At 43.2% G+C, this 72089-nt stretch overlaps 4 protein-coding genes across 4 annotated transcripts; all 4 read left to right on the forward strand.

Moving 5' to 3' along the window:
- The first annotated feature begins 5465 nt into the window (after positions 1 to 5465).
- On the forward strand, positions 5466 to 11192 carry LOC111961149 (leucine-rich repeat-containing protein 10-like). Its single transcript, XM_023983249.2, has one exon. It carries the CDS (start codon positions 5897 to 5899, stop codon positions 6749 to 6751), a length of 855 nt encoding a protein of 284 aa, XP_023839017.1. The 5' UTR covers positions 5466 to 5896; the 3' UTR covers positions 6752 to 11192.
- Positions 11193 to 13438: 2246 nt separating this feature from the next.
- LOC111962210 (formin-binding protein 4) lies at positions 13439 to 22706 on the forward strand. The gene is made up of 17 exons (XM_070442975.1): positions 13439 to 13626; positions 14200 to 14283; positions 15147 to 15268; positions 15730 to 15910; positions 16058 to 16208; positions 16357 to 16456; positions 16578 to 16904; positions 17628 to 17820; positions 18025 to 18134; positions 18266 to 18370; positions 18813 to 18946; positions 19944 to 20107; positions 20469 to 20740; positions 21021 to 21147; positions 21380 to 21579; positions 21772 to 21929; positions 22409 to 22706. Exons 1-17 carry the CDS (start codon positions 13518 to 13520, stop codon positions 22500 to 22502), a joined length of 2631 nt encoding a protein of 876 aa, XP_070299076.1. The 5' UTR covers positions 13439 to 13517; the 3' UTR covers positions 22503 to 22706.
- Positions 22707 to 30112: 7406 nt separating this feature from the next.
- LOC111960960 (uncharacterized) lies at positions 30113 to 34906 on the forward strand. The gene is made up of 4 exons (XM_024139617.2): positions 30113 to 30388; positions 30553 to 30688; positions 30816 to 31082; positions 34448 to 34906. Exons 2-4 carry the CDS (start codon positions 30566 to 30568, stop codon positions 34682 to 34684), a joined length of 627 nt encoding a protein of 208 aa, XP_023995385.2. The 5' UTR covers positions 30113 to 30388; positions 30553 to 30565; the 3' UTR covers positions 34685 to 34906.
- A 3018-nt stretch (positions 34907 to 37924) lies between these two features.
- Positions 37925 to 39649, forward strand: LOC111962211 (uncharacterized). The gene is made up of 3 exons (XM_023985124.2): positions 37925 to 39202; positions 39347 to 39422; positions 39543 to 39649. The coding sequence occupies exons 1-3, from the start codon at positions 38564 to 38566 to the stop codon at positions 39647 to 39649; spliced, it is 822 nt and encodes a 273-aa protein (XP_023840892.2). The 5' UTR covers positions 37925 to 38563.
- The last annotated feature ends 32440 nt before the right edge of the window (positions 39650 to 72089 follow it).

Genomic DNA, 72089 nt, shown 5'->3' on the forward strand with positions numbered 1-72089 from the left:
GGGTCGCTACTTTGAAGACTCTCAAATATATATTTTTATTTTATTTGATTAACTTTTTTGGTTACTACATGATGTGTTATTTCATAGTTTTATGTCTTCACTATTATTCTACAATGTAGAATAAAGAAAAACTCTTGAATGAGTAGGTGTGTCCAAACTTTTGACTGGTACTGTATATACAGTTCAAGTCAGAAGTTTACATACACCTTAGCCAAATACATTTAAACTCCGTTTTTCACAATTCCTGACATTTAATCCTTGTAAAAATTCCCTGTCTTAGGTCAGTTAGGATCACCACTTTATTTTAAGAATGTGAAATGTCAGAATAATAGTAGAGAGAATTATTTATTTCAGCTTTAATTTCTTTCATCACATTCCCAGTGGGTCAGAAGTTTACATACACTCAATTAGTATTTGGTAGCATTGCCTTGAAATTGTTTAACTTGGCTCAAACGTTTTGGGTAGCCTTCCACAAGCTTCCCACAATAAGTTGGGTGAATTTTGTCCCATTCCTCCTGACAGACCTGGTGTAACTGAGTTAGGTTTGTAGGCCTCCTTTCTCGCACACACTTTTTTAGTTCTGCCAACAAATTTTCTATGGGATTGAGGTCATCGCTTTGTGATGGCCACTCCAATACCTTGATCCAATACCTTGACTTTGTTGTCCTTAATTAAGCCATTTTGCTACAACTTTGGAAGTATACTTGGGGTCAATGTCCATTTGGAAGACCCATTTGCAACCAAGGTTTAACTTCCTGACTGATGTCTTGAGATGTTGCTTCAATATATCCACATAATTTTCCAGCCTCATGATGCCATCTATTTTGTGAAGTGCACCATTCCCTCCTGCAGCAAAGCACCCCCACAACATGATGCTGCCACCCCGATGCTTCACGGTTGGGATGGTGTTTTTCAGCTTGCAAGCCTCCCCCTTTTCCCTCCAAACATAACGATGGTCATTATGGCCAAACAGTTCTATTTTTGTTTCATCAGACCAGAGGACATTTCTCCAAAAACTATTATCTTTGTCCCCATGTGCAATTGCAAACCGTAAACTGGCTTTTTTATGGTGGTTTTGGAGCAGTGGCTTCTTCCTTGCTGAGCGGCCTTTCAGGTTATGTCGATATAGGACTCGTTTTACTGTGGATATAGATACTTTTGTGCCTGTTTCCTCCAGCATCTTCACAAGGTCCTTTGCTGTTGTTCTCGGATTGCTTTGCACTTTTCGTACCAAAGTACGTTCATCTCTAGGAGACAGAACGCGTCTCCTTCCTGAGCGGTATGACGGCTGCGTGGGCCCATGGTGTTTATACTTGTTCATCTGTATAAACAATAGTTCACGTGGTACCTTCAGGCATTTGGAAATTACTCCCAAGGATGAACCAGACTTGTGGAGGTCTACAATTTTTTTTCTGAGGTCTTGGCTGATTTCTTTTGATTTTCTTCTGATTTTCCCATGATGTCAAGCAAAGAGGCACTGAGTTTGAAGGTAGGCCTTGAAATACATCCACAGGTACACCTCCAATTGACTCAAATGATGTCAATTATCCTATCAGAAGCTTCTAAAGCCATTACATAATTTTCTGGAATTTTCCAAGCTGTTTAAAGGCACAGTAAACTTAGTGTATGTAAACTTCTGTCCCACTGGAATTGTGATACAGTGAATTATAAGTGAAATAATGTCTGTAAACAATTGTTGGAAACATTACTTGTGTCATGCACAAAGTAGATGTCCTAAATGACTTGCCAAAACTATAGTGTGTTAACAAGAAATTTGTGGAGTGGTTGAAAAACAAGTTTTAATGACTCCAACCTAAGTGTATTTAAACTTCCGACTTCAACTGTGTACACTACCGTTCAAAAGTTTGGGGTCACTCAGAAATGTCTTTGTTTTTCATGAAAACATACATGAAATGAGTTGAAAAATGAATAGGAAATATAGTCAAGACGTTGACAATAATGATTTTTAATTGAAATAATAAGTGTCCTTCAAACCTTGCTTTCGTCAAAGAATCCTCCATTTGCAGCAATTACAGCCTTCAGACCTTTGGCATTCTAGTTGTCAATTTGTTGAGGTAATCTGATGCTTCCATGCTTCCTGAAGCACCTCCCACAAGTTGGATTGGCTTGATGGGCAGTTTTTACGTACCATACGGTCAAGCTGCTCCCACAACAGCTCAATAGGGTTGAGATCCGGTGATAGGCTGGCCACTCCATTATAGACAGWATACCAGCTGACTGCTTCTACCCTAAATAGTTCTTGCTTAGTTTGGTGCTGTGCTTTGTGTCATTGCCCTGTTGTAGGAGGAAATGGCCTCCAATTAAGCGCCGTTCGGGTATGGCTTGACGTTGCAAGCCATACCCGAATCCAGTCTGCCTGGATTTGCGGGCAGACTGGGAAAGTTGCGGAAAGCTGATGTCTGCTGATGTGGTACATTGAGACACAGCCCATTCAAATAAACTGATATCTCCAGCTTAAACAGACGTATATTGATCCAGTCTGCCTGGATTCCAAAATAAATTAAACATCACTTTGCAAGCCAGTATAATGTGACTTGATGCTGGCTTTCCTTTAGCTTATGCTGGTCCCGACGTTGCAAAATGGATTGATAGCCTTCCTTCTTCAAGATGCCTTTTACCCTGTACAAATCTCCCACTTTACCACCACCAAAGCACCCCCAGACCATCACATTGCCTCCACCATGCTTGACAGATGGCGTCAAGCACTCCTCTAGCATCTTTTAATTTTTTTCTGCTTCACATGAATGTTCTTCTTTGTGATCTTAACACCTCAAACTTAGGTTTGTCTGTCCATAGCACTTTTTTCCCAATCTTCCTCTGTCCAGTGTCTGTGTTCTTTTGCCCATCTTAATATTTTCATTTTATTGGCTAGTCTGAGATATGGCTTCTTCTTTGCAACTTTGCCTAGAAGGCCAGCATCCCAGAGTCGCCTCTTCACTGTTGACGTTGAGACTGGTGTTTTGCGGGTACTATTTAATGAAGCTGCCAGTTGAGGACTTGTGAGGCTTCTGTTTCTCAAACTAGACACTCTAATGTACTTGTCCTCTTGCTCAGTTGTGTACTCCCACTCCTCTTTCTATTCTGGTTAAAGACAGTTTGCCCTGTTCTGTGAAGGGAGTAGTACACAGCGTTGTACGAGATCGTCAGTTTCTTGGCAATTTCTAGCATGGAATAGCCTCCATTTCTCAGAACAAGAGTAGACTGATGAGTTTCAGAAGAAAGTTATTTGTTTCTGGCCATTTTGAGCCTGTAAACGAACCCACAAATGCTGATGCTCCAGATACTCAACTAGTCTAAAGAAGGACAGTTTTATTGCTTCTTTAATTAGCACAACAGTTTTCAGCTGTGCTAACATAATTGCAAAAGGGTTTTCTAATGATCAATTAGCCTTTTAAAAGGATAAACTTGGATTAGCTAATGCAATGCGCCATTGGAACACAGGAGTGATGGTTGCTGATAATGGGCCTCTCTCTGTACCCCTATGTAAATATTCCATTCAAAATCAACCGTTTCCAGCTACAATAGTCATTTACAACATTAACAATGTCTACACTGTATTTCTGATCAATTTGATGTTATTGTGATGGACAAAAAATGTGCCTTTCTTTCAAAAACAAGGACATTTGTAAGTGACCGCAAACTTTTGAACGGTAGTGTATATATATACATTATATGTGTAAAAAATGTATGGGAGTATATATGGAAGTAGAGGTTAAATATGGGAGAAAAAAAWAWATATATATATCTTATATTTTACTTTCATTTATACTCCCATACATTTTTTAAACTGGTACCGGGCTACCTTCGTATGAGTCTTGTGATGCTTGTGGGTATCGTAGAGCAAATCCGGCATGTACGTGTTTGTGAGCGTCTCACCTTTCGGTGGGGTCATATCAGTGTGTAGTCCAAACGGTTTGGATGCTACAGATGTTTTCGTGAGAAGACCGATTTTTGGGATGACTCCTATTCTGATAATAACCAGCTGTAGCTCTGCCACCTTCAACCGCAGTTGCGGAAAGCTGATGTCTGCTGATGTGGTACATTGAGACACAGCCCATTCAAATAAACTGATATCTCCAGCTTAAACAGACGTATATTGATCAGGATGTTTTTATTATGCTAATTAGATTTMTGTGCGGGCGCGGGCATCGACTCTAGGGGGTTCATTATCGTACTCACAGATCCTGTGGCGCAGCAGGAATTTCAGGTTGCTGACAACCGAGAGGTTGTGAGTTTAAATCCCAAGTGATGTTGACTCCCAAGTAATGCACACTTTGCTGGTCTGCGAAACCACATCCATCATTATCATATTTCTCAGCATGCTCTATTGCAGTTAGATTTTTTGAATTGTTTGTTTCAATATCTGTTTTGGCATGTAGATTGATTGATTATTTTATCTTGTGCTACACAAAGATAAATAATTTACCTTTTTCTAAACAAATTCAATCTGTTAGTTGGATATATTGCACCTGTTATTGAAATGGTTGATCTAGTTTAGATTGTTTAGCTAGTCTCATATATTTATCTTTATCTAACCCTAGCAGTCATTTTGAATGCTGATTGTGGGAATCCAGTCTGCCTGGATTCCAAAAGAAATTAAACATCACTTTGCAAGCCAGTATAATGTGACTTGATGCTGGCTTTCCTTTAGCTTATGCTGGTCACCAATGTCCAAAACACAGCGAAGGCTAGTCACCAGCAAAAACACAACGAAGGCTGGTCACCAGCAAAAACACATCAATGGCTGGTCACCTGCAAAATACAACAAAGGCTGGTCTGCCAGCGAAAAACACAATGAAGGTTGGTTTGCCAGCATAACCAGCTAGACCATGCTGGTGTGAGACCTCACACACTCACAGCTCACACCAAGTCAATATGAACGAAGCAGACAGGACTCCCTAACCTGGGGTTGACGAAGCCCAGACCACTCTGGCATTTACATCCCCCTCATACGCTGCTTTACTTTTTTTGGGAGGCTGTTACTTCATTTTCCACTCCCTACAGCAAACATTTCAAACCACCCGATGATTTACTGGTTTTCCAGTTTGACCAAAACACTCTCTGGCTCTTTCACATGGCTGCCTGCAACACTGTGCCATGGCTCAGAAACATGACAGGCAGCCTCTGCTAACAGTCACAAATTCTGCACATCATAGTGAAGGACGAATGGCCACTTGTGTGGCGATGTTAAAGGCATGAATCACAGGCTGTGTGAGGGTTTGTAGACGGACGGAATGTAGATGACCTCCCATGCTTTCTTAACACCTCTTACACTTATCAACTGACTACATTCTGTTCTGTAGACCATAGCCCACCCCCCGCTCTCTCCCGTTATGAAGACGGGAAAAGTCATTAAGCACAAATGGGGAGGAGTGAGCAGCTCGTCATTTGCTTTTGCTTGAGAGGCAAAGCTCAGAACCATAGACAGACAGAGAGAGAGCCAACAGAGGTCTGTGCAAGGGTATGGGAATATCAGCAACAACAGCAACAATGGCATACCACTATTTGGGGGAACGCTGGCAAACATAATTTGGAAGTCTGTGTTTTTTGAGAGACCGTCAAGTATAATCTCCAGTTTTGTGGGGGTCACAACAGAATTGGCTGATGCATGGACCGGTAGCTTGACATTGGAATTGCCTTTCGGGGTTTCAATCAAGTCGTAAGTTATTCAGTCATATAGTCATATTTCATGTTTTATTCTTGTTATTTTCTATAAAATATCAACAGACTTGACAGCTTATATTGCTAAGTAATCATGAAAGAGAAGGAATGGACTTTCCTGGACTTTCTTCCATGAGCCCCTCACTTCTCCCTCACCTCTGCGGCGAAATCAGAGGTGAGTGAGGGGCAGCATCAGGTTGAGGACAGGGTGTTCATGATGGGGAACGTCATGCGTGGCGCTGTGGCCTTCATCCCCTCCGAGCGCTGCCAGCATTTCCTGGTGGGCGACCTAAAGGAGATGCCTCTTGATCGGACACTAGACCTGAGCAATTTCCAGCTGCGTCGGCTTCCTGTGGCTGCCTGCCTGTTCAATGAGCTGGTCAAGCTCTACCTGAGTGGCAACAACCTGAACACCCTACCTGCAGACCTGCAGGACCTGAGGAAGCTGCAGCTCCTAGCTTTAGACTTTAACTGTTTTGAAGAGCTGCCTGCGGCGGTGTGTCAGCTACCCCAGCTTAACATCCTGTATCTGGGCAACAACAAGCTCTGGAGCCTCCCCCGGGAGCTGGGTGAGTTGAAAGAACTTAATACCCTTTGGTTGGAGACAAACCGCTTCATTGAGTTCCCTAGTGTGGTCTGCGACCTCCCCAACCTCAAGACCCTCCATCTGGGGTACAACCAGATAAGCAAATTGCCCATGGAGCTCAGTGGGCTGAAGGAGCTGAGGAGTATCTGGCTAGCCGGGAACCAGCTGTTTGAGTTCCCGCCAGTGTTGCTTGCCATGCACTTTCTGACCGTGATTGATGTGGACCGCAACAACATCTGCCGTTTTCCCGGTCTCTCCCACTTGCAGGGGTTAAAACTGGTAATCTACGACCACAACCCCTCTATGAACGYACCTGTGGTCGGGGAGGGGGTCAGGAGGGTTGGACGCTGGGCGGACAGCTCAGATGATGAAGAGGATGGTGAGGATGGGTCGAACGTGTGTGAGAYGCTGACTGAGGTGAAGGAGCTTGCCTCAGAGGGAGAATTGGACTCACTACTTGAAAAGCGTTGTGGAAGAATCTGACCTTCAGCCGTGGATAGGCTGGAGAACAGGATGCCAGTCAAGTGGAGCACTTACTGGAGAGCGGCCATTTGTCTCGGCATGTTACACAAGCAGACAGGCCTGATGGTGTTGGCTTCCAAATATGGTAAAGCCAATAATATGGACCTAAAAACAGATGACAAATAATAAGCTATTACAATTGGTTTTCCATCATGATGAAACATGGACCTCATGAAAAGCACCAGGAGAAATCTCACATGAAGTTCTCTATTACATAACTGTCTGCAGATTTGAATGAAATTGTGGCTAGTTTTTAGTTAATTTAACAGGTGATTATCCAATTTAAATCATTTCTGGAGACATGAAGAAATTCTACCAGGTGTCCCTATTCATKAAATTCTCCTGTGTTAAATCAATACTGACTGTGTTAAATTTAACACTGGCCATGGCTACACAGGTCCATACTTTTGAGTGTTAAATGAACACTGTGCTTAGTGCTGACACTATTACMCTTTGTCAGTGTTAAGGAATTAAAACTTTCAGTGTTGTGCAATAACACCTTATATAGTATTTTTACCCATTGCACCAAGAGGTCAGTATCTCTTGACAAGGTCACACAGTTGGGTTAAGGACATTACAATAATGTTTCAAGTCTTTATTGTAACATGCTCTTACGTAAGAGTTTATAAAAACGTCAGAACTGGAAGCAGACATGCTCAAATGTTTATTAACATAACTATAGACTACTTAAACTAGTACAATGCTTCCACTCACAGGTAGCCAAAAATACCTAATTGAAAGCCACGTCCCAATAAACCACACATCAAATATAATTTCCCAGTGTGCCTTGCCTTTTCGAGTGAATTGTATCCTTAACGCCCATGACTGTATTAGTTAGTGACAGAGACATCGTTGTTAAATTAATTCCTTTTCAGTCCTGTGGACTTCAAGTGGGTTCCTACTGTAGGCAAATGTTATCATTAAAATTAAACTGTTTATGTGTCACGATCGTCGTAATGAGGCAGAGTGGACCAAGGCGCAGCGTGATAGAAAGACATCTTCTTTTTATTTAGAAGACGAACAAAAAACGTGAAGCTATTCAAACAAATAGTGCTGACACTAAACACTACACATAGACAATTACCCACATTAACCTAATGCCTATTGCTGCCTTAAATATGGCTCCCAATCAGAGACAATGAATGACAGCTGTCTCTGATTGAGAACCATTCAGGCAACCATAGACATACCTAGATACCTACACTCAACACAAACCCATACACTCTACTAAACCCCCCTATACCATACAACCACCCAAGACGAGACAAATAAACACACACATCCCCCCTGTCACACCCTGACCTAACCAAAATATTACAGAAAACAAAGATAACTAAGGCCAGGGCGTGACATTATGACAAAACATTACATATATTATAAAGACCTTACTTTGACGGACAAGTTTTACCCTAACACAGAGGTGTTAGGAACCTCCTGGTTTACTGGCCACATCAGGCCTGCATGTCATATTATGCTGGTTTGCTAAATTATGTGTAATTTCTATTGGAATCCAGCCAGAGTTAGGACAGCCAACTATTTTTTTTTATTATTCACCCGCATCCTGCGTTAATAATGATTATCAGGGTTAGGAACATTGATAAAAGAGACTACCTAAACCATTTAAACTGGAACAACGGGTGCAATAAATCTACATTGAACAAAAATATAGACGCAACATGCAACAATTTCAAAGATTTTACTGAGTTACAGTTCATATAAGGAAATCCGTCAATTGAAATCAGTGAATTAGGCCCTAATCTATGGATTTCACATGACTGGGTATACAGATATGCATCTGTTGGTCACAGATACTGTAAAAAAAGGTAGGGGCATGGATCAGAAAACCAGTCAGTATCTGGTGTGACTACCATTTTCCTCATGCAGTGCGACACATCTCCTTCGCATAGAGTTGATCAGGCTGGAATATTGTCCCACACCTCTTTAATGGCTGTGCAAAGTTGCTGGATATTGGTGGGAACTGGAACACGCTGTCGTACACGTCGATCCACAGCATCCCAAACATGCTCAATGAGTGACATGTCTGGTGACTATGCAGGCCATAGAAGAACTGGGACATTTTCAGCTTCCAGGAATTGTGTGCAGATCCTTGCGACATGGGGCCGTGCATTATCATGCTGAAACATGAGGTGATGGCGGCGGATGAATGGCACGATAATGGGCCTCAGGATCTTGTTACGGTATCCCTGTGCATTCAAATTGCCATCGACAAAATGCAATTGTGTTCATTGTCTGTAGCTTAAGCCTGCCCATACCATAACCCCACTGCACCATGGGGCACTGTGTTCACAACATTGACATCAGCAAACCGCACACCCACAGGACGCCATACCTGCTGTCTGCYATCTGCCTGGTACAGTTGAAACCAGGAWTCATCCCTGAAGAGCACACTGCTCCAGTGTGTCAGTGGCCATCGAAAGTGATCATTTGCCCMCTGAAGTCAGTTAAGATGCCGAACTGCAGTCAGGTCAAGACTCTGGTGACTACAACGAGCATGCGGATGAGCTTCCCTGAGACMGTTTCTGACAGTTTGTGAAGAAATKATTCTGTTGTTCAAACCCACTGTTTCATCAGCTGTCCAGGTGGCTGGTCTCAGATGATCCCGCAGGTGACAAAGCCAGATGTGGAGATCATGGGCTGGCGTGGTCATACATGGTCTGTGGTTGTGAAGCCGGTTCGACATACTGCCAAGTTCTCTAAAACAACATTGAGAAATCAACATTMAATTCTCTGGCAACAGCTCTGGTGGACATTAYTGCAGTCAGCATGCCAATTGCAACTGTGCAAAACTTGAAAGATCTGGGGCATTGTGTTGTGTGACAAAACTGCACATTTTAGAGTAGACTTTTTTTCTCCCCAGCACAAGGTACACCTCTGTAAAGATCATGCTGTTTAATTAATCAGCTTCTTGATATGCCACACCTGTCAGGTGGATGGATTCATTTCGATTTTTTTAAAAATGTTATTTATCTTTATGTAGCATAAGATGAATCAATCAACGTACATGCAAATACACAGATATTAAAAACAATTGTGGGAAAATCTAACTGCAGTAGAGTAAGCATGAAAATATTATAATGATGGGCATGGTTTTGATGGGAATGTTTTACTCTCCACAGAGTAAAACTGACACAATCACACTCTCATATTCAACACTTTTTATTAACACTACCACCGGGGGTTCTTTTACACCAATGAGTGTTAAATTCACCCTTAGAAAGTTAAATTAACTCCTGAATCAACACTAGAAATGTTACACTGAAAAATCAACACTTGGTAACACTGGTCAATTTGCTGTGTAGATATTATTTTCATGAAAGGATTGTATACAGATATTGTCGTCATAGGCTCTTACAGAGGCAGTGTTGAATCAGAATTTACATAGACCTACTTCCTTTTCCAAATTYCTCGAGAATATGAAATAGTGTCTCAACCTGCCAAGCCTTATATCGGTGAGGTGATTAACATCTTTGCTATATGGTTAAAGTCAAGCTACATCTTTCATCCAGAATTATGCATAATTTAGGTTATATGACAGATAGGGCCGTAKATTTGATTTAAAGGTGTTTAATGGGTTTTTAATATTATCACAGGAGCTTCTTACCTATAATAAAAACACAGCTGTATGAGACTAGCTAAAGAAATGACACACAGGTGAAATATTGTGCTACCTGAGAGAACACTATAAACCACAATGTGTTGTCGTTAATCAAAACATTGGAGGAAACCTCTTGCACTTAATATATCTCAGTACAGTTACTTAAAGTGATTTTGTAGTCGTTACTCAAACCAATAGAGTCACTGTGACCCTGTAGGCGGTCCAGATTTGGAGTTTTATCAGCTTGAACATTTTGAGTAATGTCCCCACTAAGGCCATATTCCAACTACGAGATATGACATGAGATTCTGAGAAGCTGTGGTGAAAGAGCCCACTGTGCACAGATGTCAATTCAACATCTATTCCACTTTGGTTCAAAGTAATTTTGTTGAAATTACATGGAAACAACGTTGATTCAACCAGTGTGTTCCCAGTGGGAGATTTCTACTTTTCAATTCACATTACATCCTTGCCTTACCTTTCGTTGTGGCTGGCAATGCAACATTCTTGGTCACAGTATGTCACGTTCCTGACCTGTTTTCTGTTAGTTTTTGTATGTGTTAGTTGGTCAGGACGTGAGTTTGGGTGGGCAGTCTATGTTTTGTGTTTCTATGTTGGTTTTGGGTACCTGATATGGTTCTCAATTAGAGGCAGGTGGTTTTCATCTCCTCTGATTGAGAATCRTATTAAGGTAGGTGTTTTCACATTGGGTGTTGTRGGTGGTTGTYTCCTGTGTCTGTGTTTGTTGCACCATAYGGGACTGTATCGTTCGTTYGTTTGTTTGTWKKYAGTMMKTRYTYGTTCGTTCTTCGTTWCATGTAAGTTCGTAGTCCAGGTCTGTCTACTTCGTTTGTTGTTTTGTATTTTATTCAWGAGTTTTTCGTCTTCGTCTGTTTGTTGTAAATAAATAATATGTCGAACTACAACGCTGCATTTTGGTTCAATCCATGCTCCTCMTCGTCCGAGGAGGAGGAAGATGAAGAAGACCGTTACACAGTACCCACTATAGCCAATAAACACAATTATTCAACAATGACAGAAACCTTTCTTCTAAAACACATTACACTATTCAATAATGCAAAAATTCCCACGCATGTGCAGACACAGTTGGGTTTATTTTCTGGTCTGTAGGCTACACATTACATTTTAGCTTCAAGACAAAAGCACAGAGTTGCTAACAGAATGTCTTCAAGTAACATTAGTTTATCAAAAATGAACGATTAACCTTCTCATACGAATATAAAAGTACAGTGGGTCTACCTGAGGTTAACACAGGCTTAGGAGATCGTATCCGTTTTGTTCTATGAGATAATAGCAGTCAGTTAACATGACAATCATGAATTATGAAGCCTTTATGTGCTTTTTTATAACATCAATTCTTCAAAATTCACAAGTGACATTAGCTGATGAAGATTAGAACAAAAATATATAAGATCTCCTAAGCCTGTGTTTACCACAGACCTTATTCTCTGCATTTATCCAAAACCCTACAAAACAACTTTACATTTTTTCCATAGGTGAAAAAGACATCTTCTAACATTCAATTCAGCACCTGGAATGCACGTGATGTCAACGTCTGGAATCAACATCATTTCGCTTACTGGGATGTTTGACTTATTAGCGTGGGCTATAGATTTGGAGTTTCTGTATCCCAATTTGCCCAGGCAAAAAAATTATGGAACGCCGTTTGGGCCTTTGCGTGTCAAAAAAAATACACGTCAAATAACACTGTTTGACATGTCAAATAAGCTTGTTGACCAATCAGGACCTGAATATGACGGCACGTCACATAATTTAACGCGTTCATATTTTTTTAACGTAGCTATTACACATTGATTACACCATCATTCGTATTTCATATGTCCCAACGATTCTTCGATCAGCTATGATGCTGGTAAAGTTGTCTCGCGCATCTACAGTGCTGGACCATGCCTCAGGACGACCTGGCCTGATGACTCCTTGCTGTCCCCAGTCCACCTGGCCGTGCTGCTGCTCCAGTTTCAACTGTTCTGCCTGCGGCAATGGAACCCTGACCTGTTCACCGGATGTGCTACCTGTCCCAGACCTGCTGTTTTCAACTCTCTAGAGACAGCAGGAGCGGTAGAGATACTCTGAATGATCGGCTATGAAAACCCAACTGACATTTACTCCTGAGGTGCTGACCTGTTGCACCCTCGACAACCACTGTGATTATTATTATTTGACCATGCTGGTCATCTATGAACATTTGAACTTCTTGGCCATGTTCTGTTATAATCTCCACCTGGCACAGCCAGAAGAGGACTGGCCGCCCCTCAGAGCCTGGTTCCTCTCTAGGTTTCTTCCTAGGTTCTGGCCTTTCTAGGGAGTTTTTCCTAGCCACCGTGCTTCTACACCTGCACTGCTTGCTGTTTGGGGTTTTAGGCTGGGTTTCTGTATAGCACTTTGTGACATCAGCTGATGTAAGAAGGGCTTTATAGATACATTTGATTTGAGTTAATGTTTTACAGATCAATAAATGTATGGCTTTGTTCCAAGAACCAATGGGAAACCAAAAGCGTACCTTCCCACAACTTCCAAGGAACCAAATGTGCTATCTGGGTAGTAACTGTAATAGATTAGGCCTACATTTAGAAAGTAATCTACCCAACCCTGCCTGAGAGTGAGTAGTAGGTTTAAACAAGAAAAACAAATGTAGCCTAAACAAATCATGCTGTAGATGATGATTTTTATCTTGACAGGCTTTCCAAATAAACTGAAATGTTGCAAACATATGAATGTACTTCATGGTGAATCTACTACTTTAATGCAATCAAATATTTACAAATTCAATTGATAAAATATACTACTGTGTACTAGAGACAATGCCTACAGGACTTCCTTATGRTGGTCCCTCGTTCAACATGATGTTCCCAATACACATGCAGTAGAAATATAAGAAATACACAAATTGTCTTATAAAACAGCATTGCAACTGTGATATTATGCAAGATACAAAAACATATACGATTTTTTATAAATCCTCCCCTCCCTTTGACACCGGATATGGATAGATTCTTCTTTTTTTCCAACGATACAAGCAGCAACACCTTGGCTCCATGGGATAGTGCATTGGCGCTACACAGACCAGCGATGGGAAAGAAAACTCGCACAGGAACAGGAGGACGCAAAACAATACTGCAACTTTCCCCACCTCGAAGCGGGACAGGCGGTGGAAGAGAAGACGCTTTAGGTTCCGAAGGTAAAAACACCATCATATTTTATGTTTTAGTTTATGGTTGGTGGATGATTCGTTCAAAATCGGGCCCATTTTTCTACTGATCAACACTGAAGAGAAACTACCTAGCTAGCCTAATGTTAACTAATTGGCCTCACCGGTGACGTAGCCTAGCTAGTTGTTCAAAATGTAGCTGGCTACGTTAGTTACCGATATTCCGGAAATATATGCATTGCTTGACTTGGTTACTATATTTAAATAACTGGTTGCTCTTTTCGAAACAAAGTATACCAATGCTATTTATTTATGTTGGTGTTTTTCGGTTTCTAAATAGTGTTAGCTAGTTAGCCTAGCCAGCTAGCATGTTAGCATATTGGTCAAATAACGATTTGTAGTGGCGCGCGGCCTGTGTATTTCGTGAACAAACGCCTCGATGCATACACCAGCGAACTAGCTAGGCATATCAAGGGTAASGTTTGCTTACTGTTGATTACGAATTAATAGACTCACTCTATTGAGGCCTCTGGTCAATCCAGACCACATATATAGCTACATAATCCAGCTACTTTGACAATTGCATTGATGCCTGTTCTGCAGACGAACACGAAGGTAACGGTGATGGATACAGTCTTCTGAGAGAAGTAACAACAGAAATGAGGATCCCAGCAGTTAAGGCCACAGGTAAGATATAACTTGTGTGTAACTTCGTTAATGTACCCGTTTGTTTGCAAGCTTGTGTGAACGACTGGGTTCAAACCTGGGTCATCCTGCCATAAGACGGTCATCCTGCCATAAGACGGTCATCCTGCCATAAGACGGTCATCCTGCCATAAGACGGTCATCCTGCCATAAGACGGTCATCCTGCCATAAGACGGTCATCCTGCCATAAGACGGTCATCCTGCTGAGCTCTAGCCAAGTAGCTATATCTCAACTCCACTATACCATGTCCATGGAGTTGAGAGCAAGTGTTTTTGGAGTGAACCTCTGACTCGAGTCGCTGTGCAGTCAATTTCAAAAATATTCTTACACCCTTACCGTGTACCTATGTTTGTCATCTGTTGCATGGCTATTCTTTGTTAGCTAAAATCCATACTTTTTAACTAAACGTTAATCAAATATAACCACTGACTGTTTCATTGTCGCTCTTGCTCTAATGGCAACTGAGTGTGAATGTGCATGTTCCGATTGAATCTGAGGAAACAGTCAGTGGTTTTATTTTATTACCATTTTATTAAAAGTTCTGGATTTCAGTAAACAAAGACACGCAACAGAGGACAAACATATGTACACGATAAGGTTGTAAGAATGAACATTTTTTAAAGTATTGACTGCACTGTGAGTCAAAAGTTCACTCAAATCTCATCTGCACTCAACTCTGCGGATATGGTATCGTTGAGGTGTACTTGGCTAGCTGAGCTCAAGCCTATGCATTATCTGGGGGGGTAACACAAGATGTCTTCAGGTCTCAGGTTACTAATCACACACACAAGCATAGGTGCCTACGAACAGTACATTACCTGACCAGTTTGTGTTTCTTCCCAGAGGGTCTGTCCCTCCTGGGGGCCTATGAGGACAGTGATGAAGAAGAGGATACAGACTCGCCGCCTTCCACCATCAGGACCCAACACAACCAGTCTGCAGACATACTCGCCAACTTCATGGCCGTCAGTATAAAAATGCTGTTTTTCTGTTTGTTTCCTAGTGTTTTCTCGGTCGGCTGTGTTCCTACCTCAGAGTCAGTCAGTGATGTGATGAACTGTTTATGTTTCCTTTAAGCTGTGTCACTGACATTGGTAATGTAAATCCTTCTCTGCACATCACAGCATTGAAATAGCTTCTCACTGAAGAAAATATAACTTATGGCCTTGACATCCTTAACTTTCAACCCATTGTTTTATGTCGTACATTTTATAACCGTATTGGAACTTAAAAAATTCAAATACATCTTTCTTTTTCTACAATATTATGGTGACATCAGGGCTCTTTTCCTAGTTGTCTTAGAATGTTATACACCTGCGATTGTCTCGTGTAGGCCTGTATTTCTCTGCTTTGTTCATGTCTTTAGACAGGTGGTGTCCTTCGACAACCTAATTTAATCACTGCCCCCCCCCCCCACCACCAATAGGAAATTGATGCCATCACCACACAGCCGGGCTCAGAGGAGCCCACAGGGGATCTGTCGGCCCCAGCCCCCACCCCACCACGTCCAGAACCCAAAGCCCAGCAACATGCCTCTGAGGCTGGGACAGAGCCGGAGAGCACTGGGGCGGACTTCCAGTATGATACCCATACTTCACTAGCTGGAGGTGACCGTTATTTTTGTATTTCATGAATTGCATAAACTTACCTGAGAAGTAGCAGTTAGCCTAGCCATTGTTTGGGATTGTGACATGTCAAGTGTGTGTTTTTGAAGAACTGGAGTTCCTTCCTTATTTGTGTTTCCTGTCCACCAGTTGGAGGATTGGAGATGGGTGACTGGCAGGAGGTGTGGGATGACAACACAGGTTGTTACTACTACTGGAACACTCAAACCAATGAGGTGGCTTGGCAGCTGCCTTACTACCTGGCACACCAGGTGCAAGGCCTGCAGCAGTACGCAGACAGGTGAAGTGTAAAAATGGATGGTACTACATAATAATATACACATGTTAGTCATACACGAGTGGTTTTGTATTTTACAGCATGACTCTGAAATGTGTATTTTCTACTTGGAGTTGAAGATTTCACCTGTTTTCTATTTCATCCCCTGTAGCTCAACAGTCAATGGCAACGGAGCTACACAGAGTGCAGGTTACCATGTTGAACAACACTCCACTGCCGTCAGTGCTCCGACGTCGAAGACAAAAAAGAAGGCGAGTTATTTGAGTATTTTTGTGCGCTCAATGATTTAGTTTTAATCCAAACTAAGTACTCAACTATCCATTCATTGGTGTGTATGTGTGTCTATAACTCTGAGTGTCTATCCTCTGACAGGAGGTGATGGAGAGCGTGGTTGCCCTGACCAGTGAAGAAGAGGAGCGTCATGGTGTGGCCGCCTCCCTCCTCGGTCCCCTCATCCCCGCAGAGGTGAAAGAAGCGGAGGAGAAGTGGAGAAAGAGGCTTGTAGGAGGGCTGGAGGAGAAGGGAAACAGTCTGGAGGATAGCTTGCCAGGGTCCCCCGCTCCTCCCCTGAATGAGCCAGACACCCCCACGCACCCCCTGAGAGACCAGCGCAGCAGGAACCAGTCTGTGGAAAACTCTGAGGAAGAGGAGACGGAAGAGGACACCATGGAGCTGGAGCTGGCTCTGGAGAGGAAAAAGGTCAGCTTAAGTTTTTATTCATCCTTTATTAAACCAGGGATGTTGAAATTGACATCTCTTTCAATTGAGTTTATACACTGAGTGTACAAAACATTAAGGACACCTGCTCTTTCCATGACATAGACTGACCAGATTAATCCAAGTGAAAGCTATGATGCCACCTGTTAAATCTACTTAGTTTAATGTAGGTGGAGGGGACAGGTTAAATGATTTTAAGACTTGAGACATCGATTGTGTATGTGTTCCATTTAGAGGGTGAATGGGCAAGACGCATGTTTTAAGTGCCTTTGAACGGGGTATGTAGTAGGTGCCAGGTGCAACGGTTTGTGTCAAGAACTGCAACGCTGCTGGGTTTTTCACACTCAGTGTCCCGTGTGTATCAAGAATGGTTTACCTCCCAAAGGACATCCAGCCAATTTGACACATGTGGGAAGCATTGGAATCAACATGTCTAGCATCTCTGTGGAACGCTTTCGACACCTTGTAGTGTCCATGCCCTGACGAATTGAGGCTGTTCTGAGGGCAAAAGGGGGTTCAACTCAATATAATGAATTTGTCCTAAATGTTTTGTGCACTATGTATGTTGTGATTCTTTTGAAAAGGTCACAGACCAGAATGTTGACACAATTAAATACTTGCAGAATTAAGTGTACCTTTGGGAGTTATTGTTTACAATGACTCGAACATGAACATTTGTTCTCTTTTTGTTATTCTGCCTCCTAGGCTGAGTTACGGGCATTGGAGGAGGGTGACGGCAGTGTGGGGGGCTCMAGCCCCTGTTCTGAGGCAAGTCAGGAGGCCCCTGAGCCCTGTAGCCTGCTCCTGAAGAAGGCCAAGTGGAAGACGGCCTTCCTTAGAGCAGCCAGCCCCGACTCAAATAGCAGGGGCTCAGATACACGGGAAGACCCCGACACAAGTGAGTGTCTGGAGAACAGTTGGAGTGCGATCTGGTCCGGATACACAAATTCTTGGCAGTTTATATCATTAGATTTTTCTGATGTGGTTCATCCTAAAATGTAAACACTTCTCTAGGTCTTCTGATCTGATATGCTGCATAGACCAACTCTATTACAAATGTGTAGGCGTCATCTTAATACTAGTTCTCTTGTGTGTCTTGCAGCACATTCCAAAGTCCCAGAGAAGGCCGGGGAAGAGCAGGAGATGGAGACCGGGGACAATACGTTAACCAACGTGCCACCAAAAGAGGAGGTGGAAACTCCGGAGCTCAAGGTACGGAACCTTTTTAACTACTCCCACACCGATTTAACTCTCAGTAGTAGAGCCTGAGCAGGAAAAACCCGGAGTGATAAAATAACTGGTGGATAACATTTTTTAATTTTTGTTGTCTTTTGAATGATCAGTTTCAGATCGGAGAACTTGCCAACACCTTAACCAGCAAGATGGAGTTCTTAGGGATCAACAAGAAAACCATCTCTAACTTCCAGCTGCTTCTGTTACAAACTGAGGTGAGATGACCATGACCTGTTTATTATAGCTTACCTCCAGTCACAGTGAAAGCCTATATCTTTAGGTCCAGATTAGATTATCTTGGCCTAGAAACCACACTAGTTAGCTAGATGCATGACTCTCAATGGTGAGAAMTTTCACAGACCTTTCAGATTGTGTTTACTAGTCACATTTGCAGGTGTGATTGCAGGGTACAACCTTTGAGCACCAACATGCAGGACTAAGTCAAATAAAATAATACAAATGGTAATAAAAAAACAAGAATATACTGTAAATAGAAATAGCGCCTATTTACATAACAATCTGTACTGAATGACTGCAATTGATCATTCTGATGGGTGATGTTTATTTTTTTAAATTAATTTTATAACATCATTTTAGAAAAGAAATGTACATGCCTAACCGTCATTGTGCTCCCCTCCCCATGCTTCTCTCCCTCAGACGCGGATCGCTGACTGGCGGGAGGGGGCTCTGAACGGGATCTATCTCCGCCGCAGGCTGCAGGAAGCCGCCGAGCACATAAAACATTACGAACTTAACGCCGCCCCTAAAGGCTGGTCSTGCCACTGGGACAGGTACGCGCTCCTTACCTTTAACATCTCTAAACACCCCCACCTCCCCAAACCCAGTGTGACCACGACCCCCTCAGAGCTGGGGTCGCCATCTGTGTAACCTGATATGAGGGAAATCTTAACCAGTCCCAGTGGATAAAATGAAACAGAGACAGACCCTCAAGGTTTCTGTGATGCAATGCTGGCACTGTCAGTGGTGATATGGGAGCAGCCATACAGGCCAGCTTGATCCCCTAACACTATACCACCCGATGCGGAGATGGGACCCCTGTCCTGTCCACCCATAGCCCAGACTCTGGCTCTTGTATTTTGGGGGGGAGCTCTGTAGACTGCTTTGGGGGTCCACTTAGTGGAACAGGGGTACGGTAGCTAGGAAGGAGGTTGTGTGCACTTTACAGGACTACAACCCCCAGAATGCATTGCTGGGCGAAATGAGTGACAGATTGAAGCCCCGGAAACGAGGAGTGTCAAAAACAACATCAGTTAAAGCGAAGACGGAGCGTTGACGAGGACCCAGCAGGTCAGACCAACTCTATTTCATATGTTTCCTGTTTTTACTTTTTATTCCTTGATTGACTGAATGTATATAGTTCTGATGTATATAAAAAAAAAAAAAAAAAAGGTTGTTGAATTGATGACTGCTGTCTCTTTTGCATCTATCTCTGTTTGGGGGGCTGTATGTTGTCATGACAACCATTATGTGGACCATTATTCTGAACACTGCTTTGACGATCAACTTTGCAGGACCCGAGCTGATAGGTTTTGGTTTGTCGATTTGGTTTTAATAAGAAAGTTAAGGTGGGTTCACCATCAATGTCCCCCATCATGATCCAATCTGGCTCTTCTCCTGGATGGCTAACCTGGCTGTCCAGCCCAACATTCCCCCTCTCCCCCCCCCCCCCTACGGGGCAGTCCCCCCCCCCTCAGGGTATACTGCGACTCAGCTAGTTATAAGGCCAGCTGTTGAGACTCTGCCTTGTATCTCTGTTCTCCCTCCTAGAGAGCACAGGAGGTATTTCTATACCAATGACCGCACCAATGCCTCCCAGTGGGACTTCCCAGCTGAGGAAGAGGAGGAGGAGGAGGAAGGACCAGAAACCACGTTGTCCATACAGGGGGAACCCAAACCCCCGCCCGTACCCGCTGGTGGGCTCGCAGTTGCAGGTCAGTTCTCAAGACCCCTCACCATTCTTTTAAAATCCCCTTATTTTGTCCTGAGTGACAGCCTCTATCTTTAGGTCCAGATTTATCGCTTGGCCTTGAAACCACGCTAGTTGGGTAGTTGCATGACTCGATGAGAACTTTCGCAGACCTGTACTGAAGGACTGTGATTGCAAACTATTTTCCTGAAGGGAGACAGACATGCATAAGGCTTAGTAACTAACTAGCAGGTCTTGCGCTATGGAACCTGCCACGGTCATATGTTACTAACTAGTCAATATTTGGTTAACCTTACTCCTCCCATCTGACAAAGAAAGGGTACACAACTAACCCCAGCTTTTATACATTTTCTATCATATTGCAGGAACTTCAGACTTCACACCCATCGTCCCCCCTCAGCCTGGCCTTCCCTCCTATTGGTCTGTGCCTCAGCCCCCACTTCCCCCTGACCAGCCCCCTCCCCCGTCCGACATCCCCCTGCCTCCCCCTCCACCCCCGGAGTCGCCTCCCCCGCCCCCTCCTCCTCCCCTGGAGGATGATGGTGAGATAGAGGAGGTAGAGATGGAGGATGATGACTGTGAGCCTCCAGCACCAGGAACAGAGCCTCCCCTCCCCCTGGGTGTCGGCGGCATGAAGGTATGGGACCGTTCTACACATCCAGACCTCAAGTCTCATCTCAGTAGGCTTGTGAATATACTAACCAAGCACACTTTCTAGATGACAGCCTTGTCCAGCAGTGCCTGCTGGTTTTTATGTTAACATGACTCTCTCAATGATAACTTTCACAGACCTGCACTGAATTACTGTGATTGCAAACCATTTTTTTTTTGTTGATGGGAGACGTGCATAGCAAGCATTTTGTTGGACATTAGCATAAGCTTTTACTGTAAGCTTCTTTTTTTTTGTCTTCACTTAGGTTGTGGAGTCTACAGCTTCCCTGGGTAAGGGTCAGAAACGCAAAGCTTCAGGAGCAGGTCAGCTGACCAAGGCAGTAACAATCGGCAGCAGCGCCATCCTCTATACACAGACCACCGCCACGGCAGGTAAAAAGCTATGATATCATCGAGTCGGTGTGCCTGCTGGTTTTTCATGATAACATGATTCTTTAAAGTAGCAGGACTCTGATGATAACTTTCACAGACCTGTACTGAATTACTGGGATTGAATGATTTTTCATATGGGACATGTAGGGCCCTAGTGTATCTCTGTATAGGTGTTTAGCTGTTTAATTGCAAACCATAAAGTTTTTTTGTGTGTTCCTTTCTGTGTCCTCAGCCCCTGTGATGTCAGGCGCTGCCTACTGGGGAGTGTCTGCGGTAGCTGCACCTCCACTGCCTTCTGAACCTGCGGCCCCACCTCTCCCACCTCCCCCTACTCGCCCCCCGCTACCCCCCACTCAGCCCCCCTCTACCCTGGACCCCACAGGGCTTAAAACACTGCCCACGGACAAGACCAAGAAACTGAAGAAGGATAAGGTGGGCGTCTTTGACTTATACAATGGCATCTGTTCTATGCATTGATAAGGAAAAAGGATGGTACAAGATTTGCACCGTCTAATTCGATGTAATAACTATTTAAATTGAAAGCTTTCTCCTAGTTGTATCGAACCACAGTGACGCTCTTAAATGATTGTCCCCCTTCCCCACATCCCTGGTTGCTGTGTCCAGTCGAAGAAGAGCAAGACGAAGATGCCGTCCCTGGTGAAGAAGTGGCAGAGCATCCAGAAGGAACTGGACGAGGAGGAGAAGTCTAGTTCCAGTGACGAGGACAGGGACCAGCTCAACAAGAGGGGCATCGAGGAGTGGAAACAGCAGCAGCTACTCACGTAAGTGGTTCCCCTGAACTACTGTGATTGCAAGCAATATTTCTGACGAGGACAACTTCTATCAATCTTATTAATAAAACCCTTTTTACATCAGATGATGTCACAAAGTGTTATACAGAAACCCAGCTTAAAACCCCAAACAGCAAGCAATGCAGATGTAGAAGCACGGTGGCTAGGAAAAACTCCCTAGGAAGAAACCTAGAGGAACCAGGCTCTGAGGGCTCTTCTGGCTGTGCCGGGTGGAGATTACAGTACATGGCCAAGATGTTCAAACGTTCCTAGATGACCAGCAGGGTCAAATAATAATCACAGTGGTTGTAGAGGGTGCAACAGGTCAGCATCTCAGGAGTAAATGTCAGTTGGCTTTTCATAGCCGGTGCGGTAGAGAAAGTCAAACATACTTTTTGTATATTTTAACAACTTCTAATGTTTTTTTGTGAAAATAATCTTTCTTACTACCTTCATCTTTTGGGTTGCAGGGGAAAAGCTGGAAAGAACGCAAACTTCGAGGCTTTACCCGATGACTGGCGAGAGAGGCTGTTGAAGAAGAGGAAGATGATGAAGAGCACGTAACACGCACACTCCTCTCCCCGCCTCCACATATATGTGTGTGTGTGTGTGTGCACACGCCATCATCCCCTAAACCCTTACTGATATGAATCGGTGGACAATGTGCACTTTTTACGCTTTCACTGTCATTTTGAAACGGTTGGAAAAGCCCCTCATATCTTGGATGAATACATTGGATGGGTTTGAATGTTCTTTTTTTTTTTTTTTCTCTCTCTCGCTGTAATACCCACTATTGTTTTTACATGTTACCTTGGCGACTCCCTACCAAGCCTCCCTCTCTGCTTGACCTGTTTTAAAGCATAAATGCTGTTTTCTGTGAAATGTTTGGGAATGCTGGAGTTTCTAAACCTTTGTTTATAGTGGAGATCAACTCTTTATATGTAGTTATGTTGTTTTGACCTCACCCATGTCCTTGCCCATTTTCATAAACTATGATCAATAACACCTTCCTAATAACTCTGGTCCATATTCAGTTTTTAATGTTGCTGTATCGCCCTCTGCTGTTACTCTGAAGTATCAAGGCAGGGCAGAAGACTGTAGTGACTGACACTACTTTTTGTTTATTCATGGTATACCCTCAACATATCCTGTCAGATTTTTCTTGTCTGACTAAAGGCAGGATCTTTAAACGGCGTATACAAGTGCGTTTTCACATGGTCCAATAGTGGAAACCGCTTCATTGCAGACCTTTTCTCTGCAAAAATTTGAAGTGGAGCCAGTAGGTGAAATGACCAAGCAACCCATTTCCCAGCCCACTATTTTTGTCTTGTCTTTTCCCTTTGTCCAGAGTTGACATGCATGATGACACGCCAATAATACATATATGTGCCAATTGATTTATCATACTATTTGCATAAATGTATTTTCAATTTGTGCTGAAAATCAAGTATAGTTTGGTGGCAAGGGCAGTGTCCTGTTTTTTTGGGAGCAGTTTTCAGTTGTGTACGCCCTTGACGTTTATTATGATGTTATGGGGGTGGGGAGGGAATGCAACAATATTGTATATTGTTTGGGGGAAAAATATGGGGTCAATTTCACGCCTTAAGTATTGAATTCAAAATRAAATAAATCGTAAACATCAGAAATAAAGTTGAAAATGTGTGAAGAATGAAAGAAGTGATGGATGTTGAGAGAATCGTTTGTAGATTTGTAAACAAAAGGAGCAAAACTAATTTAWAAGCAGAACAAATTATTTGAAAATGAATTTAATAGTCTTTCATTTGAACTTTTCAAACAACCAACCCTATTGAATCCATTTCGCTCTTGCCTGCAGTTACTACCTTTGGTTAGATGACTTGGATCTTTGTTTTCACTGCCAGTTTTTTTTTGATTGCGAGTTTTGGTGGTTTTATTTTGTCCTACTCAGTTGTATGATTTCATGTCTATAGACTGTTTAGTGAGGAGCTAAACCGGAAATTGCTTCTGCTACATTTTTCAAGTACCATTCCTGAGATGACTAATACAAGAAATGATTGACAGTCATTTTCAGCGATCTATATAACMGGTCTAGTTTCCTGATCATATTGGAGCTCCCTGCTATGTGTTGCTCTGGATGTCTTAGTCTAACGTCTGTAACTAGATGCTTAAAAACCTGTAGAATGAGAGTAGTTACTCAATATTTTTCTGTTGTTCAAGGCTCAAACACCTATGGGTCCATTTGGCAAAACCACTCCCACCATCACCGACCGAAGTTGCAGCCATTGTGTCCTTTCCAAATAGCCTATATTTTTGGTATTTAATTACTTGTAAACTTCATACTTTGTATTAGTTCCAATAGGCCTCCAGTGTTGTTGTTTGCTTGAACAGTCACTGAGGCTGTATTTAACGTTAAACTATAGTTATTTCAGATGCAGCAGGTTTAGATACTTAGCTAACTAGCATTGATAGCTTAGCACCAAAGATACAGGCTGAGAGACTAGGATTCCTGTACATTTTTCCTGTAAATGTCTTCTAACAGGCTTAATGTTACATCAGAATTTCTGAACCAAGAGGTGCAACATCACAAGACTTTCTTGAACGCTTGCGAAACAAACCAAGCAGACCAGGGCGGGGTTTAAGAAGTGAAAATTCTTGCATTAATTGTTAATTTTGTCAATCTAAAGGCACAACCCGAATTCGAGCCAATAATAAGTAGTTGAACATGTTACTCCACAACCTTGTGAAAATGACATGTTTTCATTTGAGTCAAAACAACTTTATCGAAGGAGTGCCTTTTGATTTGACAGCCTGCGATTTGAGATTCTTGGATCCAACGGCCGTGTCTTTGTGAGACGCAGAGTAGGTGAACGGATTATTTTCTGCATGTGTGTGATTTCACCGTGAAGCTGGAGGAGGAGGTGTGATGGTGTGGGGGTGCTTTGCTTTATTTAGAATTCAAGGCACACTTAACCAGCATGGCTACCACAGCATTCTGCAGCGATACGCCAGCCCATCTGGTTTGTGTTTAGTGGGAGTGTCATTTGTTTTTCAACAGGACAATGACCTAACCCACCTCCAGGCTGTGTAAGGCCTATTTACCAGAGTGAGTGATGGAGTGATGCACCAGATGACCTGCCTCCACAATCACCTGACCTCCACAATTGAGATGGTTTGAGATTAATTGGACCGCAGAGTGAAGGAAAGCAGCCAACAATTGCTCAGCATATGTGGGAACTCTTTCAAGACTGTTGGAAAGCATTCCAGGTGAAGCTGGCTGATAGAATGCCAAGAGTGTGCAAAAGCTGTATCAAGGCAAAGGGTGGCTACTTTGAAGAATCTCAAATATAAATTATATTTGGATTTTTTATAACACTTTTTTGGTTACTACATGATTCCATATGTGTTTCTTTATATTTGATGTCTTCACTATTCTACAATGTAGAAAATAGTAAAAAATAAAGAAAAACCCTTGAATGAAGTGGGGTGCATACAAACATTAACTTATATATCTTCGACTAAAGGTATATAATGAGGGCCTGGGTATACTCAATGAAATCAGCACGCGTTAACCGCAGAGAGTGAGAATATCTGAGTGATAATTTGAAGCCAAGAGAAATTATCGTCCTCCGGCACGTCTGTGGTAAACTATGATTTATATCAGCCGCCGGCTTATAGGTCGATCTTGTTGGACGATGGTGACCGCTGCCAACTTACCACATCCATACCAAATAGTGTGAGGTTTATGGGGATTCCTCTGGGCTCACAGAACATAAGATATGTAATAAGAATGGGCTTGGGAACTCTTAACCGTCTGTCGAGGAGACCTGACTGGTTAAATCCTTGCATACGGTGTAAGATAACTGCCAATTCAGTGCTTGGGCGAGCTGCCTGTGTATGGTGATGAACACAGTACATGATATTTCAAATATAGCTACTGTGCTGAATTCTCTCTCTTCATTCTTTTATTTGTCTAAGGCAGTTCTCAATAAATCAAGATAGCCATTCGCAAGCACTTTTTGACAACCTCAGGATTAGAGAGTACGATGTTTACCTGGACAGGGTCATTTTGGAGACCAAGCAGCTAGAGCTAGAGCGACCCGAATAGATAAAGGCTATGTAAGGATCATAGCTTTCGCACGGAGCTAATACGAAAAGTAGAGCGCTTAAGCTCTTTTTCTCGATTTCGCATAGATATGGAGCTGCTATAGACAGCTTGTTTGATTGAGTATGTATTGAATTACTCAGTAGAACAACAGATATATTTTTTGAGTATGGTAGAAATTACAGGCGTGCAAGAATCTTGGGTAAGTTTGAAAATGGGGTTGACATCAGAGTCCTCGCCATGCGTGTCGCCCTATAGAAAGTGTACAACTCTCTTACCCATGTTCCAATTCCCTAATTAAAAAAGTGCTTCTATCACAATATCATGAATTATTAATTATAAACATGGCATGATAATGAAGAGATAAAATTGACAGTGTGATCGATCGGATCGTGTAGCTTATTTTGAACGAGTGAGATGTATGAACCGAGGTCCTAAATGACCACCTTACAGTGATGCTAGACTTGTAGGTCCTGCCACTAGTGCAGCACAGTATAACTTAACATCCCTCAACAAACTCATGACTCGCACATTAGTTCGACTCGGGCGTAGTGAGTAGCATAAGTACTCAGCCATGATAAGACAGTTAGACTATATAGGGATTTGGTGGTACACAGTCATAATTCGATGTTAAAGCAAAAGTGAGCAGTTTGCACTTGCACGGAGCATAGCACTCCAATGTAATAGTGGATCTGAGGCACGTCACATCGTGGAAGCGCCAGATGCACGATTTGTACAAGCGCAGTGTTGTCACTAAACGAATCTATGGGGTGCATCAGTACTACAAGGGGATGACGGGATACTAAGGTTTGTTGAGCGCATTAATATTAGATCTTACTGCCTGACAAGGAAAGTCAACAAGGGGCAATTGAATACTGAGGATTACTGGAGGAGATATTATAAACCTTCAGTCTGACAGCGCCATCTGTCGAAACACATGTGGCACAATACTTGAATATAAAATAAAAATGCCTAGATATATACACTCGGAAGAGAACAGTCGTTAGGTAGCTATTGCTTTGATTGTAATGTTGGCGAGCTTCAGATCGCAGTGCTAGAGTGTGAGACTGGACGGCGATTCAGTGCTTTGACGCAGATTCAGTTATCGCGGTGGCACGTCCTGCGAAACATCGAGGTGAGTCGCGGTGGTCCTGTTCTTGACAAATTCCGAGGGGTAGGTGGCTTAAGATGGGGGATTGCAGTGTGTGCGCAGTCGTAAGCGATACGGATTCAGATTTCAAAATAGCAGATTGACTATAGAGACTACGAGTGATGTTTGCTAGAGTCGTTAACAAAGGATTAATTATACAGTAGTAAATATACACCAAGTATAAGATATCAGAAATAATAGACAATACAGGATTAAGATTATATGTTATAGGATTAATAGATTGAACGCTAGTATAACATTCTGATCATCTCTTATGGGAACATGTAGCACAAATCTATTGCTTCATGCTAATGCTAGCTAGGTAGGTTTTGACTTTTGGTAGGGGCGTGTCAGTTTTAGCTAGGTGGCTGTCACTGGCTAGAAATCGTGTGTATGGTGTACTGATTCAAAGAAGACATCAAGATGAAATTTCAGAATATAAGTCATTATATGGCTAATTGACGTTAGTATCAATTGCAGATATCTGATGAGAGCAGGTTGCATTGTTAGTCTATGCTCGTTAGCTAGCTTAATTCAATTTTGATGTCAGATCTACTTAGCTAGCTAGTTCTTACCAGTGTCTGGATGTCGGCGTTTCAGAGCAAGTTCAACCATCATTTCCCCTGGGAATGCTGTGCCATGGTGTTGTATCCCTAGATAAGCAATGTATGTGTGTGTAGCTGTCAGTCAGTGTCATACAGGTTCGATTGCATCACTATCAGAATAAAATGATATGATACMAAGGTAAAACGCAGTAACTGCAGCCAAGGGCAGGTTGAAACCAAGCTAAAAGGCAGTAAGTTCAGTTACTGCGATTTACCTTGGTTTCACAGTAACTTTTTGCAGTTACTGCTAATACGACCCCCATTTTCTCCAAAACACAATACATTAGAGGCAGGAAACTTGTCCACTGACTCGCCAGACATGACCCTATGTGAACCAAGGTCCTCTACTCCACCAATTAATTCACACATAAAACGGTCAACCGAATCGTTTCTAGTCATCTCTCCTCCTTCCAGGCTTTTTCTTCTCTTGATTTTATATTGCGATTGGCAACTTTCATAAATTAGGTGTGTTACCTCCASTGACCTCGTTCGTTTTTCAGTCACCCACGTGGGTATAACCAATGAGGAGATGGCATGTGGGTACCTGCTTCTATAAACCAATGAGGAGATGGGAGAGGCAGGACTTGCAGTGCATCTGCATCAGAAATAGAACTGACTTCTATTTTAGCCCTTTGCTATGCAGACGCTCGTTGGCGCGCCCAAGCAGTGTGGGTGCAATAATTGAATAATATAGATTTCTAAATTCATTGGGTGTAGTCAGCCTGTTAGTCGTGATAATGCTTTAAATCCATCACTGCAAATAACTTGACAGTTTCGAAATCGAATACATGTGGATCACATTTTAGGGTTGAGGTATGATTCTGTGGAAGGCTTGGCAACAGAGTGCACCTGTTGCAGCAAGCCCAGGCACAACTGGAGCTGCGCTTTATGGAGCGGGCACACCATAAATAAGCCTGTAGACTATATCAATAGGTTAAGGCTACAATATCCTTTCATAGTGTCTATATCAGTACAACAACATAGGTCTATCAGATAGCGGACGTTTGGGGGGCATAGGGCCTACCTTTTCTGGAGACACAGGATAATCAAGTTTCCGTTATGACATCACTTGTTTACAATATTAGTCAATATGCCTACTATGTCAAAAAGTGCGGGCAAAGAAGAAGAAAATGTGAGTAGGCCTAGGATAATGCTTTGTTCGTTCTTCATATTAATGTCGCTTCACATTTGTATAATTCTAAAGATGGATGATGAAAGTCTATGAGATGAATATGTAGCCTACAGAATCAGTCATCATGTAGGCCTACGGCTAGTTGACTACTTTAAGAATAGTTTAACAATGTAAATGGATCAAACAAATTTGTTATAGATATGAGCTTGATTCAACATTTTTCATAAAAAGTGAATTGGCAAAAGGTGGAATTATTGCAAACCAAGTGACAGGGATGGGCTCTACTATCAAAACCCTTACCAAAACCCCACATCTAAAAAGTTTTGTCATGATTGTCTCTGTCTTTGTAGGGGTTACAGGAAGCCCCAGAGAGGACATTCCCTGTATTCTTCAGAGGAAAACTGGGRGAGAAGGTTAGTGTGATAGTATGACATTCCAAATGATCTGAGATCCTCAATTTCTTTCAAATTAAATGTGACCTAATTATATATTTTTAATGACTTCCTTCCCATTTCCAGTCCTAATTCCACAACCATTCCCACTGTAGTATCCATTGCCCTGACATTGAAGTTTGTTAAAACACAATCCATCATGCTTTCATCAGGAGACCCAGGGTTTGACCTGTTGGACCCCAACATGAGAGTCATAGATGTTAGTTATAACTGCCTCCACGACAAACATGCAGTGTTTTTTCCGCCATCCGGAAAGGAAGAAGCGGCTGGTGAAGCAAGGCCTCATCACCTCAAATGAGAAGGCATGGCAACCTCTTTTTTCTTTCCAAAATCTTAAAGTGCACTTATATGGAACTGAGAAATTGACAGGTGTAAGCAATATGATGGCTAGGTGAAATGTTTGCCATTTTGCTTAGTTTACACATCCAAATCTCAAGTGCATATGGTCATTGTTAGTGCAGGTTGTAAAAGAGAATGTGTTCTTAATGTCTTACCTGGTTAAATAAAGGCAAAATCAATCAATATTGGGGTAGGGGTTAGAGGTAGATTTGGGATTGGGTGTTTGTACACATGAACTTCTCTAAAAATGGCTCTTTTGTGGCTCCTCCCTTTCAGGTGCTGTGTACGTGTAAAGAGTACAATCGCTACAGTGGCTACATCAAGTCAGTTCAGTTGCTGTGGGAGAAGCAGTGCTGTGCCCAGCAGGTTAGAGTGGTCTACTTTCTAGATGCACAATTATAAAAACACAAAAGCTATATTGTAAGACACACCTTCCATGCGTTTTATTTCAACTGTGTATGTAACTTGCTGTCGCTCATGGATCGGGAAAGGGTTTTCTGATCACGTGACAAGACCAGGAAAAACTTGTGGAAGGCAAGGGTGCAAATTAATCTCTCTCTCTCTCTCTATCAGAAAAATCTTTGAAGCAGTTCCTAGTCTTGCAGCAGCAAGGGGAGGTTCCGTCCCACATCTCACTGACGGATATTAGAGAATGGCTCATTGCCAAGGGTAGAAACTACTTCAAGAACACGTGAGTGTTATTAGAATCTTTTACCAAATTTGTATAAAATAAGCAAAGGTGTGGAATCACGTTGACCTCCTATCTAGCAATAACTTAAGAAATAGATATGGTGGACAGTTTGAGTTGTAGAAAMATGAAGGTAAATCATGTTTTATGTTCCCTTGTATGTGAAGGTTTCAGAGKGAAATGGAAGAGGGGAAGAACCTTTACTTGGCCGAACTGGCTTGGGAGGTGAAACGACGCCTCAGGCTTGAGGAGCTGGAAAGAGAAGTGTGCAGGGAGCTGCGCCTGGAGCGCCGAATTGGACAGGTAAGGATGGAACAGCGGCACTCCTAGGGCTGATATCAACTCATAGTTGCTTAAGCAGCAGTAGGACCTCAGTGTTTCTGTTGGTATCTTCATCCATTTGCCTCTCTCTCTCACCCATCTCTCTTAGCCTGGTAACCGGATGGGAGATTGGAGACCCCTGGGAATGGAGACACACACACTTCTGGGAATGGACTCTCCCTTCAGACACTCCACCTCCTTGATGGACACTCTTTCCAGTCAGATCTCGACTGAGAACCTCGAGGTTGCTAGGCTACATACTGCCAGACCACGTTCTGCCAGACCACCAACTGAAAGACCTAGCAGTAACTCTGATCACTCTGGAACCTTGTCTACTGTGATGACCTGCTCACCACATTCAGCTAGCCCATCAGTGGTAGGTCATTTTGGTCATGAACATGTTCCCAGCTTTCAGTCTTTGGGGGCTGTAGACATATTACTGCTTCCCTGTCTCCCATCTCCTGGGAAATCCATATCCAAGTACAGTGGCAAGAAAAAGTATGTGAACCCTTTAGAATTACCTGGACTTCTGCGTAAATTGGTCATAAAATGTTATCTGATCTTCATCTAAGTCACAACAATAGACAAACACAGTCTGCTTAAACTAATAACACACAAATAATTGTACTTTTTCCATGTCTTTATTGAACACACCGTGTAAACATTCACAGTGCAGGGTGGAAAAAGTACACTCAGCAAAAAAATAAATCTCCCTTTTTCAGGACCCTGTCTTTCAAAGATAATTCGTATAAATCCAAACAATTTCACAGATCTTCATTGTAAAGGGTATAAACACTGTTTCCCATGCTTGTTCAATGAACCATAAACAATGAATGAACATGCATCTGTGGAACGGTCGTTAAGACACTAACAGCTTACAGACGATAGACAATTAAGGTCACAGTTATAAAAACTTAGGAAACTAAAGAGGCCTTTCTACTGACTCTGAAAAACACCAAAAGAAAGATGCCCAGGGTCCCTGCTCATCTGTGTGAACGTGCCTTAGGCATGCTGCAAGGAGGCATGAGGACTGCAGATGTGGCCAGGGCAATAAATTGCAATGGCCGTTATGTGAGACGCCTAAGACAGCGCTACAGGGAGACAGGACGGACAGCTGATCGTCCTCGCAGTGGCAGACCTCGTGTAACAACACCTGCACAGGATCGGTACATCCAAACATCACACCTGCGGGACAGGTACAGGATGCAACAACAACTGCCCGAGTTACACCAGGAACGCACAATCCCTCCATCAGTGCTCAGACTGTCCGCAATAGGCTGAGAGAGCTGGACTGAGGGCTTGTAGGCCTGTTGTAAGGAAACGGCAACAACGTCGCCAATGGGCACAAACCCACCATCGCTGGACCAGACAGGACTGTCAAAAAGTGCTCTTCACTGACGAGTCATGGTTTTGTTTCACCAGGGGTGATGGCGGATTCGCGTTATCGGAAGGAATGAGCGTTACACCGAGCCTTATCTGGAGCGGGATCGATTTGGAGGTGGAGGTCTGTCATGGTCTTGGCGGCGTGTGTGTCACTGCATCATCGGACTGAGCTTGTGTTTATTCAGGCAGTGTCAACGCTGTGCGTTACAGGGAAGAAAACCTCCTCCCTCATGTGGTACCCTTCCTGCAGTCTCTGACATGACCCTCCAGCATGACAATGCCACCCATACTGCTCGTCTGTGCGAAATTTCCTGCAAGACAGAATGTCCGTGTTCTGCCATGGCCAGCGAAGAGCTCGTATCTCAATCCCTTGAGACGTCTGGGACTGTTGGATCGGCGGGTGAGGGCTAGGCCATCCCCCCAGAAATGTCTGGAACTTGCAGGTGCCTTGGTGGAAGAGTGGGGTAACACTCACAGCAAGAACTGGCAATCTGGTGCAGTCCATGAGGAGGAGATGCACTGCAGTACTTAATGCAGCTGTGGCCACACCAGATACTGACTGTTCTTTTGATGTTAACCCCCCCTTTGTTCAGGGACACATTATTCCATTTCTGTTAGCCACATGTTCAGTTTATGTCTCAGTTGTTCAATCTTTATGTGTTACAATATTATACACATTGTAAGTTTGCTGAAAATAAATAGTTGACAGAGGACGTTTTTTTTTGCTGAGTTATGTGAACCTTGGTTTTAATAAATGGTTGACCCTACTTTGGCGCAATAACCTCAACGTTTTCTGTAGTTGCAGATCAGACCTGCGCAACGGTCAGGAGGAATTTTATACCATTCCTCTTTACAAAACTGTTTCAGTTTAGCATATTCTTGGGATGTCTGGTGTGAACCGCCTCTTGAGGCCCTGCCACAGCATCTCAATCGGGTTGAGGTCAGTACTCTGACTGGGCCACTACAGAAGGCATATTTTCTTCTGTTGCAGCCATTCTGTTGTGATTTACTTCTGTGTTTGGGTCGTTGTCTGTTGATCACCCAACTCTGTTGAGCTTCAATTGGCGAACGACCTTAAATTCTCCAACAAATGTCTTGATAAACTTGGCAATACATTTTTCCATCGATGATAGCTAGCTGTCCAGACCCCGAGGCAGCAAAGCAGCTCCAAACCATGATATGATGCTCCTTCACCATACTTTACAGTTGGGATGAGGTTTTGATATTGGTGTGCTGTGCTTTTGTTTTCTCCACACAGTGTTGTGTGTTCCTTTCAAACAACAAAATTTTGTTTCATCTCTCCACAGAATATTTTGCCAGTAGCGCTGTGGAACATCCAGATGCTCTTTTGCAAACTTCAAATGTGCAGCAATGTTTTTATTTGGACAGTCGGTGGCTTCTTCCGTGGTGTCCTCCCATGAACACCATTCTTGTTTAGTGTTTTACGTATCGTAGACTCGTCAACAGAGATGTTAGGATGTTCCAGAGATTTCTTTAAGTCTTCAGCTAACACTCTAAGATTCTGCTTAACCTCATTGAGCATTCTGCGCTGTGCTCTTGCAGTCATCTTTGCAGGACGGCCACTCTAGGGAGAGTAGCACAGTGCTGAACTTTCTCCATTTATCTACAGTTTTGTGTAACCGTGGAGTGATGAACATCAAGGCTTTTAGAGATACTTTTGTAACCCTTTCCAGCTTTATGCAAGTCAACAATTCTAATCTTGGGTCTTCTGAGATCCTTTTTGTTTGAGGCATGGTTCACATCAGACAATGCTTCTTGTGAATAGCAAACCAAATTTTGTGAGTTTTTTTAGGGCAGGCAGCTCTAACCAACATCTCCAATCTCGTCTCAATGATTGTACTCCAGGTTAGCGACTCCAATTAGCTTTTGGAGAAGTCATTAGCCTCGGGGTCACATACTTTTTCAACTTACACTGGATGTTTAAATGATGTATTCAGTATAGACAAGAAAAATACAATCATTTGTGTGTTATTATTTTAAGCAGATGTGTTAATCTGTTGTTGTGACTTAGATGAAGATTAAAATCTATGACCAATTCATGCAGCAGTAATTCCAATAGGTTCATATACTTTGTCTTGCCACTGTATTTGGATGATATGATGTAATATGCGTTGCCACTTTGGTAAATGTAAAAAGTCTAGATGAGGAAGATGATTAGTTGCAACAATGGAGACCACACATTTGATATAGAATATATGCAACAACAAAAAATGAAAGGTATACTTGTATATTTACTTAAAAAATTTTTGGATATGGATTAACATGTGTTTTGATTTCCAACATACTGTAAATCTTAATCAATTCTGTTGATGTACCTTTCTGTGTTCATATATACAGATTACTGTTAGGGACTTGCTGCTCATGATTGGGCACATAACAAGCTCAGTATTGGAGGAGGTAAATAGCATCCTGATCCCTGCCTTGGTTGACCTTATAAGGCTGAGAGCTTCAGAAAGTGCTGCAGAGAGTATGCTCCCCATCAGCAAAGACACCAACGAAGATTCAACCCAGGGCTCTGTCAGCTGTACCCCTTACTCTCAAAGTCAATGTGATCTGTCTCACTCAGAGTCCTGACAGTAGGTCCTCCCCAATCTCCATTGATGAACCAGTCACTGCTGTCCAGACTTGTTGTAGCAGCAGTTCTCTGTCCAGTGAGAACGAGCACACTCTTCCTCCAGTCAGATCTCTACTAAGAACCTCCTGGCTACTAGGCCACGTTCTACCAGGCCCCAATCTGCCAAACCGCCACCTGCTAAACCACCATCTGCTTAACCGCCACTGCTAAACCACCATCTGCTAAACCACCACTCTGCTAAATAACATCTGCTAAAACCATCACCTGCTAAACTACATCTGCTAACCACCAACCTGCTAAACTACATCTGCTAAACCACAATCTGCTAAACCACCACCTGCTAAACAATCTGCTAAACCACCACCTGCTAAACTACATCTGCTAAACCACCACTGCTAAATACACTGTAACAATCTGCTAAACACACTGCTAATACACTGCTACACACTGCTAACTACATCTGCATACCACCACCTGACTAAACTACATCTGCTAAACACAATCTGCTAAACCACCTACTGCCACTGACCTCTGGAACCTTATCTGCTGTGGTAGGTCGTGGGCATGTCATCCTGTCAAACTGACCTTGGCCCCTTTCTCCTCCTTACTCTCCAGCGAGAGACCAACACCAACCTCCCCTCCAGCAGCCGCCCTCCTCGTGCTCCATCAAGCTTTTAGACAGTAGGAGTGACATTCCTTGCTCCTGGCTGGGAGCTCTATTTCAACTGTTCCTGGACTGACTCTAGCAGCAGCCCTGTGCGGAGAATCAATTTGCTACTGAGGTCTCGTCGATCTGCCTCAGCCAAGATAGAAATGGCCAAGGAGGGAGTGTGACACCTCCAGCCCCTTTGGATGTTTCCCTCCCTCCATTATTGAGCGGGCTGGCGAGCTTGTATGTTCCGTCATCTCCCAGTCTTTAGCAATTGTGGAGGCGCGGTCAAGTGTGAATGGTGAGGAGGGCTCTCCATCTCCCACCACAGTCTCCCATTCTCCTACAAGGGTGTTTGTCAGCCACTTAGGAGTAGCCCACTAGGTGAGGACCTTGTAGATTCACAACTTGCGGATGTATCTCTGTCCTGAAAATGGAGGGAATTCTTTCCTCCTCTCCGACTTTGGAGGAGGAGCTGCTTGATCTCTCCTCCAGTTGTTCTTCATCATCCAGCGAAACACTGCAATGTGTGTCTGTTGGCCCTCTTGGCAGTGGGTCGGAGACGTCCTTCAAACTTCTTGGGGGTCGTACTCTGAGTATCGCCACCCACACGGCCCATGTTTCACAGAGGACTTAGAAGTCTACAGTGATGAGATCATTGACGAAATCCTTATTATAATGAGGACCAAAAAAGATGATGACAGTGGAAGTGACGTCTCTGTGCATCAACACCATGCAGCACACCAGCACCACAGAGCCGGTCTCTTCTGCACTGGGGGAGTGCTTCCCCATGACAGGAGGATACTCAGCACAACACTGCTTGGAATCCAGAACACCATAGACAGTGAGAACCTCTCAGGAGAGTGCTCCATCTCACCACAGGACAATGCCAGAGTCCTGGAGATGATAAAGTTGCTGCAGAGGCCCTTGATGGGACACCCTCAGAGTCCTCCATCCATATCACAGATGTGGCTTCACCCTTGGGCTTTCCTCTCCCTGTATCTCTCCATGCTGTTCAGTCGTGTGTATTTGCCACTGACAAAGACCTGAAGGCAGAAAGAGTGAAGGGAGTCTTTGAAAGCCTGAGATCCCAGTTTATGAGCTACTCCATCAAGCCTGTGAGTAACATCATTACCAGGGCACAAACAAAGATGGCTGCCTCCAATCAGGTTAGTTTAGAGACACTCCAGGCAGCATCAGCAAAATCATCTGCTGTGGCTCAGAACCTTATTAGTTCGGTTTTATTTCAAGTTGCCAGGTGTCCTGCTCTGATGACTTAGAGGGTCTGGGTGATCATCTCAGATGCCCCTCAACTTTGACCAGAGTTCTGACACCTTTGACCTCAGAGAAAGCTACACTGACACCTGCTGTTCTGAAGATCAGAAGGGAGATGTGTAAGGAAGTGGCCACCGAACTCAGAGTTCTTGATCAAGGAATCCCTTACGGCACCCAGACACCATCCAATGGACATGCTTGCACTTCTGGTTCTGCCCCAAGGGAAGCTGTGCGGGACATCCTGAGGAAACAAAGAGGAGGCTTCCAACAAAAGCCTGAATAATACTTTTCTCATGATTAATGATGAGCGGCTCACAGACTCCATTGCAGATGCCTTATATCCAAAGCTGCATGACACATTGGAGTCCAAGAGAGAGCTGCAGGCTTCTTATTACKGCTCCCAGATCAGCTGCAGCCTCAGCCCCTTCGAAGTTGAGAGCAGCCTAGAGCTCCAGGAGTCCACTGACCCACTATCTGAGTCAGTATTGTGTCTCCTGGATAGGACATTTGGAGATAAAGCTCAGAACTTAAAGACAGGCGGGGGTGTTTTACAATATGTCACAGACCCAACCTATAAGAAACTTTTGATTGGACCCCACACCAACGACGTCAATGTGGTTGTGCACACGATTGCAGTAGAGGAGTTGCCTGTTCAGGGTTGTATTGCGCAAAGTGAGGCCATTCATGGCCTTCACAAGAAGCAAGAGTTACCTTCCAGCACCAGTGGCAGAGGGAATGAGACTCCGAGCCCTACTAATTGCCTACTGGAGGGTGTAGTGGGCAAACTGGTACGGAAGATGCTATTTCAGGGCCTTGACATCCCTGAGGTACCCATGAACGACAGCGGCTCTGAGATCTTTAAGCTACAGTATGAACTGGTTGCGAAGCTTTGTCCTCTGATGGTAAGGACAATCATGGCTACAACCATAGCCAATCAACCACCTATTATTCAAGAAGCAGTGATGTCTTCCGAGAACATCCATGTGAAAGAGCTGTGTGAGGCAGGTATCAAACCTCTCAAAGAGAAGCATGTACCCGATGACTCTGAGACAAACATCATGGTCAGAGGGGCTTTGAGTGAAATTGAATCCTGTATGATTGAGACCTCCGACAAGGACTCTCCCAGTCTACATTCCACACCAGAGGTGGTTGTAGACCTGATCACCAAGCTGCTTCATGGGTATGAGCTTGACTCAGAGGACTTTGCATCACCTGTGTCATCCCCAACCACCACTCTCTCTGATGTGGCAATGGACATGGTGGTTTCTGTCCTTCGGGACATGTCCGATTCCCCAGACGTTACCTCAGCATTGGAAATGACCAAGGATCTCAAGACGCCGTACTCCCGCCCCTCAAGTGCAAGGATTGTAAGTGCCCTCTGCAGAGAGCTGGAGGAGCACATGGGCTCTCCTGATGCTCTGAGGCGAGCTTTGAGCCGCGGCAGCGGGGAGATGACAACAGCCATTGCGAGTGCAGTCACCAGGGAAGTCAACCGTCTGGGTTCAATCGTACCCAAAGTCTCTGTCCGGCCGCTCTCCTCAGACATCTGCCTAAGGACAGAGCAGGACAAGGTCATGGTTAAGAGCCGATGTGGCTCGGCTGAGGTGAAGGCATCCCAACCGGTGTATATTATTGTTCACGTAGAGGCGGTGATGGATATCATTGTCCGGCTGCGGTCTCTGATTGTTCCTCGGACCCAGGATAAACTGGCCAGCTGGACCCTAGTTGAGGATGTGACCAACAAGCTGTCCAGTGCTCTGTGGGTGAGGGTGACTAACAGGTGGAGGGAAGCAAATGTCTGCCTGAAGGCAACAGACATCTTTCAGCTGGTGCTGTCTGTGCATAGAAAGTTGATGCAACGCTATGCACAGAGGAAGCCCTACAGAAGATACTGTGCCACAAGGCACCCAAGCTGCACAAGGACATTGTCTGTCTTGTCACGAACGAATTATGGATGCACCATCCAAACTTCAAGGCACCAAAATCTGGATCTACACTCAACTTGAAAGAATTGACAGCCTTGTTTAATGAAATGACAACCCGTCAATCTTTGAATAAGAAAGCTGAGCAGAGCAGCATCAAGACTGAGATTGAACAGCCGGAGTGCTCCACTGTGGAACAAGTGACATCCGGTTCCAGCAGCTTCACTAGGGAGCTTATATTAGAAGAAGTCCTGATGAAGCTTGTCAAGAAGATATGCCGTATGCCAAAAAGGACCAACAAACATCAGCGCATCCAGATCAGTGATCTGGTGACTGAGCTGATCCGATTGTTCGATGATGAGGTGGCCAAATATCTGATTGAGGAAATGGAAAGCCAGCAAAAAAGTTTCACTTCTAAGATGACATCGAAGCTGGCAGATGCCATCTACACTGACCTTGGGAAGGTCAAGCGTTTGAAACGCTCCTTGAAAATTGACGATTTATTTGAGGATCAGGAGATGCTTTCCATTGTCTCTGTCATTGTTTCCCACAAGCTACTGGGCATCTTGAAACCCTCAGTACCCAGCGAGACCTCAGACCTTGAAGACTCATGCAGTGATGATGTGGAGGATGCGGAATCTGAGGGGGTGCATTATGCCACCGGCAGAAAGGTAAGACAAGCTCAGATTACTCTTGAATGGTCATTGGTTGTGCTTTTTGATATCGGCACCAGTAAGTACAGTTGTATAATTATAGGAATATGTAAAGGAAGTGAAATTGATGTTTAATTGTGCATCTTTGAATTCTGATCACAGTCCAAGATGAGCATTGTCCTTAAAGACACTACAGACCAGCCAGAGATGTACATTGCTGTGGATTCTCCACCTATGAGTGAGTATTCCTGGGGGGAAATGTTCTTATGGGCCAATTATATATAAAGAAGTAATAAATTATTGTTTTATCAGATAATTGTCCATCTGAAATTCTTACATATTTTCATCTTCTTGCCAGTTAAATTATCCAAGATCAGGAAAGGCATCCGGGGCTTCTTCTGGGGAGTCCAGAAGGCCTGGAAACGCTTGGTCACCTGCAAGTCCTCTGGSTCCTCTGATGGGTAGCCTGGWTGACGTGCAGCCCATGTCAGTTGCTTTTGCCAGGCTACATCTGAYGAGGACACCACAACTGGCCTCAATACAWTTWWTTTTTYTTMTTGTTKATTTCTGTTTTCATTTTGAGTCCCCTAATGCTGCTATATTTGAACCAGGCTGTCAGTGGACTAGCTTACCATTAGTTTATACTCCTTAAGGAAGATCCACTATAGGCTACTTAACACCACAATTCCATCTGGGTCTTTTGATCCCTTATTAGCRCCCACTCCTGTAACTAGGWATGTGAGCTTCTAAATGTCATTCAGACATCTACAGCTTCTCCTGTGATTAGGAAGATAAGATAAGAAGCCCAACCAATTGACTAGATGTGCTGTACYTCTGATGCCCTCTCCCTATTGTAYTCATTGATCCACGTCCATTGCAGCCTCTAAATTTGATGTAGATATTTAGCCTAAATTAAAAAATGACAAGGAGGGTAGGCCGACAGCAGCTTCTACTCTTACGATTAGGAAAGTGGTGCTAAACCTTTTGGGCTTTGAGGAACTATGTATTTTATTTTTCAATCACTTACATACTTTTTAATGGTTGTTTTAATAAACCATTTGTATTGCAGATTTGGATTAATATTGTATCTTTTATAATTTTTCATTTTAATTTAGGTATTCATTTGATAACATGGGACTAAAGTGTAGTTTATACCCTACATACATACACAATAAATAACTTCAAGCAGCTACACAAAAAACACTCTACACAAGAACGCAGGATCAGCATTTTGTGAAGCGTTCTTGTGTTGCACACGAAGGGTATGAACTAGGCTTAGTCATTTTATGACTTCTATAAGGGTATATAATGGTATCCATAGTGCAGTATTAAGATATTCATTATGGAGCTTTATATTATAGTAGAAATAATGTAAATGAATAAAAGTAAATTGATGTATGTCAACTTGATGGTGATATTTGCTAGCTCAACAAAAGCTATATTGGTGTTAGACGGTCTGAAGTTGCCTGACATTCAGGTATTTATTTAATTGGCACGGCCCTGAGAGGTAGAAAAGGCCTCAAGATGGCGACAAATATCTTCTATCAGAAAATCTAATCAATGTATTTATCACATGCGCTGAGTAGAACAGGTGAAATGCATACTTACATCTTCCTCTAACTCTGCCTTGGCAGAGAAGGGCTTGATGAATCATATACAGTATATTGAATTCAGAGTTTCTAGTGTGAAATACAACATTGCTGTCTGACAAATTAATTAGCAGTATTAAAGCAGTGAGTGTACAAAACATGAGTGCTCTTCCCATGACATAGATGGACCAGGTGAATCCAGGTGAAAGCTATGATCCCTTATTGATGTCACAGTGTAGAGGAAGAGACAGGTTAGTGAAGGATTTTTAAGCCTTGAGACTATTGAGACATGGATTGTGTATGTGTGCCATTCAGAGGGTGAATGGGCAAGACGAAGTATTGAAGTGCCTTTGAACGGGGTATGGTAGTAGGTGACAGGCACACCGATTTGAGTTTGTCAAGAACTGCAACGCTGCTGGGTTTCTGACGCTCAACAGTGTCCCGTGTGTATCAATAATGGTCCACCAACCAAAGGACATCCAGCCAACTTGACACAACTGTGGGAAGCATTGGAGTCAACATGGACCAGCATCCCAGTGGAATGCTTTTGATACTTTGTAGAGTCCATGCCCCGACGAATTGAGTCTGATCTGAGGGGAAATAAAGGGTGCAACTAAATATTAGGAAGGTGTTCCTGATGTGTTGTGCACTCAGTGTATATACTTCAGGTTGTATATATTTGAAGTTACCGGAGCTTGTGAGTCTTACGGCCAGCTGCCATATTCTTGCATGTATTCTGCATCCGGAACCGTGAAGCCTGGCACGCGAGTTTAGTATGATGTGACATATGATATTTATGCACCACATGTTTATGTGACTACTCCATGTTTAACTAACTTGGGGAGACAAAGAAAGTAATACTTACTTTCAGAAGAGGACTTAGACATATTGAAAAAGAGGACTTTATCATGGCCCATTCATCCTAGCAGGGAAGCCCCTCTCTCAGAGGCRGAGGCGAAGAGGAGCAGTCGTAAGCCCACTCCATGTGAGTGGCTTTACRGTAACCTCAGGCACAGTGGAACGGGGGAAACTCATCCGTATYATTGTGTTGAGGAGATCCAGACTGCATTTCAAATGGCACCCTATTCACTATACAATGCATTACTTTTGACCAGGGCCCATAGGGGTCTAGTCAAAAGTAGTGCACTGTATAGAGTGTCATTTGGGATGCAGATTCAGACTCAGCTTTAATAAGGGGATTAGGTCTGCTAGCCAGTGTTCCGTCTCTCTCTCTCCCTCTCCTGCAGGCATGCTCATGTACAATAAGGTGTTTTCGGGGCATGATGACTCAGCTCATCGGTCTACCAAGCTCACCTTTTGTAGTGTGGTGTTTATACTGCTGCTACACCTTAAATCAGGACCTCCTCCCCCGGCTAATTAAGTATCTGGTGAACGAGATGACCTTAATCAGAACTTGTGGGCCAGTAAGTTGTGTGGCAACCCTGCCTGTTAGTAGTTTGACACACATAATGCTTTACTTGAAGGCTACCTACATTAGGACTTCATAACACATTCATCACCCATTTATACAACGGGTGGGTATAATCCGGGATGCTGATTGGTTAAAAGCGCATTCCAGCCGGTGTCTATTCCACAAGTTATACCACCAGCTAAATCTATGCCGTTAAAATGCTTATGTACTCTGTTCCATCTGACTGTCTCATCAGCCCAGGCAGGGAAGTTATAAACTTGATCTCCACTATAAAAAGCATCTAGCATCTGATCTCACATTTTTAGACTAACATTTAGTTTTCAACAGCGGAGATTTGTATAAACATTAGTCTCCGACATTTGCAACATTGTTTCAAATATTCAAATTCGATCTCCAACTGTCCCATAGTAATGAAGGTGTAGGGTGCGGGAGTCGGGACGAGAAAGAGAGATGCCAGGCAGCGTTTCTCAAACAGTCGAAATCATGAATCCGGGTCTTTCCACCTCCAGTTTGAAGTTATTGTGTTAGCTGTGTTGTTAGCTAGCTCCTCTGAACAATAGTGTCCTAACAAGAGAGCACATTTTTTATGCCGGGTGAAATCGTACCTGATTAGCTCATTGTTATTGATGTATTCTCGAAGCCGGTGTTTGGAGGATATTGTCACGCCTGCTCCCACTGCCCCTCCACGACAGGCTACCCGTCTGTACATGCACCTGTCACCATCACTACGCGCAGCAGCGCTCATTGGACTCACATGGACTCCTTCACGTGGTTGATTGCCCCTGTATATCTATCTGTTCCTCGTGGGGTTCCCTGTGTACACATTACTTGGTGTTGTGTGTTCCTGTCCATACGCTGTTCCTGTTCTGTTTAATGTCTTTCAGTTATTAAACCTTAATTCCCTGTACCTGTATTGGCACTTCGTCTCAGGCCTATAAACACCCGTGCCAATATATCCTCCAAACACCAGCTTCTCCGGCATTATCACTTAAATATCCACAGCCATTGGAGGCTGGAAAGTCCCACCTAAAATTGAATTTGCTCATCAGAGGGCCCGTCACTCCTTGCGTCAAACAAAGCACAATGCTGGAAATCTGTCCGCATCCACAGAAACTAGTCCCATCGTTCTATGACGAACACAGATGGTTTTATATCAAATTCAGAGAGAGCGGTAGAGAGACTCTGACACAGATGTACTGCCAGTTCCTTGTTGGTTTGGCTGTACACTGAGTGTACAAAACATTAGGAACACATTCCTAATATTCCATTGCACCCCTTTTGCCCTCAGAACACCCTTGTCGAGGCATGGACTCTACAAGGTGTCAAAAGCATCCCATAGGGATACTGGCCCATGTTGATTCCAATGCTTCCCACAGTTATGTCAAGTTGTCTGGATGTGCTTTGGGTGGTGGACCATTCTTGATACACACAGGAAACTGTTGGCACCTACTACCATACCTTGTTCAAAGGCAATTCAATCTTAAATCTTTTGTCTTGCCCATTCACCCTCTGAACGGCATACATACACAATCCATGTGTAAGGTGTGTAATGTAAGGTTTGAAGCAAGTTTTCTGCAATTCCACATATTTTGCTATGGGACAGTGAGATCTTTTTATAACAAATGTCATTCAATTATACTCCGTATGCCATGGGGCACAGATAAAAAAATGTGCAGTTTTACAGTTTATTTCCTTAAATTTGACCCATTTTGCCATGTGGTGGATATAAATGTTTGCAGATTTAAAGCAAATTTCCTGCAATTCTACACAGTTTGTAATGACTTATGCCATGTTATTAAGATATCTGATTGTGAATTACTAACAAAATAAATGGGTGCCCTCTGGAGGTCAGGGCCCCTGGGCACGGCATTTGGCCATAAATATTACTAGTTTAGATAGCCGGCTAAACTACACTACATTACAGGGAGTTGGTTCCCCCTTTGCTGCTATAACACTAGATGTTGGAACATTGCTGCGGGGACTTGTTTACGTTCAGCCACAAGAGCATTAGTGAGGTCGGGCACTGATGTTGGGCGATTAGGCCTGGCTCGCTGTCGGCGTACCAATTCATCCCAAAGGTGTTCGATGGGGTTGAGGTCAGGGCTCTGTTCAGGTGAGTCAAGTTCTTCCACACCGATCTCGACAAACCATTTCTGTATGGACCTCGCTTTGTGCATGGGGGAATTGTCATGCTGAAACAGGACAGGGCCTTCCCCACACTGTTGCCACAAAGTTAAAAGCACAGAATCATCTAGAATGGCACTGTATGCTGTAGTGTTAAGATTTCCTTTCACTGGAACTAAGTGGCCCAGCCCGAACCATGGAAAACAGCCCCAGACCATTATTCCTCCTCTAACAAACTTTGCAGTTGGCAGTATGCATTGGGGCAGGTAGCATTCTCCTGGCATTCGCCAAACCCAGAATCGTCTGTCGTTCCAGATGGCGAGGCTTGATTCATCACTCCAGAGAAAGTGTTTCCACTGCGGCGAGCTTTACACCACTCTAGCCGACGCTTGGCATTGTGCATGTGGATTTAAGGCTTATGTGCGGCTGCTCGGCCATGGAAACCCATTTCATGAGGCTCCCGACAAACAGTTCTTGTCCTGACGTTGCTCCCAGACGCAGTTTGGAATGCGGTAGTGAGTGTTGCAACCGAGGACAGACAATATTTACGCGTTACACTCTTCAGCACTCGGCGGTCCCGTTCTGTGAGATTGTGTGGCCTACCACTTTGCGGTTGAGCCGTTGTTGCTCCTGGACATTTCCACTTCACAATAACAGCACTTATAGTTGACTAGGGCAGCTCTAGCAGGGCTGAAATTTTACAAACTGACTTGTTGGAAAGGTGGCATTCTATAACGATGCCACGTTGAAAGTCACTGAGCTCTTCAGTAAGGCCTATGGAAATTGCATAGCTGTGTGCTTGATTTTAAACACCTGTCAGCAACGGGTGTGGCTGAAATAGCCGAATGTATATGCACAACCACATTTTACTGAGTAAATGTTTTTGGGGGTACGTTTATTTCTTTATTTTTGGTCGGGGGGCCCTCTAGCAGTCGGGGGCCCTCTAGCAGTCGGGGGCCCTATGCAACTGCTTATGTCGTTTATGCCTAGAACCGGCCCTGATGGTCAGTGTACAAAGCCACCTCTGTTCCTTTTGACATTCTATACCCTGAGTTGCTCAATATCAAGTACGCCATTTAGCAGACGCTTTTATCCAAAGGTTGAAAAGAGGTTGAAGATTCCTTTTTTCATTGTCTGTTGTCATGTTTTAACCAGTGCTACATCACAAAGAGAGCAGTCTCCTTGCCAGACAAATGCATGTGTTGAATGCAGTATACTAAGAGATGTGACTGTGCTGACAAACTGCCTGGGAGCTCCTCAGTGGTGAAACTCCTCCTCCTTCAATCAGTGGTGAACCAGGTGGAACAAATCTTCCAGGCAATCTGGGCGTGCCAGCACCTGGCTCTGCTGTTGTCTTTAGACCGCAGTGAAAGGAGCATTTATAACACCACAAGACCAAGGAAACTTCATCTTTGTGATCAAGGTGACTGTGCAAGTCCAAGCCCTCCACAAAACTGTGAAAGACAGCCGGTAAGCGCCATATTAGCCATGCTTGGCTAGACTGACTTAAGCAGTGCACTGCTAATGATACTCTGGAAAACACAGACTCTTAACTCTTAACTTTGATAGNTGCTTAAAAGTGGAAACCTTGTGTTTTATGGTGGCAGAAATGTGTTTATCTGGGGTGAATGTGGATAATTTTGTGTATTTGATTGGGCTGTCAACTCAAATAGTAACTTGTATTTGTCATCTCTTTTTTTTGGAGGTTTTTCACCTGTTTWCTGCCAACCAAAGAATGGTAAATAAAAGACAAACAACTGATTCCATGGCTGTTTATTGAGTGAAATCCAGTTAAAATCTTCATGTGGAGGGACTGTCCTTTTCAAGTGGGGAATTGCACAAGAAAGAGGTCAACTTGACAGTGACTGTCAAGTGTACATCTCCCTATATGTATGGGTCAGGGTTACAAATACTGTACATGTATTCCCTGAGAACTGGTGGCTCTTTTCTCTCCATCATCTGCCTCACAGCACCTAATGAGAGATAGAGGAGATTCAGCTATAGTCTGAACACACACTCCAGAGCCCAACTATGAGAAAAATCAATATGTGAACCTATTACTCCACTAGAGCACAGTGGCTCTAAATTGCTTTCTGCTTCAGCGGGTAAGCATTAGAAAGTTGATGTCTCCTTCATGTCTGGAAAGCATGAATAAACATGATTTAAGGAATGAAATTAATATTATGTAATATGACTCTAATGACCAGAAGGAATGTATTGAATTAAGCTGCCTATTGTATATAAGCGGACTAACATTATACTATGGCATTATTCATTGTCGGGTYAAGTCAGTGATATGAGATATGGTATGTTTATTGAGGCAAGTAGAACATGGGAAGAAAGGGGCTTAAAGTCAGACTTAAGAACATCCAACAGTTGTGCATCAGGCAAGTGCATTACCTAAGTCAGACTTTTATGTGGAAAGCCCACTGATGATCTTTCTTTGAAGTCATGTTATTATAATCTTTGAAGTTTATTATTCAAAAAGTGATAGCATCATTGTTGACCGGACCTAAGGAGGATGGTAAAAGAGAAATGTTGTCTACTCTGTGTGAAAATAAATCACCCTACAGCTTTTTCTTGTATATTCTTCTCAGTGCTGAGACTAAATAATCATAGCCCATAAAGCTGCCTGTCAATCCGTCATCTCTGTACTCTTTTCTTCAAGTCATCCTGGCCAGGGACGGCACTGGGGTAGGCAGGTCAATGACTTGTCTATCTCAAATCAAAAAGATTAAAGAACCAGTGCTGCTATAGGGGATCACACATCATTTGAGGCCCTTAGACTGAAATCAGACATAAAAAATTAACRGTGGTAAATATCTGAGTACTTCAGAATAATTTATCACTTGCCTTCTGATTTGATGTACCATTTAATGGGCACACTATCTGACAGACTCCCACAGCAGTGGGCTCTAAATGGTAATATAGTGTTACTAACCGTGTTACAGTAGTTTAGAACAGTAAAGCACATCATCTAAATGACCCTAAAATCCTATTAGCCTTTTTCTTAACCTTTGTCTTTTCCTTTATATATTCAATTATGATGTAATTATGTCAAATAAAACAATATGTCTCACAGCAAATGACTATCACACTTCTGCTGATGCAGTGAAAAGGATTTGTCTGAATTGTTATCAATAGATTCCCCAACTTTCTGAAAACTGTCCCTGTGATGATGTATGAATAAACAACAATGAAGCCCTTTCAATCTGATATTSKTATCAGGGTGGGATTCAATTTGAAATGGAGATCAAATGGGAAGATTTGACATGAATGCTCCAATAGAGCCATACTCACAGGTTGCATTGAGCCTCCCAAATGGCACCCTAGTCCCTATATTGTGTACTACCTTTGACCAGGGTGGAGCACTATATAGGGAATAGGGTGCCATTTGGGACGGAGACACAGATAAGACAGTTTGAGTTATGCACAAATGTCCCAATAAGACAACCCAGAGAGTTATGAGAGACTCAATCACTCGATAACAGTGCCACTGATGACAATTTGGAAACTTCCTGTCAGTGCCAGACAGACATTTTAATTGTAGTAGCAGGCCTTGCTGAACTCATTGTCAACAGCGAGAGCGAGAGCGAGAGCGAGAGAGAGAGAGAGAGAGAGAAAGAAAGAAATGAACAGGACAAAAACAAACCAAATTAAACTGGAAAGGGGCACTGATAAGGCTTTGAAATGTTTTAGAAAGGATTTTGCCTCAAAATTATTCTGAGCAGACAATCTTTCATTTTAGTCAGAGGTAGTCTTGACTGAATTCCATCATAAAATGAGGGGAAAGAAGACCCAAGTTTGCCCCGTCCTAAATAGCAATACAACTATATAAAGTTGGGGTCAAGTTGGGGTAAGTAAGCATTTCACTTTAAGGTCTACTACACCTGTTGTATTCAGCGCATGTGACAAATAACATTTTATTTTATTTGATGACACCTGACATTGTGATGTGACCACTGTGCTAAAAAATAAATACATAAATATCCTGTAGAAAAATAGATTGTATTTACAACCACTGGGAAATCATTCTGCACTGTGTGAATCTTTTGTGTTTCCACAAGTTTCTTAAGTATTTAAGTTTTGAGCTTTGGCTGCCTACTTCATTTCCTACATGCCTTTTGAGAGCCCTCATCCTAGAATCTTCACTATGAATCCCGGTGACCCTCACAACAGTTCTAATAAAAATGGATGTACTTTGTTTCAGACTACTTGATAGTTTTAGACTTCTATGTCCTCAGAGAATTTAAGCATAACTTTATGCTTCATAATCTATAACTAAAAAATTATGACTGCCTCTGTAGCCAAAATGTCAAGATTTGTCCAAATCATTTTGCTTTTTCAAAAACTGTCAAACATCAACCAATGTGTTATAGATTAGGCAATTAGTAAAAAATAAAAATCTGTTTGTTCTCAGTACATCTGAATTGATTATAAACTAGTAAGGAACTCTACATGTTTGTTTACTCTCCTTCCCCACACTGCCAGAGGCTAATACACAAATCCATGCGGACATTTCCTCCTTATGTCCCCCATTATTGTTTCCCCTGCTTAACACAGATCCTGCTTATTAACAATGTAAAAAATAAAGGAAGGGATATTGTTCCAGACTATTGGTATTGGGAGTCAGACATGAGTAAACGGACATGAGTCCAGAGACTGTCCAGTAAACAGTGGCTAACCACAACAAAAAAGTGATACAATACGGTCAAAATCATACTGGCAGGAAAGGCCTGGTATGTCCTTTTCAGAAGACCTGTCACACTGATCTCTGTATCTCAAACTGTAACTCTAGAGGTCCAGTTGGATAACAGTGTTATCTATAATATTTTAATACCATCCTGTTCTGTCAATGATAACCTTGGTATCTGACATCTGTAACTGTAAGAGTATTTTATTCCTATCCATATGCAATATTGTAAATACCATTCTTAAATCACCACAAATGCATAAACTAAATCTCTTTTCCTGTCAGTTGCTAGGTTTCCATCCAATTGGCGACAGATTTTCATGCGAATATTCAAAATTCTGCATGAAAAAAATATGCATATTTTCCCACCAGTGTGTTTCCATCAAATTGACTTGTTACAGATTAAGACGAGTGCACATAAAATAACTTTTGCGGTTAAATTCCCATGTACCAAATAATAAAAAACAATTGGGCTTCCATCGCATTTTCAACTCTACTGATGGTTTTGTCAGAAAATTGTTTTGCTTATATAGAGAATGTGCCCATCTGGTCTAGGCACGTGTGTTCTAGCCAACAGCTCGCTGATAAAGTGTGGATATAGCCTATACTGTATGATTTTACTTGTCAAACGGCAGCCAAGCATCGATCATTATGCCATCAGAATAAGACCCTTGATATTTATTTGGAAAGGAGGCATCAACATCATCAAAAAGATCCAATCTTGTCTAGTGTATTTTGTTTTTGTTGACATTTGTAAGGTTGACCAACAAATTTGCTGTTTCCATCAGGGCTGTCGTGAAATTTTTTTCCATCAGTCCTTTACTCGCATATAAAAGTTGGTTGGAAACCTGATTAGTGTGACCAAATCGTGGCCTTAGAAGTCTGCTCACACACACTTCTTTGTTCCCTCCATTGAAATGAAATGTGACTCTGAAGAAAGCAGCTGGCTGGGGTTTGGCTCCTCTCTTGGATAACATTTCCAAACTAAAAGCATTCTCTTCTTTTAAAGCACAGCCATGAGTGTATTTCTCCTGCGCGAGGATGAAGTGAACCGACAAATGCCTTCAAACCCCATTTGGAATTTGAGAGTGCCCCTGAGTTTAGACTGCGGGTCACTACATACACTCGCCAGCAGCAGTAAACCAAAGAGTGTAAAAGCAATGTATTTTCAGTATTCACTCCCTTCATACATAGAAAAAGCACAGTGATGCTAAAGGGATGGGATCTGACCTTGACCCAGCGGCATATCTGTAAAGTATGAGCAGGGTAAGGAGGTTTTCCTGACCACATGAACTGACCAGGGAAAACTCCTGACCCTGGACAAGGTCTATTTTAGAGCAAAGAGGTGTTAGGCACTGTGTTGTCTGGTACAGAGAACATGAGTAAACATAACAACAACATATTTTTTAACACTCCATTTTGTCCTGGTGTTGATCTCTACTCCTGGGTTTTGAAGGTGGCAAGGACACACTCAAGAACACCCACATCAAACCACACCCCAAGCCAACTCACGTTTGGCTTCTGTCATTGAGGAGCAATCAATAAAAACGAGGCCAAATCAGCGGTGCAGTTATGGACATATGCCATCTATGGCAAAAAAGAGGCCTCTTAAAATGGACAACTTAAACAAAGATGCTATATGTCATTGTGATGGTGGCTGGGATTGATTGTGAGATAGTGGTCTTTGTGCACCATGCTTGACCAGCTCCACCTCCTTCTGCAACCCCTTTACTTTCCATCAAAGCCCAGGGATCCTCTTCAAATGTATATGCGTGTGGAGTTGTGCTACGTCCTCATAACCTTCTTAGTCGTAGTCTATGACCTACCCTCTAAGTAACCTGTAGTTAACCTGAGGTCACCCTCCCGGTTCTGTCCCTCTCCATGTCTCCTGCAGGGCCTGCTCACAGCCAACCACCCAGAGCTAATATCTGCCATCCTACCCACTTCCAAAGGAATATGAAGGAATATGTAGAATGTGACCTGCAGGACATTTTGCCACATTAACATAAAATCTCCACCCACAGACCAATTAGGCATGGAAGATTGTGAGTAGTAAGACACACATTTCTGCTCTTTAGAATCAACAACTAGATACCGTAAATGGTCACACTAATCAGTTTCCATCCAAACTTTTACTGCGAGTTAAGTCATGGGGATAAAAAAAATATCACGACAGGCCTGATGGAAACAGGAAATTTGTTGGTCAACTTTCAAATGTCGCAAAACAAAATACCTAGACAAGGTTGAATCTTATTGTGTTGGTAAAATGCCCCCACCCCCCCAATGACATGTATTATTGCTACAGTTGTAAATGTATATATATATATTACTATTATATTTTATATTTTTTATACAGTACCAATCAAATGTTTTGACATACGTACTCATTCCAGGGTTTTTCTTAATTTTTTACTATTTTCTACATTGTAGAATAATAGTGAAGACATCAAAACTATGAAAAAACACATATGGAATCATGTAGTAACCAAAAAAYTGTTAAACAAATCAAAATAGATTTGAGATTTGATAGATTTGAGATTTGAGATTCTTCAAAGTTACCACCCTTTGCCTTGATGACAGCTTTGCACACTCTTGGCATTCTCTCAACCGCTACGGTACCGCTTGCCGTGCGGTAGCAGAGAGAACGGTCTATGACTAGGGTGGCTGGAGTCTTAGACAATTTTTAGGGCCTTCCTCTGACACCGCCTGGTATAGAGGTCCTGGATGGCAGGAAGTTTGGCCACAGTGATGTACTGGGCCGTACGCACTACCTCTGTAGTGCCTTGCGGTTGGAGGCCGAGCAGTTGCCATACCAGGCAGTGATGCAACCAGTCAGGATGCTTTCCATGGTGCAGCTGTTGAACCTTTTGAGGATCTGAGGACCCATGACAAATCTTTTCAGTCTCCTGAGGGGGAAAAGGTGTTGTCAAGCCCTCTTCATGACTGTCTTGGTGTGCTTGGACCATGTTAGTTTGTTGGTGATGTGGACACCAAGGAACTTGAAGCTCTCAATCTTCTCCACTGCAGCCCTGTCGATGAGATTGGGGGCATGCTCGGTCCTCTTTTTCCTGTAGTCCACAATCATCTCCTTGGTCTTGATCACATTGAGGGAGAGGTTGTTGTCCTGGCACCACACGGCCGGGTTTCTGACCTCCTCCCTATAGGCTGTCTTATCGTTGTCGGTGATCAGGCCTACCACTGTTGTGTCGTCGGTTGGAGTCGTTCCTGGCCGTGCAGTCATGAGTGAACAGGGAGTACAGGAGGGGACTGAGCACACATGTGTTGTTACTTACCCTTACCACCTGGGGTGGCCCGTCAGGAAGTCCAGGATCCAAGTGCAGAGGGAGGTGTTTAGTCCCAGGGTCCTTAGCTTATTGATGAGCTTTGAGGGCACTATGGTGTTGAACGCTGAGCTATAGTCAATGAATATCATTCTCACATAGGTGTTCCTTTTATCCAGGTGGGAAAGGGCAGTGTGGAGTGCAATGGAGATGGCATCATCTGTGGATCTGTTGGGGAGGTATGCAAATTGGAGTTGGTCTAGGGTTTCTGGGATGATGGTGTTGATGTGAGCCATGACCAGCCTTTCAAGGCACTTCGTGGATACAGACGTGAGTGCTATGGGTCGGTACTCATTTAGGCAGGTTACCTTAGTGTTCTTGGGTACAGAGACTATGGTGGTCTGCTTAAAACATGTTGGTATTACAGACTCGGACAGGGAGAGGTTGAAAATGTCAGTGAAGACACTGGCCAGTTGGTCAGCYCGTGCTCGCAGTACACGTCCTGGTAATCTGTCTGGTCCTGCGGCCTTGTGAATGTTGACCTGTTTAAAGGTCTTACTCACATCGGCTGCGGAGAACGTGATCACACAGTCTTCCAGAACAGCTGGTGTTCTCATGCATGTTTCCGTGTTATTTGCTTCGAAGCGAGCATAGAAGTAGTTTAGCTCATCTGGTAGGCTCGTGTCACTGGGCAGCTCTCGGCTGTGTTTCCCCCTGTAGTCTGTAATAGTTTGCAAGCCCTGCCACATCAGGGCGAGCGTCAGAGCCGGTGTAGTACAATTCAATCTTAGTCCTGTATTGACGCTTTTCCTGTTTGATGGTTCATTGGAGGGCATAGCAGGATTTCTTATACGCTTCCGGGTTAGAGTCCCGCTCCTTGAAAGTGGCAGCTCTAGCCTTTAGCTCAGTGCGGATGCTGCCTGTAATCCATGGCTTCTGGTTGGGGTATGTACGTACAGTCACTGTGGGGACGACGTCATCAACGCACTTAATGATGAAGCCAATGACTGATGTGGTGTACTGGTGGATTATAGCTCATTCAATGCTGTCTTAGTGCCAGCCTCTGACTGCGGTGGTATGTAAACAGCTACATAGAATACAGATGAAAACTCTTTCGGTAGGTAGTGTGGTCTACAGCTTATCATGAGAAACTCTACCTCAGGTGAGCAATAGCTCGAGACTTCCTTAGATATCATGCACCAGCTGTTGTTAACAAAAATACATAGACCGCCGCCCCTTGTCTTACCAGACGCCACTGTTCTATCCCCCCGGTACATAGTATAACCAGCCAGCTGTATGTCAATGTTGTCGTCATTCAGCCACGACTCCGTGAAGCATAAGATGATAATGTCTCGTTGGTAGCTTAAACTTCCACGTAACTTGTTGATTTTATTGTCCAAAGATTGCACGTTTGCTAGCAGAATGGAGGGAAGTGGAGGTTTATTCGATCGCCTTTGAATTCTGAGAAGGCAGTCGGACCTTTTGCCCCTCTTTCTCCACCTCCTCTTCACGGGGATCGGGGCCTGTTCCCAAGGAAGCAGCATATCCTTTGCGTCGGGCTCGTCAGAGTCGTGAAAGGAAAAAGAGGATTCTGCTAGTCTGTGGTGAGTTATCGCAGTCCTGATGTCTAGAAGTTATTTTCGGTCGTAAGAGACGGTAGCGCCAATATTATGTACAAAATAAGTAAAAAAATAAGTTACAACAACGTAAATAAGCGAACAAAAAACACAATCGGGGGCCTCCCGGGTGGCGCAGTGGTCTAGGGCACTGCATCGCAGCGCTAGCTGTGCCACCAGAGTCTCTGGGTTCGCGCCCAGGCTCTGTCGCAGCCGGCCGTGACCGGGAGATCTGTGGGGCGACGCACAATTGGCCTAGCGTCGTCCGGGTTAGGGAGGGTTTGGCCGGTAGGCCGCGCTCCAGCGACTCCTGTGGTGGGCCGGGCGCAGTGCGCGCTAACCAAGGGGGCCAGGTGCACAGTGTTTCCTCCGACACATTGGTGCGGCTGGCTTCCGGGTTGGAGGCGCGCTGTGTTAAGAAGCAGTGCGGCTTGGTTGGGTTGTGCTTCGGAGGACGCATGGCTTTCGACCTTCGTCTCTCCCGAGCCCGTACGGGAGTTGTAGCGATGAGACAAGATAGTAATTACTAGCGATTGGATACCACGAAAATTGGGGAGAAAAGGGGTAAAATGTATTTAAATTAAATTATTATTATTATTTTTTAAACACAATTGGCTGGGGGCACGTAAAACGTCTGCCATCTTCTCCGGCGCCATCTTACTTATGATACATATATGCTACTAGACTAGCTGACTGTTGTATTACAGTTTTCTTTCCTGTTACTTGGTTAAGCTACTATGTGCTTGTATCGGTTTTTATGACATTTTTTATTTAACCTTTATTTAGCTAGGCTTCTTATTATATTTTGCAGAATTGCCCATTGTTGATATGCTGTAAATGTGTGAATGAGATTTAAACATGAACACACATTGACAAGCTATTTGGTTTAAGCTATTCAAGCAAATCAGAGGCATGCCAGTTCATTCAGAAAGTATTCAGACCCCTTGACTTTTTCCACATTTTGCTACGTTACAGTCTTATTCTTAAATGGATGAAAAAAAATTATAATCCTCATCAATCTCCACACAATATCCCATAATGACAAACTGAAAACAGGTTAAAAAAAACATTTGCACATTTATTACAAATAAAAAACAGAAATACCTTATTTACATAAGTATTCAGACACATTGCTATGAGACTCAGAATTGAGCTCAGGTGCATCCTGTTTCCATGGGATGTTTCTACAACTTGATAGAAAGGTGGAGTCCACCTGTAATAAATTCAATTGAAAAGGCACCTAAAGGACTCTCAGACCATGAGAAACAAGATTCTCTGGTCTGATGAAACCAAGATTGAACTATTTGGCCTGAATGCCAAGCGTCATGTATGGAGGAAATCTGGCACCGCTCATCACCTGACCAATACCATAACCTACGGTGAAGCATTGTGGTGGCACCATCAATCTGTGGGGATGTTTTTCAGGGGCAGAAACTTGGAGAGTAGTCAGGATTGAGGGKAAGAGTACAGAAGTACAGAGAGTACAGAGTAGTCTTTGATGAAAACCWGCTCCAGAGTGCTCATGACTTCAGGATGGGGAAAAGGTTCACCTTCCAACAGGACAATGACCCTGAGCACACAGCCAAGACAACACAGGAGTGGCTTCGGGACAAGTCACTGAATGTCCTTGAGTGGCCCAGCCAGAGCCCGGACTTGAACCCGATCGAAAATCTCTGGAGAGACCTGAAAATAGCTGAGCAGTGACGCTCCCCATCCAACCTGACAGAGCTTGAGAGGATCTGCAGAGAAGAATGAGAGAAACAACCCAAATACAGGTGTGCCAAGCTTGTAGCGTCATACCCAAGAAGACTCTAGGCTGTAATCGCAGCCAAAGGTGTTTCAACAAAGTACTGAGTAAAGGGTCTGAATACTTATGTAAATGTGATATTTACGTTTTCTTTCTTCTTAAAACCTGTTTTTGCTTTGTCATTATGGGGTATTTTGTGTCGATTGATGATTTTTAATTTAAAAAAAATCTATTTTAGAATAAGGCTTTAACGTAACAAAATGTGAAAAAAGTCAAGAGGTCTGTATACTTTTGGAATGCACTGTATGGAATAGGGTGCCATTTGGGACGCACAATGTGTCTCCGACTAGAAATACTGGGACTTGATGTATGGCTGTCTGCAGTCAGCCCCTCTTGCTTGATAAACATCTCTGACTGTGATAAACATCTCTGACGGTGATAAACATCTCTGACTTTGTCATAATTTACTGCTGAAGGCACTGAGCATTCCAAGCAGCCTTATTTGATGTCTTCTTCACAGATGCCAAACCAAATGCTGGTGGAGTTAAACAAAAACACCTTTCTATCTTTAAACAGTTTTCCATTGGCAGCATTTTGGTGCGTATTTTAATAAAACACAAATACGGTTATTCATATTTTTTACATGTTCAAAAAGTAAAATAGTCTCAGAGGAACCCAAAGTAATTTTTTTCTGCTTCTATTATCATCAACAATAAATATTTTTCTTAGATTCATGTTTGAAATGTTTTTTAATGATTAAAGCTTTATTAGAGAAGATATGTAAGGACTATTTTAAACCTTTCTTGCAAAAGAATGCTTGAGTCAATGGAACTCTCTGCACACTCTCTCCCATATTTCTGAACTGAATTGGCAGAGGTGATAGAGTAGGAATCAGTTCTCTCAGCGAGCACACCCCCAAAAACACATATATACAAAACATGGCCAAAAGTATTCAAATTAGTGGATTCGGCTATTTCAGCCACACCCGTTGCTGACAGGTGTATAAAGCGAGCACACCGCCATGCCATCTCCATAGACAAACATTGGCAGTAGAATGGCCCGTACTGAAGAGTTCAGTGACTTTCAACGTGGAACCGTCATAGGATGCCACCTTTCCAACATCAGTTCGTAAAATGTCTGCCCTGTAAAGACTGCTATTGTGAAGTGGAAATGTCTATGAGCAACAGCGGCTCAGCCGTGAAGGGCTAGGCCATATAATCTCACAGAACGGGACTGCTGAGTGCTCCAGCGTGTAGTGCGTAGTCTGTCATCGGTTGCAAAATTCACTACCGAGTTCCACCTGTGGTAAATTCAATTGATTGGACATGATTTGGAAAGGCACACACCTGTCTATATGAGGTCCCGCAGTTGACCGTGCATGTCAGAGCAAAAACCAAGCCACGAGGTCAAAAGAATTGTCCGTAGAGCTCCGATACAGGATTGTGTGGAGGCACAGCTCTGGGGAAGGGTACCAAAACATTTCTGCAGCATTGAAGGTCCCCAAGAACACAGTGGCCTCTATCATTCTTAAATGGGATACGTTTGTAACCACCAAGTCTCTTCCTAGAGCTGGCCGCTGTTGGAGCTAGAAACATAAGCATTTCGCTGCACCTGCGATAACATTTATTTATTTATTTCACCTTTATTTAACCAGGTAGGCAAGTTGAGAACAAGTTCTCATTTACAATTGCGACCTGGCCAAGATAAAGCAAAGCAGTTCGACACATACAACAACACAGAGTTACACAAGGAGTAAAACAAACATACAGTCAATAATACAGTAGAAAAAATAAGTATATACAATGTGAGCAAATGAGGTGAGATAAGGGAGGTAAAGGCAAAAAAAAGACCATGGTGGCGAAGTAAATACAATATAGCAAGTAAAATGAATTGGGGTGCAAAGGAGCTAAATAAATAAATAAATACAGTAGGGGGAGAGGTAGTTGTTTGGGCTAAATTATAGATGGGCTATGTACAGGTGCAGTAATCTGTGAGCTGCTCTGACAGCTGGTGCTTAAAGCTAGTGAGGGAGATAAGTGTTTCCAGTTTCAGAGATTTTTGTAGTTCGTTCCAGTCATTGGCAGCAGAGAACTGGAAGGAGAGGCGGCCAAAGGAAGAATTGGTTTTGGGGGTGACCAGAGAGATATACCTGCTGGAGCGCGTGCTACAGTGGGTGCTGCTATGGTGACCAGCGAGCTGAGATAAGGGGGGACTTTACCTAGCAGGGTCTTGTAGATGACCTGGGACCAGTGGGTTTGGCGACGAATATGAAGCGAGGGCCAGCCAACGAGAGCATACAGGTCGCAGTGGTATATGGGGCTTTGGTGACAAAACGGATGGCACTGTGATAGACTGCATCCAATTTATTGAATAGGGTATGGAGGCTATTTTGTAAATGTCATCGCCGATGTCGAGGATCGGTAGGATGGTCAGTTTTACAAGGGTATGTTTGGCAGCATGAGTGAAGGATGCTTTGTTGCGAAATAGGAAGCCAATTCTAGATTTAACTTCTAGATGTTTGATGTGAGTCTGGAAGGAGAGTTTACAGTCTAACCAGACAACTAGGTATTTGTAGTTGTCCACATATTCTAAGTCAGAACCGTCCAGAGTAGTGATGTTGGACGGGCGGCAGGTGCAGGCAGTGATCGATTGATTAGTTTTACTTGTTTTAAGAGCAATTGGAGGCCACGGAAGGAGAGTTGTATGGCATTGAAGCTCGTCTGGAGGGTTGTTAACACAGTGTCCAAAGAAGGCCAGAAGTATACAGAATGGTGTCGTCTGCGTGGAGGTGGATCAGAGACTCACCAGCAGCAAGAGCGACATCGTTGATATACACAGAGAAGAGAGTCGGTCCAAGAATTGAATGCTGTGTCACCCCCCATAGAGACTGCCAGAGGTCCGGACAACAGGGCCTCCGATTTGACACACTGAACTCTATCAGAGAAGTAGTTGGTGAACCAGGCGAGGCAGTCATTTGAGAAACCAAGGCTATTGAGTCTGCCGATGAGGATGTGGTGATTGACAGAGTCGAAAGCCTTGGCCAGGTCAATGAATACGGCTGCACAGTATTGTTCTTATCGATGGCGGTTAGGATATCGTTTAGGACCTTGAGCTGGCTGAGGTGCACCCATGACCAGCTCTTGAAACCAGATTGCATAGCGGAGAAGGTATGGTGGGATTCGAAATGGTCGGTAATCTGTTTGTTGACTTGGCTTTCGAAGACCTTAGAAAGGCAGGGTAGGATTGATATAGGTCTGTAGCAGTTTGGGTCAAGAGTGTCCCCCCTTTGAAGAGGGGGATGACTGCAGCTGCTTTCCAATCTTTGGGAATCTCAGACGACATGAAAGAGAGGTTGAACAGGCTAGTAATAGGGGTTGCAACAATTTCGGCATATAATTTTAGAAATTTTACAAATCAAATCAAATCAAGTTTATTTTATATAGCCCTTCGTATATCAGCTAATATCTCGAAATGCTGTACAGAAACCCAGCCTAAAACCCAAACAGCAAGCAATGCAGGTGTAGAAGCACGGCGGCTAGGAAAAACTCCTAGAAAGGCAAAACCTAGGAAGAAACCTAGAGAGGAACCAGGCTATGAGGGGTGGCCAGTCCTCTTCTTGCTGTGCCGGGTGGAGATTATAACAGAACATGGCCAAGAAGTTCAAATGTCATAAATGTTCACAAATAATAATCAGGAGTAAATGTCAGTTGGCTTTTCATAGCCGATCATTAAGAGTATCTCTACCGCTCCTGCGGTCTCTAGAGAGTTTGAAAACAGCAGGTCTGGGACAGGTAGCACGTCCGGTGGACAGGTCAGGGTTCCATAGCCACAGGCAGAACAGTTGAAACTGGAACAGCAGCAAGGCCAGGTGGACTGGGACGACAAGAGTCATCATGCCCGGTAGTCCTGACGCATGGTCCTAGGGCTCAGGTCCTCCGAGAGAGAGAAAGAAAAGAGAGAAGGAGAGAATTAGAGAGAGCATACTTAAATTCACACAGGACACCGGATAAGACAGGAAAAGTACTCCAGATATAACCAACTGACCTAGCCCCCCGACACATAAACTACTGCAGCATTATACTGGAGGCTGAGACAGGAGGGGTCAGGAGACACTGTGGCCCCATCCGATGATCCCCCCGGACAGGGCCAAACAGGAAGGATATACCCCACCACTTTGCCAAAGCACAGCCCCCACACCACTAGAGGTATTCTTCAACCACCAACTTACCATCCTGAGACAAGGCCGAGTATAGCCCACAAAAGATCTCCACCACAGCACAAACCAAGGGGGGCGCCAACTCAGACAGGAAGATCACGTCAGTAACTCAACCCACTCAAGGTACGCACCCCTCCTAGGGACGGCATGAAAGAGCACCAGTAAGCCAGTGACTCAGCCCCTGTAATAGGGTTAGAGGCAGAGAATCCCAGTGGAGAGAGGGGAACCGGCCAGGCAGAGACAGCAAGGGCGGTTCGTTGCTCCAGAGCCTTTCCGTTCACCTTCACACTCCTGGGCCAGACTACGCTCAATCATATGACCTACTGAAGAGATAAGTCTTCAGTAAAGACTTAAAGGTTGGACCGAGTCTGCGTCTCTCACATGGGTAGGCAGACCATTCCATAAAAATGGAGATCTATAGGAGAAAGCCCTGCCTCCTGCTGTTTGCTTAGAAATTCTAGGGACAATTAGGAGGCCTGCGTCTTGTGACGTAGCGTACGTGTAGGTATGTACGGCAGGGAACCAAACTCGGAAAGATAGGTAGGAGCAAGCCCATGTAACGCTTTATAGGTTAACAGTAAAACTTTGAAATCAGCCCTTGCCTTAACAGGAAGCCAGTGTAGGGAAGCTAGCACTGGAGTAATATGATCAAATTTCTTGGTTCTAGTCAGGATTCTAGCAGCCGTATTTAGCACTAACTGAAGTTTATTTAGTGCTTTATCCGGGTAGCCGGAAAGTAGAGCATTGCAGTAGTCTAACCTAGAAGTAACAAAAGCATGGATTAATTTTTCTGCATCATTTTTGGACAGAAAATGTCTGATTTTTGCAATATTACGTAGATGGAAAAAAGCTGTCCTTGAAACAAAAGAGAGAATAGTGGTTAATAAGTGATAATTACTAATGGGTAGTCACTACCATCATGTTTTATTCTCTATTGTTACATCATTCACCCCACATTATTCATAGTGCATTTAATGTAAAAAAAATAAATCAAAACAAAACAAAATCGAAGAACAATGATTATTTTTTAATAATCGAACCGAAACCGAAACCGAAACCGAAGTCCAGAACAGACTCAGGGAAATGCACAGTACTACACAGTGCCTTAATGTATTTGGACCTCAGGAAGAATAGCTGCTGCCTTGGCAGCAGCTAATGGGGATCCATAATAAATACAAATACCACTAACTGAGTGATTGATTTATTCATTCAAAATGGCTCCACACACCAATAGGCAGACACCTGTCTTATTGATGAAATGTCTCTTTACCCATCTGTTTATTAATCTGTCTCATGACGCTTATCTCTTTCTGTCAAGCATACAAATAACTCTCTGTGGGAGAGCTGACAGCAGCTGAAACATCAGGTTATACATTTTTATCAAGTGGTACATTGCATGCCTGAAATAACTATGTTTACAACACTGTGTCATGCCACCATGGACGGAGTACTGAAAATACGAAAATGCGTTGTCGACAACGTATCTTTTAAAGGCAATGTTCTGGGGTTCACGGAGATCACATTCACAGTAAACAGCATGGGCGGATTGGCCGTCTGGCAAATGCCAGAAGGGACGGACCATCTTTTAATCAACTACCCAATACACACACACACATCTCAGTAAAGGAATGGAATAAGAATATATACATATATACATATAAATATATGGATGAGCAATGACAGAGCGGCATAGGCAAGATGCAATAGATGGTATAATATACAGTATATACAGTGGCTTGTGAAAGTATTCAACCCCTTGGCATTTTTCCTATTTTGTTGCCTTACAAACTGGAGATACATTTTTTTTGGGGGGGTGTGTATCATTTGATTTACACAACATGCCTACCACTTTGAAGATGCAAAATCCTTTTTATTGTGAAACAAACAAGAAATAAGACAAAAAAACAGGAAACTTGAGCATGCATAACTATTCACCCCCCCAAAGTCAATACTTTGTATTGAGCCTTCTTCACAACACTGTCTGTGTGGGTGGACCATTTCAGTTTGTCCGTGATGTGTACGCCGAGGAACTTAAAACTTTCCACCTTCTCCACTGCTGTCCCGTCGATGTGGATGGGGGGGTGCTCCCTTCGCTGTTTCCTGAAGTCCATGATCATCTCAGCATTCTTACATAGGTATTCCTCTTGTCCAGGTAGCCTAGTGGTAAGAGCATTGGACTAGTTACCGAAAGGTTGCAAGATCAAATCCCTGAGCTGACAAAGTGAAAATCTGTCTTTTTCCTCTGAACAAGGTAGTTTAAACAACAGTTCCTAGGGTGTCATTAAAAATAAGAATTTGTTGTTAACTGACTTGCCTAGTAAAAMAAAAGGTGGGACAATAGTAATTAACCCTTTGTTGGGGGATGACAGCCAGGCACTTATATTTGCAATATAAGTAGTTAGGCTTTCATAAGGTATTATGAGCCAATGGAAATCTATTAGGCATTTTTTCAGTAATCTTTCTTCTTTAGCTAATAAATGTATATATTCCTTCACAACTAGGATCTTGATGGGCCCATCACAGGTAATGTGGTCCCCTGGTCTCAGTGCTGTGGGAAAGAATGCTAGGTTTAGTATTGACAGCTCAGAGGCGAGTTCAGTGGAGGTAGGAAGAAAACAGAATGACACCGATGTACTGTCAGTTCCTTAAAACACTACGTGGCCCAAAGTATGTGGACACCCCTTCAAATTAGTGGATTCGGCTATTTCAGCCAGACCCATTGCTGACAGGTGTATAAAATCGAGCACATAGCCATGCAATCTCTGTAGACAAACATTGGCAGTAGAATGGCCTTACTGAAGAGCTCAGCGACTTTCAACGTGGCACCGTCATAGGATGCCACCTTTCCAACAAGTCAAATTTCTGCCCTGCTAGAGCTGCCCCGGTCAACTGTAAGTGCTGTTATTGTAAAGTGGAAACGTTTGCCGAGCAGCCGCACACAAGTCTAAGATCACCATACACAATGCCAAGTGTCGGCTGGAGTGGTATAAAGCTCACCGCCATTGGACTCTGGAGCAGTGAAAACGTGTTCTCTGGAGTGATGAATCACGCTTCACCATCTGGCAGTCTGACGGACATATCTGGGTTTGGCGGATGCCATTAGAACGCTCCTTGCCCGAATGGAAAGTGCTAATTTAAAATTTTGGTGGACTAGGAATGATGGTTTGGAGCTGTTTCACATGGTTATGGCTAGGCCCCTTAGTTCCAGTGAAGGGAAATCTTAACGCTACAGCATACAATGACATTCTAGACCATTCTGTGCTTCTGACTTTGTGGCAACAGTTTGGGGAAGGCCCTTTCCTGTTTCAGCATGACAATGCCCCAGTGCACAAAGCGAGGTCCATACAGAAATGGTTTGTCGAGATCGGTGTGGAAGAACTTGACTGGCCTGCACAGAGCCCTGACCTCAACCCCATCGAACATCTTTGGGATTCATTGGAATGCCGACTGCGAGCCAGGCCTAATCGCCCAACATCAGTACCCGACCTTCTTAATGCTCTTGTGGCTGAATGGAATCAAGTCCCCGCAGCAATGTTCCAACAGCTTGTTGAAAGCCTTCCCAAAATAGTGGAGGCTGTTATAGCAGCAAAGGAGGACCAACTCCGTATTAATGCCCATGATTTTGGAATGAGATGTTCAACGAGCAGGTGTCCACATACGTTTGTAGTGTATGTTGGCTCTATATGTAAGAGCAATTAACACATAGGAGTGACAGACAGAGTAACAGACAGACAGACAGAGTGACAAGGAGTAGCACAGACAGACAGACAGAGTGACAAGGAGCAGCACAGACAGAGTGACAGACAGACGGAAAGACAGAGACATAGTGACAGCAGAAACAGTGTGCACTGTGATGTGGGCTTCTGTGGATTAAATGCCAGGGCTGAATTTTTGTTACAGTCCACCCCTGGTAAACAGGTCATTCCACCAATTCGGTGCCTTTTGATAAGTGGAACTTGGTGGACTAAGAAAGTATTTATTAAACCTCCCACTTTGGGTTGAATGTGTCAATGTGTAGTTCATACATGCATAATCTATGAGAAGATCTTACCTCAATTAGCCACTGAATGTGATTGTTTTATTGTCCTTACATTTTCCACCATGTGTACCAGACCTCATGCAATTCAAGTTCTAGCCAATGAGCTTCAGCTAGCAAGAGGCCTTCCCTGCGTTATCCAATGAGACTACAATGTGTGCCCAACTGCTCAGTGTACACAGTAGAGTGATAGAGAGAGAAACGACATGGTGCACATATCTGCACATATGAGATGTAGTACGCCATTTTAGGGGACCACTTTTGGCTCATGAGTGCTACTTTCAGAACTATTGGCTAAAAAGTATATAAAAGTACCGGAGAATCTCTTTAAGTGCCAAATAAAGTAACAGAGTTGACGTAACAGGTTGATTTCTTCTTAAATCAGCCATAAATCCCCTTGTGACAGGGGGAATGGAAGTTTGTTGTGTGCATCAGGGAGTGGCAATTAAATGCAAGCTTCACAAAAACATGAAATTGTTAAAACATTTGTAGCATTTCTATTTATGGGTAACAGGGTTGACGTGTTATGTTCGACCTGCTCAGTAATCCACCACAAAACACCAGAAAATTGCCAAAAAGAGTAGAAATAGCTCACCTGCTTTTACTCTATGATTTGACTATTATAGATGTTCTTTTGTCTTTTGAAAATATTTAAAAAGGAATCATTTCACCGTATTAAAACGAGAAGACAGTTCACATAACAAGGACAGACGTAAATGAATCACTACTAATCACATTAAATAAATAATCATCTTCAGAAATCACTTTGTCAAAGCAACAACATAACTAGAGCTTTACAATGATGGTGAAACTTGGAGAAATGCTGGAATTAAGTAGGTTAAAATCTTCCTAGAAGTGAACCAGGGTTGACGAACGGACATATCAAAATGCTGAACTTTGGCACTATAGCAAGCCTTTAATCATATTAAAGATTTATTGAATTCTCTATGTGGTCTATATTAAAGGGTAGGAAGCAAGTGTGGTCAAAGACTTAATAAGTTAGTTGTAGTCACGATCTGGTTACCGATAAGTACAAACATAGTTACATTTTTGGGTTATTACATATTTATGAACTTATTTCCGGACATATTTATGAACTTCTAAACTACCCACAATGCACTATTTCTCAATGTTATATGGAGAATCTACTCTGTGCTACCGAGTTTGTATGCTAGCTCGGTAGCTAGCTCCTGCTGTGGGCTCAAAATTGTCTAGTACCTCGTCTGTTCTCCTTTTAGTTTTGTCAACTTTTCAGCATGTTCTCTGTGAAGTAGGCTACTGGAGTTTTGTAACTTTTTACACGTTGGCTTAGTGCTAGCACGTTGACATCTGGAATCTATCTATTTTGGATTTCGACCCGCCTCCCCCTCGCTTTGGTAGCTAACTCAGCCTGCACTCTTTTATAGGTTTTACCATCGGAATGGCTCCAACCATCAATCTGTAAGTCTCTGCTCTCTCTTTGCTTTTAATCTACAGTTATGTTTTAATTGTGTTGTAACTGTATTCTTTGGAATTCTGATCAGTTTTATGTAATAACTCCTAAAATAGAAAAGAGAGGTGGAACTTTGCATTGGGACTTTTGATGCAAATACTAATACAAATCCATGTGTTACATGTGGTTACGTTTATGCTACCTTCCCTTAAAGGGCACTTCATTCGATATAAGTGTCTTTTAAAATTCAACATTGGTGCACAATTTCTACTTACATTATCAAAAGGACGCAAAGGGCATTCATTTCGTGGACCGACCCAAACGTTGTATACATCAGCTCAGTCGTAAATTACTTTTAAATGTCAAGCTCGCTACAATGCGTGATCAGATTGAACCCCAGCCTTACACATTGTTGACACCTTAGCAAATCTAGGGGAGCATTTATCTCAAACTCTGATAGTCTGATCCATTTCTCGCCAATTTTCATATAATTCATATTTACAGCTTCAAAATGTCAGTTACTTTTGACCCAGTATATATTATTGCAGGAGATTATTTCTACTCTACAGTAACCTGAATCATTATGGCCAAATTTTTCACGTTTAATATTTTCTCACCTCACGGCCGCATAGGCAGACAAGTAGAAATGAATTTGTCTAGTGTAGTTGACCAGGTGTCTAATATCCTGGTGTCTCACACTCCTTGAGGGGCTAGTCCTTCCATTATGATGTCCCCTTCATATTATTATTACCTGCTAGAGAGAAAGAGAGCGAGAGAGAGAGAGAAAGAGCGAGAGAGAGAAGCATAGAGAAAATTATAACACTGGCACCCCAGTGATCCATGTAAAATTGAACTCAATCAGTTCAATTCTGATTGACCACCAGACACACTTTTACAGTCTAGAATAAATAAGCCCGGTAGAGGATACTTGTGTGCAATAGAATAGATGATTTTATCACCTGAGTGTCTTTCTCGTCTGATGTGTCTGTTTAAACCTATAGGCTTTTATTTGTTCCTTAACTGTGGTCCTTGTTCAAGATGCTGAGAGAAATAAAGCAATGAAGTGAATCCGGATGTGATCCTAGTGGTTGTGTCATCGACACAGCCGGACCGGTGGACCGGTGGACCGGTGGACCAGTGGGGGACTGAGGTGTCAGGTAATAGGGCCTCAGTCTGTACTGCACCGTGAGGTGAGTTTCCAGGCTGCCTTTCACACCTAGGCCCGTTAGAGTATTCAACATGTGTTAAGTGATAAGGGTAATCTGGAGACATTTGTCAGTTTGCCCATAAAGAACAAGAGCTGTCTATAAAAATATTGCAGCACAGTGTGATGCAATAAATGTTTATTTTTTATTTATTTTTAAACAATTGTTTATTTTTGTTTCAAGACTCTAAACAGTGACTGTTAAATACATATACCGAACCACTCATTTTTTGTTAGTTCCCCCTTCTGTTTGAGCAACGTTATTTGGTTCAGATATTTGAGTGTTCAAAATACACTTTTGTGGTAGAGTTCGTCACCGACATCCACCCCGAGGGGTTAAAAGATTGGTGGAATCGTTTTGAAAGCTGCATACACAAAGGCTAATAATAAAAAAAAGCCATGGACTTTAAGTTGGAAGCATTTGTGGAAAACCTTACATGGGAGATGCTAGATGCTGTACATGTACAAAGGCAAATCTCCTTGTCATTTCAAAGCATTATGATATCAAGGTGGCATCTGGCAATCCAAAAGCAGTAGTCAAAGAGTTGATCAGTACCGCTATGGTGGTGGAGAAGGTTGATGAAAATGGTCCTACGTGTAGTAGGGTTTATCTTTTAGCTAGGCAAGTCAGTTAAGAACAAATACTTATTTACAATGACGGCCTACCCCGGCCAAACCCTAACGACACTGGGCCAATTGTGCGCCTCCCTATGGGACTCCCAATCACGACCAGTTGTGATACAGCCCAGGATTGAACCAGGGTCAGTAGTGACGCCTCCAGCACTGAGATGACATGCCTTAGACCACTGCGCCACTCGGGAGCCCCAAGGGTGAGTCTTGTAGACGTGCAACTGCGAGAGTTAGAACTAAATGCAAAGTTGGAGCAACAGAAATTAGAGCTCGAGCACAGGGAAAGACAAGATGAGCGTGCGGGCAAAGAACGAGAACATGAAGCCAGACTAGAACAAGAAGAATGTGCGCATGCCATTTGATTAAAAGAGATGGAGCTGGAAACGTGACAAAGGGAGATAGATCTGGAAGCAATCCAAATCCAGTCAGGCCATCCTGCACCCTCAAGTTTGATATTGGTCGGAACAGCCAGCTTGTACCGCCACAAGATACACTACATGACCAAAGGTATCCTGCTCGTCGAACAACACTGATTTTATATGGATCAGACATTGTTTTTATTGATCTGTTTGTCAGTGTTAGCAGAGTAGGCTACCCTGTCATTTTTGTATTAACTGTACGCGCACTTGGGTGTCCCATACCATAAGAATTGACATCTACTTTCACCTAACTAAATATAATGACTACGCACTGAAAACTAAGGCACCCCCCATGTAGTCGATACATAGTTTGTTATAGAAAATATTCCTCTTTACAGAAATAGGCTAATGGATTTGTCTGTTTGGTCCAGCCAATGCTCTAACACACTTTTTTGTGGCTGGGAGAAGTGTGCAGACAGAATGTTGTTGACAGGTAAAGCAGCATTTCCCAACTATCCCAAACAACCCCGCCTTTCAACAAGGGTGCAAAGTTGGGTCAAAGCCACCCATGACGTCCTCTTTGAAACAGAAGTGAGATCTAAAAGAACAGGCAAATATGGGTTTAATATTAAAAAAAATCCATGTACAGTTTAAAAGTATAGTTAATACAATTTAAACTTAATACAAAATAATAACAAAAGTATATTACTGGTAATGTCATGAATTGAAACGAGAACACATCCAGACATCTCAGTATTGTCTGGATACGTTTTGTTTAACAGCAGAGTAAGTCATTGTATGCATATGTCAACCACACTCTGACTATCAACTTTTTAATGCACAGAGACAGAGACCTTTCTGTTAGAATGACTTCTGACACTAACCCTCCCTCACATCTGTGCCTATCTCCAGTTCACACCTGTGTTGACCCCTGACCAGGTGGGTAGGGGCCGTCAATCAGGTTGTGAGGGGTTACAGTAGGTATTGGCCAGTCACAGACAGTGACAGGTGACACTCAAAACCAGCTCAACACAACAGTCTCAAGTTAACTGTGGGTCAGTGCCCTGTCCTGCTCCCTAACATCACATTGCATATAAAACAAGCAGTCATCTGGAACAGCCAGAAGCACCCTCAATGAGCCTGGCCCATCTCACTAAAGGTCAATAGGCAACAAGATTGGCTGGATTTCATTCTTTTTTTAATAATAATGTCTTTACTGGGCAAGACTGGATGTATAAAATAAGCCAATGTTCCCAGAAATGTTGTCTTTGTTGGTTTTCTGGGACGTAACAGTTTCCAATTTCTAGCAAACAAGGCGTTAGCCACCTGGGGCTAAAACACTGCAGGGCTACAATGTCAGATGACGCCACCAAAATCAATCCTCCTTTGGAGAGTGACATTTTTCATTCTTCGTCTAGGGCTGAAGAGACAACCAACTTATTTGAGCTCACGAGGCAGCAGTCCTGTGGTCATGGAACTATTAGGCCAGCGCTCATAATCTTTTCCCTTAATTATGACACACTGAGCTCTAGAATGTCATAACAACATCAAACTGTTGCGTTATGAAAACGCTAACAAGCAGCCAAGTCGCTAGCACTAATCTTTGTTTTCCCAGTAGGTACTGTAGTGTGCACTTGACCTTCAGTATTAGCATCCATTAGTGTGGAGCGAAGCGATTGACAAATGAATGCATATGTAGGAGAATGACAGCACTCAAAATGGACGTCTCCTATCAACACGTCTCTATCCCATTCATCCTCTCATAAAGGAGGGAGGGAGGTAGGTACTGTAGAATCAGTGATTGCTATAATGAGACATGAATAACCAAGTGGTCTCGGGGGAAAGCTTGACCCACACTATAAAATGAGGTGAAGTGAAGTCATAGCTGGGCTTGTGTTGTGATTGATACTTGAGCAGCCTGCCACTAGCTAAATAAGAGCAGGGCTGAGGACTGAGGACGATGCTGCATGTGTCCGCCAACAATCCCACGTGTCACTAATGTCCATCCAAACTAGTAATGTCGGTCTGTGGCACCAGACCAAGTTCCACCTGGCTTTAGATGAGGAAGGTGTGGGCATGTTATTGCCTTTCACCTCACATTTATTTCACATCACAGTCTTGCCTAATGACCACATTTGCCATTTGTTTTCTGTCTTTTCTGACATTTCGGTGACTGCTCTTTCGGCCTCATTTTAACTCAAGCGCCTTCCTGTCATGAATAATTGATGGTCCACCGAGCGAGCAGAAGGGAGGAGTGGACGAACACCCCAGTTACACACACACACACACACACACACACACACACACACACACACACCTTATCTAAGACATGAGTCACCTGCCGCTATTTCAACCCTCCTTCCCTCCATTTCCCTCCAGGGAAATAGCTTCTAATTAAACTGGGGCAAAGATGGGGGTCACTGTTAGTTTCCTGGAGAAGACAGAGGAGGAGATGAAATTAGTTCCACATGCTGCCTCAGCCTTGTTTGGGAGCTACAGGGGGTCCTACAGGTGGTACTACATGGGTCCTACAGTCCCTGGGCTCCAGGGCCAACGCTACACACCTGCAGGGTTGTACATAAAAGCCAATGGCATCATAACACCTATCATTTACAGAAGTAAAAATATATTTTTTCCCCCCCTGTTGCGTTCTAAAACACAGACCCCTCACCCTGTAGATTTGTATTGATATTTGATCAAATCACCAACATCATGGTCACTGAGGCAGCAGTTCTACAATGTCTTACTTCTATAATCTATGTTGTGAGCTTGTATGTTGTTAGCAAACTTGAGGACCCCACTATGAGCTGTTGTATAATTCAGAGAGGGAGAAATTCCTTTTCATGTCTTTGAAGTGCTCGTAAACCCCTGCCAGCTAATGACATGGAAGTCCTGCTACTGTCGTTTACAGACCAATGTGGGCAGCCATAAAAAGCCTCTGTGAAAGTTTTATCACACTAACCAACTGGGACGATGTTCAAAGGAAAAGAGGAAGATAAGGTAGACAACTCAGACATACACTACATGACCAAGAGTATGTGGACACCTGCTCGTCAAATATCTCATTCCAAAATCATGGGCATTAATATGGAGTTGGTCCCCTCTTTGCTGCTATAACAGCCTCCAATCAAATTCTTCCACACTGATCTCGATAAGCCATTTCTGCATGGACCTCGCTTAGTGCACGGTGGCATTGTCATGCTGAAACAGGAAAGGGCTTTCCCCAAACTGTTGCCACAAAGTCGGAAGCACAGAATCGTCTAGATTGTCATTGTACGCTGTAGCATTAAGATTCCCCTTCACTGGAACTAAGGGGTCTAGCCCGACCCATGAAAAACTGCCCCAGACTATTATTCCTCCTCCACCAAACTTTACAGTTCGCAACATGCATTGGAGCAGGTAGCGTTCTAATGGCATCCACCGAACCCAGATTCATCTGTTGGACAGCCCGATGGTGAAGAGTGATTTGTCACTCCAGAGAACAAGTTTTCACTGCTCCAGAGTCCAACGGCGGCGAGCTTTACACCACGCTTGGAATTGCGAGTGGTGATCTTAGGCTTGTTTGTGGCTGCTCGGCCATGGAAACCCATTTCATGAAGCCCCAGACGAACAGTTCTTGTGCTGACATTTCTTCCAGAGGTAGTATGGAGAGTGTTGCAACTGAGTGCTTCCAGAGTGTTGCAACTGCACTTCAGCACTTGGCGGTCCTGTTCTGTGAGCTTGTGTGGCATACCACTTCGCGGCTGAGCCGTTGTTGCTCCTAGACATTTCCACTTCACAATAACAGTGCGTACAGTTTACCCGGTCACCTCTAGCATGGCAAAAATGTGACTTGTTGGAAAGGTGGTATCCTATGACGGTGCCACGTTGAAAGTCAATGAGCTCTTCAGTAAGGCCATTCTACTGCCAATGTTTGTCTATGGAGATTGCATGGCGGTGTGCTCGATTGTATACACCTGTCAGCAATGGGTGTGGTTGAAATAGTCTAATCCACTAATTTGAAGGGGTGTCCACATAATTTTGTATACAGTACCAGTCAAAAGGTTGGACACACCTACTCATTCAAGGGTTTTTCTTAATTGTATTATTTTCTACATTGTAGAATAATAATGAAGACATCAAAACTATGAAATAACACACTGCTATGAGAAAGAACACATTGCCTCTCAGTGTCCTAATTTGAAACAGAAAAATTAGAAATAGAAAAGTAGGTTCTTCTTGAGGGAGCATTCCAGCCCATTAAGTTTCTGGTTGCGACTGCTGTATCTCCTAAAACAAGAATTTGGATCAGATGTGTATGAACCCTTTGTTTCAATCAATCAAATGTATTTACAAAGCCCTTTTTACACCAGCAGAGTGCTTATACAGAAACCAAGTCTAAAACCCTGAACAGCAAGTAATGCAGATATAAGAGCACATTGGCAAGGAAAAACTCCCTAGAAAGGCAGGAACCAAGGAAGAAACACAGAGAGGAACCAGGCTCTGAGGGGTGGCCAGTCCTCTTCTGGCTGTGCCGGGTGGAGATTATAAGAGTACATGGCAATTA

This window comes from Salvelinus sp. IW2-2015, linkage group LG4q.1:29, assembly GCF_002910315.2.
Source record: "Salvelinus sp. IW2-2015 linkage group LG4q.1:29, ASM291031v2, whole genome shotgun sequence".
Taxonomy (NCBI): Eukaryota; Metazoa; Chordata; class Actinopteri; order Salmoniformes; family Salmonidae; genus Salvelinus; species Salvelinus sp. IW2-2015.

Coding starts and splice junctions, on each gene's coding strand:
- LOC111960960 (XM_024139617.2), top strand. CDS start 30,566: ATGGAAGAGGGGAAGAACCTTTACTTGGCCGAACTGGCTTGGGAGGTG. Junction 30,689..30,815: donor TGGAGCGCCGAATTGGACAG/GTAAGGATGGAA, acceptor CATCTCTCTTAG/CCTGGTAACCGGATGGGAGA. Junction 31,083..34,447: donor ATTCAGCTAGCCCATCAGTG/GTAGGTCATTTT, acceptor TCATATATACAG/ATTACTGTTAGGGACTTGCT.